The sequence below is a fragment of the Castanea sativa genome, chromosome 4 (assembly GCF_040712315.1).
Source record: "Castanea sativa cultivar Marrone di Chiusa Pesio chromosome 4, ASM4071231v1".
NCBI classification, from domain to species: domain Eukaryota; kingdom Viridiplantae; phylum Streptophyta; class Magnoliopsida; order Fagales; family Fagaceae; genus Castanea; species Castanea sativa.
In genome coordinates, this window is record NC_134016.1 from 33542697 (window position 1) to 33614223 (window position 71527).

At 36.7% G+C, this 71527-nt stretch overlaps 5 protein-coding genes across 8 annotated transcripts; 2 read left to right on the forward strand and 3 right to left on the reverse strand.

The window, feature by feature from the left end:
* Nucleotides 1-11682: 11682 nt before the first annotated feature.
* On the reverse strand, nucleotides 11683-16746 carry LOC142630192 (uncharacterized). Its single transcript, XM_075804155.1, has 4 exons — nucleotides 16673-16746; nucleotides 13821-14585; nucleotides 12001-12257; nucleotides 11683-11901 (listed from the first exon to the last, which is right to left on the reverse strand). Exons 2-4 carry the CDS (start codon nucleotides 14571-14573, stop codon nucleotides 11793-11795), a joined length of 1119 nt encoding a protein of 372 aa, XP_075660270.1. The 5' UTR covers nucleotides 14574-14585; nucleotides 16673-16746; the 3' UTR covers nucleotides 11683-11792.
* An 8122-nt stretch (nucleotides 16747-24868) lies between these two features.
* LOC142630432 (protein MICROTUBULE BINDING PROTEIN 2C) lies at nucleotides 24869-33123 on the forward strand. 2 transcript variants are annotated; one of them, XM_075804429.1, is made up of 6 exons: nucleotides 24891-25322; nucleotides 25734-25817; nucleotides 27538-27894; nucleotides 30126-30344; nucleotides 31073-31194; nucleotides 32866-33123. In XM_075804429.1, the coding sequence occupies exons 1-6, from the start codon at nucleotides 25095-25097 to the stop codon at nucleotides 32906-32908; spliced, it is 1053 nt and encodes a 350-aa protein (XP_075660544.1). In that variant the 5' UTR covers nucleotides 24891-25094; the 3' UTR covers nucleotides 32909-33123. The 2 variants fall into 2 exon arrangements, with proteins under 2 accessions (XP_075660545.1, XP_075660544.1); XM_075804430.1 differs by lacking the exon at nucleotides 32866-33123 and having other exon boundaries at nucleotides 24869-25322; nucleotides 31073-31607.
* Nucleotides 33124-38337: 5214 nt separating this feature from the next.
* Nucleotides 38338-40634, reverse strand: LOC142630547 (protein BREAKING OF ASYMMETRY IN THE STOMATAL LINEAGE). 3 transcript variants are annotated; one of them, XM_075804544.1, is made up of 4 exons: nucleotides 40547-40634; nucleotides 39945-40300; nucleotides 39342-39502; nucleotides 38338-38465 (listed from the first exon to the last, which is right to left on the reverse strand). In XM_075804544.1, the coding sequence occupies exons 1-4, from the start codon at nucleotides 40632-40634 to the stop codon at nucleotides 38357-38359; spliced, it is 714 nt and encodes a 237-aa protein (XP_075660659.1). In that variant the 3' UTR covers nucleotides 38338-38356. The 3 variants fall into 3 exon arrangements, with proteins under 3 accessions (XP_075660659.1, XP_075660658.1, XP_075660660.1); XM_075804543.1 differs by lacking the exon at nucleotides 40547-40634 and adding an exon at nucleotides 39685-39807 and having other exon boundaries at nucleotides 39945-40276; XM_075804545.1 differs by lacking the exon at nucleotides 40547-40634 and adding an exon at nucleotides 39685-39807 and having other exon boundaries at nucleotides 38432-38493; nucleotides 39945-40276.
* A 5924-nt stretch (nucleotides 40635-46558) lies between these two features.
* LOC142632750 (uncharacterized) lies at nucleotides 46559-48787 on the forward strand. Its single transcript, XM_075807098.1, has 5 exons — nucleotides 46559-46722; nucleotides 46822-46954; nucleotides 47222-47449; nucleotides 47609-47839; nucleotides 48167-48787. Exons 1-5 carry the CDS (start codon nucleotides 46559-46561, stop codon nucleotides 48785-48787), a joined length of 1377 nt encoding a protein of 458 aa, XP_075663213.1.
* A 6247-nt stretch (nucleotides 48788-55034) lies between these two features.
* Nucleotides 55035-55670, reverse strand: LOC142630286 (dirigent protein 22-like). Its single transcript, XM_075804269.1, has one exon. The coding sequence runs from the start codon at nucleotides 55667-55669 to the stop codon at nucleotides 55121-55123; it is 549 nt and encodes a 182-aa protein (XP_075660384.1). The 5' UTR covers nucleotide 55670; the 3' UTR covers nucleotides 55035-55120.
* Nucleotides 55671-71527: the final 15857 nt, after the last annotated feature.

Here is a 71527-nt window from a genome sequence, read left to right on the forward strand (position 1 = left end):
GCATTACTTTATAGTGATAGTTCCCCGTAAGAGTAATGAAGGCAGTCTTCTCCTGATCACCCAACGCCAATGGTATTTGGTGATAACCCTGGAAAACATCTAAAAAACTCATCCGAGGATGCTCGACCGTAGCATCCATAAGCTGATCGATGCGAGGCATCAGGAATGAGTCCTTTGGGCAGGCTTTGTTCAGGTCTGTGAAGTCCACACATACTCTCCACTTTTCGCTCTTCTTTTTCACTACGACTGTGTGCGCCGGCCATTCCGGGTAGAAAACTTCTTTAATAGCCCCAGCCCTTTTGAGCTTGAGCACCTCTTCCTTGACAGCCTCGGAATACTCTTTCGAAGAACGCCAAGGTGGTTGCCTCCTGGGAACAACGGTAGGGTTGACGTTCAAATGATGCAAATGAAGCTTAGGTCAACCCCCAGAGCCTCATAGGGATCCCAGGCAAACACATCGATATTATTTTTCAAAAACATCACCAATTCCATTTTCTCTTGGTGGGGTAATCGTATCCCAACTTGAAAGAACCTTTCGGGGTCATCAGTTATGAGAAATCTTTCCAAATCTTCACACATAGCCTCCTCTGCTATCACTGCATCGGGCGCATCCAAAGTTGTTAATTGCTATAAGTCTTCCACAGCCGAGGCCGAGGACTTTGATTTGGCTTGATGCAGTACTGCGGTCGATATGCATTGCCTTGCCACTGATTGGCTACCAAGAATTTCTTCAATGAATCCCCCTGAAGAAAATTTTACTTTAACATGCAAAGTCGAGGAGACGGCCTCCAAAGCATGCAGCCAAGGCCTGGCAAGGATGGCCGTGTATGGAGAATATGCGTCAACCACAATGAAATCCACATCGACCGTTTTTGAGCCAGACTGTACGGGCAATCGAATTTGTCCCTTTGGTATAACAGCCTTCCATTCAAAACTTATCAACGACGAGTCATAGGGAGTGAGATCCTCCAGTCTTAACTTAAGCCATTTGAATAAGTCAGGGTACATAATATCCGCCTTATTACCTTGATCGACCATCACCCTCCTGACGTCATAATTCTCTATCCTCAATGTGACCACCAGCGCATCGTCGTGTGGTTGAATAGTCCCGACCTTATCTTCATCAGAGAATCCCAAAATAGGTGTACTCCCTTTGATCCTCTTCGGCCTCGAGCCAGGCTCCTCGGTCTGGGAATGTGACATCGCCATCACCCTTGTGGGACAAGAATCGGTCCTGCCCGATGCGGTGAAGATGACATTAATCATTCCCAATGGCAGCCGAGATGAGTTATTCTTCTGATTATTTGAACTCGAATGATTTCCTTGTCCGTTGGGTTGATGCAGGTGCTGCTTCAATTTTCCCTCGCTAACGAGCTGCTCTAAATGGTTCCAAAAGGTCCGAAAATTCTTGGTGGTATGACCCACATCCTGATGGTACTGGCAAAAAAGGTTCTGATTCCGTTTCGTAGGGTCCCCCGCCATCTTACTAGGCCACTTGAAGTAGGGTTCCTTACGGACTTTCTTCAGCAATTGGTGCACTAGTTCTCGGAATACAGTATTAACTATTTGAGGAGTGGCTGAGCTAGATTGCCCAGAGTAATCTCTCCTCGGCTTATTGTTATGGTACCTGTTCGACCTGAAATCCCTTCTCTCCTGCAGGATAACCTTCGCCATACCCTTACCTTGTTGTTGATCTTCTTCAACCCTTTTGTACTCATCGATGCGGTCCATGAGGCGACGTACACTTCGTACGGGCTTTTTGGTTAGGGATTTCCTTAAATCATGATCAGTAGGGAGGCCCACTTTGAAAGTATTAATCGCCACTTCATCAAAATCTCCATCGATCTCGTTAAACATCTCCCAGTGCCATTTGTAGTATGCTTTCAATGTCTCACCCTCCCTCATGGCCATAGATAATAGTGAGTCCAAAGGTCGAGGGACTCTACTGCATGTAATGAATCGAGACGCGAATGCCCTGGTAAGTTCCATGAAAGAATCAACAGACCCCGACTTTAGTCTGTTAAACCATCTCATAACAACAGGTCCTAGGCTAGAAGGAAAGATTTTGCACATCAAGATTTCATTCTGAGAATGCACCGCCATCCTCTGATTAAAATGGCTCACATGTTCAACCGGGTCTGTCTTACCATTATACATGGTGAAGGTGGGCTGGGTGAACCGTCTAGGGAGCCTTCCCTTCTCGATCTTGCGTGGGAAGGGCGATTTAGAGAGTCGGTGTAACACTCGGCTCATAGCATCGTTCCCCAAGCCCCTGGAGGGAAGCTTCCTATGCTTACGACTTGGTAGGTCATCCCCTTCATAAGAGAAAAATTTGCTAGGGGAAGTCTTGGACCTTGGACTGTAACTACTTCCCCGTGACCCCCCTGAGGAAGGATTGGATGGGGGTGAAGCCCGCCTTCATTTGACACGAAGTAGCTTTTTCTTGAGGTGGTCAATCTCCCTCTGCATGGCCTTGACATCATCCTCATGGGTGGCACTGCTTCCACCACGCGAATGGCTCGCATCAGGATATATGGTATGCACGCTTCCCTCTCGCTCCCTCCAACGCTCAAGGCACTCAAAAAGATCTTCGCGCTGGGATCCCTGAGATTCTGCATGATGCAAACCTAAGCCTGCTATGATGTTCCAATTCCTTCAATGCTAGATTCTCACAGACGGCGCCAATTGTAAATGCATAATTCGTACCCGAACCAAAAAACAAGTGATGGGCTCACGCCCAAAGAGCCTTATACAATGAAATTTGTAGAGTATGGGTTTGAAACCTAGGTTTGGGATGTTGGAAAGTTGATCAACAGGCTAGAATGCCGCTGTCAATGCAAGTAATAGATGGACGTAACAAAAAACCCTCATCGGACGTAAGTCGAGGACAATTTGTATAGTATTTCTTTTTCTAAACAAAATATTACAATTTTTAGACCTTAACCAAGAAGAAGATCCCCCTTCTTCTTTCTTCTCTTGTCCTCTTATATCATTCTTCTCCTTCCCTATTTTATTCACGTGTAACACAAATCTTCCTCCCAGATACTTGTCCCATCTACCACATTCTCAAAGTCTTCAAATAATAGCTGAAAGGCTGAATTTTACTGTTTAGAGGTCATTTCTCCATTAATGCGGCCAGGGAGGTAGATGCAGGGCCTTTAATGCGGTGATAGCAGCTTTTTCCTTAGATATTTCTCACACGTTTTTGCTTCTAAAGGGTGCTTAGATCACACCTTTACCCAATAGATCTTCTAGAATTCTGCCTTTAAACCGTTTAGCAAGTCCCAGAGCCTTTGCTGGGCCTGTCCGAGGAGATATTCCTTCTCGGACAACTCCTCGGATCACTATAGTGCGGACTAACCTGTGGGCCTAGAGACCCTGATTGAACAGATTTGTACCAACTAATCAGGCCAAAGCCCAAACGCATATTCAAGCACTTTTACCCCCCACAATAAAGATAATAATAATAATAATAATAATAATAATAATAATAATTAAAGTAGGAGACGTAACAATTTCTCAATTTTTTAATAAAATGCTAAGATCACATATTATGATTTTTAACAAATTTCACATATCATAATTATTAACATCACTTTCCCAGGAGAACACTTTTGATATAATTCTTATTGTGCACTAATTATAACATTATTTTCACATAAGAACACCTTTGATATAATTCTTATTGTGCACTAATTATAATCTATCATTTTAACAATTTGAAAAAAAAAAAATTTGTGAAATTCATTGTTTATACATATAGGGAAAAAAAAGTTCCACGGAATCCGGAAAGAAAAATAAAATATAAAATAATTAAAACAATCACATGCAAATTGTTTTCTAACAAGAAGGTTCTGTAAGCATATGCAGTGAGCACAGTCACAATTTTGCCTAACCAAGGAAATCATCAAGAAGGCCTAGAAACACATCCAACTGAACTAAACCAAAATAGAGGCTAGTCAAAAGCAAACGTAACCCTTTTTTTAAATTTTGTTACTCACACGTTTCCATCCATTAATCTTTGCCCTTGGCTTCTTTAATAGTCTGTCAGTGATCCTTCCCAGAGAAGTGCTTATAAATTTGAATGACTTTTCTCTTGCTATCGTCAATGCTTGGTGGTAGTTCTTTTCACATGATGTCTATACACAAGTATCCCTGACTTTTCACAAATTTTTATTTTTGGCTTATAATAAATGGGGAAGGTTGTTCGAACTTCGAACTCAAATACTATTACATGAAAGAGAGTTTGATTATACCACTAAATTCCAAAACTTTTGTCTCATATTTTTGTAATTTCTTAATCAAAATCTTCATTTAGTTTAAACTTGTATAAATATTAATATTATCGTTGTTGTTATTATTTTTTGATAATGGTCTTGGACTTACTACTACACACCTGTGACAAATAGGCAGTTAATTGGACTTATTTTAATTTTATATGTATTTAAAATTAAATTTTAGTTCTATTCTCTATTAAATCATCCATAGAATCTTAGGGAATCGTATTTCTATAATTCTATATACAAATACAAAATGTAAGTGCCTAATGCTACAATCATTACTCTGTATACATAATGCTTCAAAATATGAGAGAAAAAATTTATAATTCCGTATACACTAAAAACCAATTAGTATATTGATCTGATGATAAATAATAATCATCATAGAGCAGCTTCCATATGCTTGATATATACACACACACCACAGTCATAATAAATGTCTATTAAAAACTACTATAGCTATCAAATTTCATAATTAAAAAAAATATTTAAAAAATTATAATATGTTAAACTTGTGTGTACATTGCACGGGTTAAGGACTCCTTTTTTTCTACGTGTGATTAAATTCATATTAAATTTTTAAAAAAGAAGTGTGATTAAAGATCCTTAGTTCATAAGATGAAAATAAGTGACATTTTTAATTGTTTTCAGGGTTTGGCTCTTCTATAGTTACTTAGGTTGTTGCCTAAGCCTTAAGTGGAAAGGACCAATAATGTTGGTTTATCATGCTCTCGCCAAACAATAGTTTAGAACTTTTTTTTTTCTTGCTAAATAGATACTTTATTTACTGCAAAACAAAGAGATACAATTCAGATTGGCCATGTGGCCATCTCGATTTAAAGCCTAAATAATCAAAAGCGACAGATTAAAAGATGGTTTATTAGAACTATTTTAGAACTTAAGGTTAATTTTATAACATAAAATACTCCATCAAGGTATTAAATTAAATAAAAATATCAGATTATTTTTCAAATATATGTATTATATACAGAACTTTATTGACAAAACTTATTAGAATTGTTTTTAAAAAAGAATTATTTTAATATTCAAATTGATAAAATTCTACCTAACATCGCTATGTGACAAGAAAGATGAGTAGATTAGCTATGTTATTCATTGAAAAAGAAATATTAATAAAACTTGAATATAAAAAATTATTAATTAATTTAACACATTAAAAAAAGCTAAATAGTTTGTAATATAGAAACTTAAATATATTAAACAATGACCTTATTTTAAGTTGCTGTCTTAAACCTCAAAATGCATCAAGTCCAAGGTAGCTATTTTTGTACCATATGTAATTTCAATTTGGCCAAATAACATATTTTGGTACCCATCAATATAAATGTACCATTTTGGGATTATCGTTATATATAAGCTAAAATATTACATTCGTATCTAAAGTTTTTATGAATTTCTTTTTTCGCTTCTAAACTTTCAAAAAGTTCACTTTTTGTCCCTAAATTTTTTAAAAAGCTTTTTTTTTTTAAAACTATAATTTAGGGGTAAAAAGAAATATATATATTTTCTTTTAAGTTTAAGGGCAAAAAGTGAAGTATTTTATTGTTTAGGGACAAAAAATGAAAATGTTAAATTTTAGGTACAAAAAACAAAATTCATGTAAATTTGAAGGATGAAAACAATATTTTAGCCTTATGTGTGTGTGTATATATATTTATATATTTGTAAATTGTAATTATATTTTATAAGCCCAAATATTTACCTAAGTACATTAACCCAATGTATTAGTTTAAATAATATTTTATAATTATATTTTACTGTATCAGTTGAAACACTCGAAAAATCTTTGGCGCAACATGATATTTAATCTAGTATATTTCAAAGGAGTACCGGTACCAGTTTTAATAACTTTTAGGGTACGTGCCACTTGTACCAATATAGTATTGTCTACCCTAATCAAGTTGTCATAATTGTTTGTTATTGGTTCCACGTTTATTTTCAATAATTCAATAATTGTTGAGGAGGAATTTGTTGAAAACACCATGAGTCCATGAGATTCTAATTAAGTTACAAAAAATTTATTTTAGATGGTGACTAATTAACTGTCTCACTACTTTTTTTCTGTTAGTCACAGTATATTATATCAGAGTTATAACAAAGCTGCGATGCAAAACATTGTGATCCAGAGATTTTCTCCTTAACCTTTGGTCAGATATCTGTCTGGTAGAGGGACCTGGTAGCCCCATGTTGTTGGGTGAATAGACCATGGGGAGGGAATTATTGAGGAGTTATAGGTACTGGACCACGCATGGTATGGCGGAGCAATATAGGAGCATTGATTTTGGTTGACAATTGAGCAGTGCCTTAAGAGAGTTGGGGCACATGGGTTTGGAATTGGAGGTGGTCCTCTCCTAAGATATATATACAAGGATAAGGTCTTTGGCAGTTGGCCCTTTAGTTTGTAGCGGTTATCTTGACGTGCTCCCATTATCATCGCCAATTTAAGGCCTTCTTTGGATTTCAACTAAACATTTGAATATTCAGCTTAAGGCCATTAAGAATGATGGTACAATAAAGATGACCACAAAGTCTCTGTCCATAATAATGGCATGGGAATGGAAATTGGAAGTGCTTTAAATATTTACGATCTAAATCCTCTGTACTACTCTTTCGCTGTATACTTCACAAATAAAGATATACCACATGTTCATCTATTTTATTAAATGTTAAATTTGTGTCTTCTATTATTTTAATTTCTTAAAATAAATAAATAAATAATCCATCATATTTAGGCAATTGAAATAATAGAATGCATAAATTTAGCATTTAATAAAATAGATGGACATGTGACATGTTTTTATTTGTGGAGTATATAGTGGAGTAGGAAGAATGAAACAAAAGATTTTGACTCATATATTTCTGGAGAAAACTAATATAACTCCCCCAGTGCAATAAATTGCCCCATGTCTACACCATCAAGTATATTTTTTTAGTACCACCGTGCATTTTTGATACAATGATCATTTCATAAATATAAGCACTTATAGGGTGTGGAGGGCAAAAGTCGGGGTTCAAGTCTCTAGAAAAAAAAAACTTTACACACACACACATATATATTTAGATTATGCTAGAGTATGTTTCAAAAAAAGATTAGGCTAGAGTAGAACTTCTATCCTATATAAAAATAAAAAATAAAAAAAATTATCTTTTTCTAGTTAACTCAACTTACACAAATTTTTATGACCAATTTAAGACCTATATTCCAATCCTATCTACATTTAAAAATAAAAAATCTGATATCTTAATTTGATGATAAAGAATAATTCTAATTGAGGTTATAAACTTCAAATCCTCTTGTATTTAAATATGGATAAAACTTAGATATATTAGGTATAGTACATTAAGTATCTTAATTGAATCTGAAGATCTAGTTGCATTGCATTTAATTATCCTTAGAAATATTTTTATTTTGAGAAATAATTATAACATGTTACTAACCTCGCAGCTCGAACTCTTTCCTCCTAAACGCCCAAGCACTTTGTGCATGAGGAGTTGTCAATTAAGCTACAAGACCTTTGGCAATTATCCTTAGAAATAGTAATAAAAATATTGTGTTTTATTGGTTAATGGACCAATATATGAATTCAATTGAAAACCTAATCTATTGTTAATACCTAATTTTATTCTATAATTCTATATATATATTCTTTAAATAATAATTATATTTCGGACCACACTAACAGGTACCACTCACAACTCACAAGCCCAGTTGGCCGGAATTGGTCCACTCTAGTACGTCAGGTAGTCAGACAGTGAGATTAGAAATTTGAGCTTAGTACATTCACCAAGGGTGGTAGTGGGCCAATTGATGTTTGATTGGGTATTGGATGCAAAAAGATGTCAGGCTAGGCAGGCAATATGGATTACGACGCAAACATATGTTGAAGAAAAAGCCCAATTGCTTTCAGTCACGCTCTTTTCTCTACTTTTTGAGCTGTGATTATTTGAGTGTTACTGTTTTTTAATAATCAGAAATGGGCATATTAGTATATAAACATTATTATTTATGCTATTAGCCACACAAAAAAAAAAAATTTATTCTTTGTGCCTGGCAATTTCAAATCTTGCCATGTTTTTTTGTTTTTTTTATTGTTTTTTTAGAGTTTTAACTTATGGCGTAACCAAAACATCAATCAATTTTTAGTGTAAGCAAAGTTTGAATTCAAAATCTTTTATTCAACCATTAGAGACTTTATCAATTAAGCTAACTCAAAATCTTTTATTGGTCATATACTATGATGATATAATAATGACCCAACTAGTAAGATTTGTCAAGTGAGGAGAGAGTTTTGAGAATAAATATTAAAAAAAACATTTTTGTAGGACTAACGAGGAAAACTATCTTGCTACAAGTGGTGATCAAACCAGTGAAACAGATACCATATTGTACCGGCCAGTGCACCGGTACAGATACCCCTCTATTTCGAACTGGAAAATATACCGGCTGTACCGAATGCGTACAAGCAGTACTGACAAAATTCGGCCATACCAAACGCATATTGACCGTACTGGGCCGAAACACTCCAAGCCACTTTTTTTTTTTGTAATTTTGACAAATTTTCAAGGGCAATATGGTAATTGTGCTAAACCTAATTCTAATCCTAAATTCCAACTGCACAACCCTCTTTCTTTCTTTCTCTCACGCTGTCTTTCAGCTGCTCTGTGTCTCTCATCTCTCAACTTCTCTGTCTCTCACTCTGCTCTATCTCGGCTTCTTACTCTACTATGTCTCAGCTTCTCATTCTCTGTCTTGAGTCTTGGCTTCTCACTCTCAAGTAAAATTTTGCCTTAATCAAATTTGAAAATCGTTGTCATTGTATGATATAAGTTTTGCATAATGATTTAGAAATTGGCATTTTTATACAAGTATCTTGCGATTGTTTCATCATGTAATTCTTCAGAATTTCTTGATACAAAACATAGAATTTATTTATTTTCTTTTTCAATTTTGTTGCTTTTTTTTTTTTTTAGTTTCTATACTCTAAAATTTATTTCTGTGTTTTTTTTTTTTTATAATTAATTTTTGGTTTATTTTCATTTGTTATAGGGGGTTGTTTCTTTCCTTGAAGATACAATTTTACAGGTTCATTACGAAATGCAATTTCAGCATTATGTTTATTTAATTCCACTAAAGAAAAATGAGACCAATTTATACTTGTTGTGCATCTATAACTTTTCTGAGTTTTCTCTAATGATGAATTGAATCGGCAAAGTTATTCCTTTGTGTTGTAATTCCTATGCTTCTTGGGGTTGAAAAATAGTGGATAATCTTGTAAACATGGTTCTAGAGATTTTGTGTGTGTGTGTGTGTGTGTGTGTGTAATATATAAAATAGCGATAAACTCGAAACGGTACATCAGTATTGACCGATACTCAAAATATATCGTAGCACTAGCCAAATTGGTACAGCCTCTAGTACGGTATTGACTTTCTTGTGATCAACACTAACCGTTAAAATGCTTAAGTTAGTTTATTGAGTCTAATTGGGGGGGGGGGGGGTTAGACCAATTTGTTGAGACTGATTTGAATCCGCTAATAAGACAATTACCAAACTACTAAGATTCTCATTAATAAGGGTCGAGGCACGTCTATTGATGGTTGAAAACTATTTCCAAAAGCTCTCCCTTAACCTTAACTTGCCATCTTTATAAAATTGGAATAAAGATCCTCTAGCTATTTGTCTCCAAACGAAGATGGTCCATTATCTTATTCAATTTTAGTTTTTAGGAATCTAAAAATGAGAAACTCTTCTTTTTTTTTCCCAAGAATTTGTTTTTTATTCAATACTTACAATAATAAGAATGAGAGATTTTAATCTTGATATTTTTTATAAAGGGAAAGCAGACAATATCACTAAATTACATTACTTTTCATATGTTAATATGAACTTGAAAATCAAAGCAATTGCAATGCTATTCTGAGAGTTTTCAATGAGGACGTAATTGTACTAGTGAAATCATAATTAGTGCCATGTATAAATGTCCCACTCTCAAGTCTCACCAGGATTGTTGCAAACAACGAGTCCAAATCTTCTGTCTCATTTTTCCTGCTCCACTCTATACTCCACCAATAAAAACTTGCCACGTATTTACCGCATTAATTAAATAATACTATTAATTAATAACGGTAGCATTAATAAGTCAATTAATGATAGTATTTAATTAATGCGGTGAATACGTGGCAAGTTTTTATTGGTGGAGTATAAAGTGGAGCAGGAAAAGTGAGACAGAAGATTTGGACTCGCAAACAACATCCTCCAATTGGACCAATTCAAAACACACGTCTATAATAAGTTTGTTGGAGTATTATAGGAACGAATTAAGACTGAGACTCGTAGGAACTGGGCATGTGAGTAGGTGACAATGTACTCACCTGCCTAGTATGAATCCCAAGCAACAACAACAACAACAACAACAACAATAATAATAATAATATTATTATTATTATTATTCTTGTATTTATTATTAGTACTTTTTTTTTCTTTTTGAGAATCCATATTATTATTTTTATTATTATTATTATTAATATCATGAATAATCCTTAAAAAAAAATACCATGACTAAAATTAGTAGGATATACAAGAAAAAAAAACATTAATCTCATAATACTAAGAAATTATTCCTATATATTAGGCCTTGTTTGAGAGTTTTAATTGTCTCAAAGGGTCCAATATACATACCCTATTGGACCTTTTAAATAACGGTCAAACCGACTTTATGAAAATGAAACATTTTTTCCAAGTTCTCAAAGCTTTTATAACAATGTTTCTAGAATCTCCAACACATACATAGAAACTAAGGGGCCGTTTGGTAATGTTGTTCTAATAACATTATTTGTATTTTTTAGAAATACATGTGGATGAAAAAATTATATGAAAATATGTGTAATATTATTTAAATACTAAAAAATGTTGCTCAAAATACCTTACCAAACAGTCCTTAAGTTACTAGAATTTTTTCTTTGAGGGTGAGAGATAGGGGGATGGTGTGGGGATTTCTTCCTCATTCCATGGCCATTTGTCATTTGAAACCTATTGAAGGAAGTGTCTATAAGGTGTTTAGGGTTTCTTTCAACAATTTGTTTGTGAAATTTCATTGTGGTGAATTTCAGTTTAGTAAAGCTTTTTGAGGTAATTTTGTTTTTCTCCAAGTTTGTTGTTGTGAGCTCAAATATGTGATAAAACTTGAGTAGAAGACCATTATAACTTGATGATTATAGTAGATTATTCAGAGTTCAACCCATGAATGCAGGCTTACTGCCAAACCGCGTATATCTTGTATGCATTATGTATACCTAACTTAGCTTTGCTATTTGTTGTGACTAACCTTTGTTAACTCTAGCCAAGAAGTAGGTAAAATTTCCAACCACTATTATGTTAAAATCATAAAGGGATGCATAATCTGTATGACACACTATGCACCAATGCCAGAGCAAAAGAACAACAAAAGAAAGCATAATAAATTAAGAAAGCCACCAAGGAATATAGAATATTCAAAATTTAAAGCAGGGAAAAGATAGCCTCCAACGTCTGTGCTTTTGTGATTGCTTCCCATCAGCTTTTACCATTCTTACTGGGCTGCCGGTCCACTCAGCAGGTAATCTGTCCATGTATATGTAAAACAGAAACCAGCCAAACTCAGCAACTGAAAGACAGAACAATATGTGTGAAAAAAATGAAAACATAAAAGAAGGAATTTACATGGGAAATGCAAATGAATGAGAACTGGCATTGCTGCTAGTTGACCGATGAGATACACTGCCAGATTGGGGAGGCTGTTGACAAGCTGCACATTGATGGGATTCCTCTCTGGTGCTTGTTGTGGTGTTAGCCAAATCAAGGTTATTAGTGATATTTTCATCCTCCTCCTCACTTCTTGAATATGTCTTGCTTGGATCAATTGCTTCAGTTGTAGATGATACCATAGAGTTTGCCAAGCCTGCTTCCTTACTTGGAGCCTACAAGTTATCGAAAGTTAAAATCTTTTCTTTTTTTTTTGAGAAAGAACTTCAAGATCTATCTGCAATTTCTTCACATTTATAACATTAGCATTCATGAAGGGGAAATTGCACTGCAATTAACGATTTTCAAAACCATCCAACCTTGTTGGCATTTGATCTATGGCAAGAAAGGTGATGTAAATGTTATAACGATGCATAATCACAACCAGTTCATTGCAACTACCCCAATATGTACAAAATAGGCAAGAGCATGCGCTTTACTCCATTTCAGCAGGTCGTTTTGATCAGAAGGTAAAGTGGGTGCTTGTTGGTCAAGAATTTAAAAATACCAACTGAGAAGTTAAAGTGAAGAGAAAAAACAAACGAAAAACAACTAGAACAACACTGCATTAGCAGGTAATCTGAGCAACGCTATAATCAAATTAGGTAGCCTCAGCCAGTTGGCCAGCGTGTCCTACTCAACTAGTGAAGGATATCCTAAACCAAAAGAAAACTGAAGCAAAATGAAACGTATTTGCTAGTTTATAACTGGTTTGTAAATAGTTTTTCAGGGTGCCACTACAATGTTAATGTTGTTTTATTTTTAGGGCACACTGTAATAGTCCAATCTAACATAAAATACTGACTGAAAATGTTCTCTAGTAAGCAATACATATCTAGTCATTAAATAATTCTTCGATTATGTTACAAAGACAAACTCTTCCTAAAACCGAATATGGGATTATGCACTCCCTTTGGTAAAGCACAAATTTCAAAGATCGGAACCAGCTTATAACTCTATTGAGGCAATTTCTGAGGAGACGTCGCGGATCATGATTTAAGATAGTAGAACAGGAATTATAAGCAACATATGGAAACTCTGCTACTAAGGGGGAACAAATCAAAATTTGCAAATTATAAATATGAGCACTGATAAATAGATACTAATTTTTTAACTAATAAAGGAGTTTGAGAAAACGCCTTAAGAGCTTCTTTTTTTTTTTTTTTTTTTAATGAGTGAGCATGAAACTATAAATCACAATAGCGTTCATCAGAACATTGGTAGGATTTTTCACCTGTTGTTGCTTTAAGTTATGCTCCATCGTATGGGTAATTTCAGTGTAGATGTTAAAAGTAGAGGCCAATTATCCTCAGTGGCATGCCACCTAGCGCTCAATCTCCTCAACTTTTCCAATTGCATATGGCAGGACAGAAAATCTTTGATATGAATCCAGTAACTCGTTCTTTTCTGAGCATCCAAATAGCGGTTTCTACTAGCCTATAAAATTAAAATTCGAAAATTCTACATTCTGCAATCTTCTCTTCATGGGAATCACACATTCACACAACCAAAAAACAAGATAGCCAAGATAACAATAGCCTAGAATGAGGGTATCACCTACCAGGACTGGTGAATAAATTATTCTTAGGAAACTTCTGTCTTTTTAAGGAAGATAATTTATGCTACTCACAAAAAGGTGAAACTGTTTTAGTAGGCAATAAATCTCAAAGAAGATACAATCAGATTTCATATGATTGTGGGGATCAAATTAGTGAGAGTGAGAGTAAGTGGTATTTTACCTCTCTAACAGGGAGCAGAATTCTAGGGATGATCTTCTTCGTGAAATGATCAGAAATATCTTGCCTCGCATCAAAATCTACTTCACCTTCCATAATTAAGTCCTCCGAACCATACTGCTTGGTTATGTCCTTATTGCAGTCTTTGTCAGTGCTACATCGTGACCCATTTGAAGCAGATGATGCTGTGTCTAGTGTTTCTTCTGTTAATTCACCATTGCTATCCGCTTCAGAGTTAAGCATGCAAGAGATACTATTATGGTCCAACTCACAATTCTCAACCAAACACTTGCCCTGAGAAGACACTCGGCTGTCAATGCAAATGTCCTTAAGAAACTGATAACTGCTCTCATGAAGGAAAACATCCAGCTCTGGCAATTCATACTCCATTATACTCTTTCTGGTGTAAAGGTTCTTTCCTTCCTCACTTCCTTTTGAGTCTCTAGGACAATCAGAATTGTGCGCTACATGGTTCCCTGTATTCCCTGAATCTTTCCAAGCCATAAAACTACTGAATTTTGGTGGGTTACTGACTACATCTTTGTTCTGACAATCATCTGGAAGTAAATCTGAATCCATCTCATAACATTCAGTTTTCAGGCCAGAGATGATTGAACTTCTAAGTTCTAAACTGGTCTTTTTGTTTGTCTTCAATCCTCTCATCTCCCCACTGTTGCTGTTGAATTTGAAGGACTTGAAATGAGACTTATAGGCAACAGTTGAAGAGGACATGGATTCATCATCTGCCAGGTGCATGTATTCCCAATACTAAAAAGAAAAAAGTTAGAATAGTATTCTATATAATTGCATCCAGATTCTTTGTCACCTTGCAAGCACTGCAATTACAAAAGCATATGGACATAAAGATATAGTGAAAAAGTGTTCTACAGGCTAAAAGGTTCAAAGGTTCATATAATAGAACATGTACTGCAGAAATCTAATCAAAATAACAGCTTGGTCCGTAACATAAAATCCCTACAAAAACAGTAAAATACCACATTAGTGGGCGCAGACAGAGTGACATAGTGAGAAGGGTTGGTATCCTTTGGCCTTGCGTATGAACTGAAGCCTATATGAAAGGCAATTGGATTATTGCTCTCTTGGGGTGCATGTAAAGCATATGTACCACTCAGTGTTTGATAAGTGACACAAAAGTGATATGTAAATAGCATTTCGCCGAAAGGCATGCATAATGTTACTTGAAAAGGGTGCTTTGATACCATAGAAAAACTCAGTCTACCAACTATCATCAGTTTTATATATGAGGTTCCATGTCACAGTTAGACTTCTTGCTCATAAATGCCAAGACCGTGAAAGCTTACTCAAATTTTCACATTTTATCCTTGTATGAACTTACAATTCAAGATAGAAATATAGATTAGAAATGCATCTACATAAATTGCAGGCAGCTGTGGAATGAATATCCCAATATGAAATGTCAAGGCATGATATCATTTCAAAGTTAATGGAAGATTAGATCAGACACATACTAGTCTCCACTTTCAATGTAAGCTGGAAATAAATCTCTAACCGTAACCAATGCTCACAGTACTTTTCAGGCAAAACACAGTTTTCTAGCAGATGTCTATGGCTCGCTCAATGTAGGCATCAAAGCATATTCCCAATCTCGTCAAAAATCCAGCTCAAGATCACTTACAATACTCACTCTGATTCATCTAGTTACTATCACAGTCTGCTGTGCCTTCATATGAATGGTCAGCTCCTTCAATAGAAAGGACAAAACATCTGCTATATTTAATCAAAATAAAGAACTGCCCCTAATCAATATGACCATTCCCTACCATAGGCAACTAAACAATCCAAATGTTTATGAATCAGAGGCACAAGAAATAAAGCCATTTTATTAAACTAAGCAATTATAGAGCCATTTTCTTAAACCCAGCACTTACATAACTTAATAATCATCTAAGTACTGTTCACCTAATTGAAGGAACTGCATTATGGGATCTATAAATAATCATCTTATTTGAAAACTTAACATGGTAAAATATTCTTATTTCTTTTTTTTTATATACAAAATATTCTTTTTTCTTAAGCTGTTATAAATCTTCCGGCTTTCAATGCTAATTGTTTGATTTATACTGATCATTATCATTGTGGCAAGCCACTTAGGTTCAACATGCAGAGTGTGAATTCTTCTGCATTCTGCAGAAAGAACCAACAATGATTTGTCACCAAGAAAATAAAAGAAACAGCATATTGGGCATTTGGCGCACGAGGATTCCTTCAGCCAAAGCAAAAGGCAATCAGCTTGGACACCAATACATAACTGATCAAACATTCATGTGCCTCTCTTTATCTCCATTACTAAAATTTTCGAGATCATTAAACTAAGGGTTTCGTCCATTAATTTAATGGAAAGAGTTCACCAAAAAGGTTCCACTTTTAACAACAGTCTGTAAAGGACATCCTCCATTATTCCTCCTTGTAATTATGTTTATAACTACCTATTACTGACAAACAAACTGAAGAAAAGAAATGAAAGTAAAGCTATGAATTTATAATTTTATGAATTAGTTTTCATCTAAAAAAGTAAAACTCATCCTAGTGAACCACTGTTGTTATATATTAGAGGAATTGGAAGAGTTTAGAAACGCTTTACGTTTTCATGGATCTCCAAATCGACATATTCACACTCTCTCTCTCTCACGGAGCAATCAAAAAGAGCCTGAAGTTTCATAAATATACCAAGACAAATGTAAAAAAGAAAAGAAAAGAAAAGCCCAATTTAAAAAATACATATATGAACAACATAAAGATTCTATATGAATAAAATAATATGCATGAAAAGCTTTGGAATTGAATAACTAAAATAAATGACTGCACAAACTTACCTTTAAGGTTTTGACTTTGTTCAGAAACAACACAAACCTGTTGTCTGTGTGATACGCAATCCTTGCACATGCGTAAACCTGGTTAGTACAATCTCAAATTACATGGCCAAAGGAATTTAAGGAAATAACATTCAGTCATTCACAAACGTGTTGAGAGAGATGCAAGTACAATGTAGAAGGTATTAAAATGAAGTATTTTTCAATGCAACAAGGAACGGCCAACGCCAAAACCGTGTAATAAAAAGGCGGTTCAAAGCATTAAATGTCAGTCTGACAACAGAAAATGGTTTCCTATTCCTGTCATTTCTTTTCTGGTACTTCTTTCCAATTTTTCTACTTTGCGTCTGTCACCTCAGATGTGTTCTGTGCCAACAAGTCAGAGAGACACTTCTCATAATTCTCACAACAATAAGTCTACACACACTACCAAAAAAAGACAATTGCGAGTTGTCAAGTTGTTATTGTAAAATAAAAAAGTGATTTTAGCCATAAACTTGGATAAGAATTTGAATGTATTGCTCTTCTCACAGGTGATGATATGGATGTTGTTACTGGTGAATAATATTTAAAAAAAAAAAAATCATTTGAGAGTAATATATGATGTTAGAAAAAAGAAAAAAGTTGTGCCTTGACTTTACTTGTATATGAGTAGGAAAAATAATTCATACTTTAGGTACAACTCTATATAGCATTGTACCTAAAATTCTTCAATTTAATCCAATGTGATTGCAACACGAAATGTGTTATTCTTCTCTTACAATATGTTTGGAAGTTACTTTGGAGGGAGGGAATAGTTCACCAAAAGAAAGAAAGAGAATGAGAGAAGGGAAATGTTTATTTATTCACAAGTAGATGTTGTAAAAATTAAATGGGAGGCTAATATATATCACTTCCTTTTCTTTGAAGGTTTTAAAAATTCAAATGCGAAATAGAGGAAATGATAAGTAATCATATAAATTGACGATTATATCTCTTTTTGTTAATTTTAAATAAATACATATAATGACAATATAAGGGCAAAGATGACAATTTTTCAAAAAATTATATAAGTGGAACATATCCCTCCAAAAATTAAATGCGAGGCTAATATATATCACTTCCTTTTCTTTGAAGGTTTTAAAAATTCAAGTGCGAAATAGAGGAAATGATAAGTAATCATATAAATTGACGATTATATCTCTTTTTGTTAATTTTAAATAAATATATATAATGACAATATAAGGGCAAATATGATAATTTTTCAAAAAATTATATAAGTGGAACATATCCCTCCAAATTCTCCCTATATAAGGAAATTTAAAAAAAAAAAAACCACTTTGTGTTTTCTACGGACATATCTAGGATTCGAAGCCTCACCCCCAAGTATTAAACTATCAAAAAAAAAAAAAAGTTCAACTCTAAACCCCTCAATCCCTTAGGCCCCCTTCCTTAAAAAGTAAAAAATTAAAAATTCAAACAAGATTAATGAAACACCTGTATCTCTCATCTTCTTGAATAATTCTTAGGTACTATTGGAGCTAGGGGTGTCAATTCGGGTTAGCGCGTCGGGTTCGTGTCGTGTCGAGGTAGGGGTATTCGACTAAATAGCTCAACCCTAACCTGACCCATTTAATAATCGTGTCATGATCTTTTAACCCTAACCCGACCTGTTAATAAGGCGGGTTGACCTGACCTGACCTAACCTATTTGACACGCTTATCAAATGAGTCGTGTTGAGTTGACATGAATGTAACACAACCCATTTTAATCTGCATAATATTAAATATAACATCCATCTAAAAATAATTTTTTTTACATCCTAAAAAGCAGTGCATACACTTCAAGTCTTCAACCCACATTCAAAATAATATAGTTAAACAAAAATATAACATTCATCTAGAAATAAGTTCTTTACACTCCAAAAGAAGTGCAATACTTTAACCCAAATTCAAAATAACATAATTTAACAAAAATAAAATAACATAGTTCAACAAAAATATAATATCCTTGGAACTCGGCTGAAATTAAAAATAAATAAATATTTATAAGAAGGTTTAGAGGTTTAGGGTTTGTAGGGTTTAGAGATCCTAGGGTTTGTAAAGTTTCAATTTACAATTATATCCCTTGTAAATTTTTGTAATTACTTACTTTTCTTTTTAAATTTAAAATATATGTTTGGATATAAAAGGTATTTGACAAATCTAAAATAAAATAAATATTTATTTGTTATACAAGTTAAATGGATTATGTTAAGTGGGTCATTTCGGGTTGACACAAATAAATTGGCTTGTCAAACGTATCTATTGCGGGTTATGCGGGTTGACCCGCTTATGACACGTTTCTTGTCGTGTCGCTTTCGGGTCGACCCGTTTATGACCCAAACCCAATAAGGCCCAACCCTAACCCGAAAAAACCCGTGTCGGGTTCGCGGGTTGGGTCGAACATTGACATCCCTAATTGGAGCACGAAAAATAGTGCTCTCTTTTCTCACATTCATGGTAGGGTTCACTCATTAAATTCATAATAAGGTCTACTATAAATATAAGAGGAGGGAGTATCATTTATTCATACTCCGGGAGTTTGTAAGAATTTTCTCATCTCCTCAACCTCCATTCAAACACATCATTAATAAGAATTAAATTCATTGTTGTAACGGCATAGTTGAATTTAATTAGCAAATCTAAGGAGCAATGAGTAATTCTTAGGTACTCTCGGAGCACGAAAAATGGTGCTCCCTCCTCTCACATTCATGGTGGAACCCGCTCATTAAATGCATGGTGGGGCCTACCATGAATGTGAGAGGAGGGAGCACCATTTCTCTATGCTCCTGGACTACCTAAGAATTTTCCAAGGAACAATATCTAACTAATTGTACTTAAAAAATTGTTAAAACAAAACTAAAATTTTGGACAAGGATAAAACAATTCACGCATTTGAGGAATTTTGCTCCTAAATTATCAAATTACATGGTGATATTGTGCCAACTTGGCATGTAAGGGGAGGGAAAATGTTGTCCGGATTTGGCTCATGGAATCCAAGTCATGAACCACCTAATTTGTTGGTGAAACTTGTGCCTTTTGGCACTTCTTGCAATGCAATTTTGTTTCAAGTACCAAATTTGGATTGTCATGCAATTTGGCACTTCAACCGCCTAATTCACTATTTGCAATGCTTTTTCCGTTGAATTTATTTTTTTGTTTGGACTATTCGGCTCACAATTCGCGATAGAGGGTATCATTGGAATCCAACTTTCCATTCGAGATATACGTATATTGAAATATCATTGAATTCTTGATGCCCTCAAGATGCAAAGCCATTACCCATGGGAAAGTTTAAGGTTTGTGGAAAAAAAAGAAAAGAAAAAGAAAGACTTAGGATACCCCTCATATATTCCGGTCAGGTAGATTGAACCATCTTATGGCTGTTTGTATGGTGTGTTATGGTTACTAAAAGAATAAATGGAACCCTTTTGTCCCTGTTCTTTCTTCCTCCAATTTGTGAGAATTAGAAGTGAAGGATTTTGCCAGTAATCTTGTAGCTATTAGCACTACCTATTGTTTCCAATGAAAATATTAATGTTCATATCCCCCCTCTCAAGTATAGAATTATATGATTACTGCGCATCTTTGGTACGATAATCACTTTACAAGTACAAAGTTCTTGAGAAGTGAGAGGCAAGAGTTGAGATTTAAATCTCTAGAAGAGAATTTCACATACATAAACACTTAGATTATACTAGAGTAGAATTTCTATCTTATATAAAAAAAAATGACAAAAATTAGGTACAATATTTAGGTAGTGTTCTTTAAGTTTCCCTTTTAAAATTCAGTCATGTGGCTACTTAAATAAAAAAATATTTTCATACAATGAAAAAAAAAAACCACGTGGCTGAATTTTAAGAGGAGAATCTAAAAAATATCATCTAAGGTAAATTATATAAGGTAAATTACAAATGGTCTCTAGCCTTTACACTATATGTCAATTTAATCCCTTATGTGATTAATGGAGTTATCAATATATATATATATATACACACACACACTTTACAACTAAACTGCCATGTGTCCTTTATTTAAAAAAAAAACACTCAGCCAACTAAATCCAACTAAATACAAGATGTATCACATGGCATGAGATTGAGAGAGGATAAGTAACTCTTGGTGTTTTAAAAATATTTTGAACACATTAGGGAAAAAACAAGTTGAAAGAAAAAGAGAGAGAGATGGAGATTTTAGTAATTTCAATTTGGGTTTTTAACCAGCGCATTGCTCTCAAAGAAATCATTTTGGACTCTCTCTAGAAAAAAAAAATTCCAACTTTGCTGTTTCCTTTTCATTGTTCATAGACTATTTTTAATTACTCCCTCCGTCCCACTTTATTTGTCCTTTATTCCATTTTGAGATGTCCCAAAATATTGTTCTGTTTCTAAAAATAAAAGTTATTAGTTTACTTATGTTCCTATTATACCCCTACTTTATTTTCAAAACTATTTGAAAAGAAATCGAAAAAAAATCAATCTAATTGGGCACCTTTTTAGTTGCCTCATTAAGAATAACTTTTTTTTTTAAAAATTGATAAATTTATTTAATGGTAGTTTTATAAACTTATACATTTTTATAAAACAGACAAGATAATAAATGATATTCCCTTAAAAAGTTTAACTTTTCAAACAGGACAAATAAAGTGGGACGGAGGGAGTATATTGTTTACTTCTTTCATTAATTGATTTAAGGATCTTATTAAAAGATGCCCTTAAAGCAATTGTTAATAAACTAATTAAGAAAGTTTTTGGAGTAGTGCACTAGACTCAGTTGGATGATGGCACATATTCAAAAATAGACATGTGTCATAATGGCTTCAGTGCACTACCAACGGCTCCAGTGTTACTGGACGTTAGGCCTAATTTAGACCCATAGTTTTTAACATAACTTTTATAGGAAATATAAAAAACTGTAAGAAAAATTAATTATTTTATTATTTTCTCATAAAATATTTCTAAAAATAGTTCTTTAACCAATGCCTTTAATCCCTCAAAAAAAGAAAGAAAAAAAAAAACCAATGCCTTTAAGATATTTATTAACATTTCTTGATTTAATTCTCAAGATCAAGGCCAACATCCACATTTACATGAAAGAAATGGTGGATACTGGGTCCTTTATTGGTGTCCACTGTCCACCTCGTTTGTTTTTTTTGTGTTATTGCTACATTGGCCCTAAGTAGCTTTTTTTTTAATGAAATAATTCAAAGATTGTTGTTGCAATACTAAGGTGCGGTTTGGATACAGATTATCTGCGTCTGCGTCGGCTGCTGCTGCGTTTTTTTTTTTTTTTTTTTTTTTTTTTCTTCTGCTGATGCACGGGTCAGGGGGACAGCGGCTACTGTTCATGCACTGTGCATGAACAGTAGCCCGCTTTTGCTGACTTTTCAGCACATTTGTGGGTCTGTGTACTGTTCACGGGACCTACAAACTTCACTTTTCAGATTTTTTAAAATTATAAATGGGACTCACGGCACTATTCACACATTTAAAAATTATTTTGGTACAGTGTTTTCAGTTTTCAATTTTCAGTTTTCAGTAATAATTGAAGGATTTAAAAAAAGAAAAAGAAAAAATCCAGATCTATTGCTTTTTATAAGAAACGGTCTCAATAGCTTTACCTTTTCCTTTTGTTTTCCCATTCCTGGGTTCGTTCATTGAATTCGCATGTTTTGTTTTTTTAAAGTAATATTTTAAAATAAAATCGTTAGCCATATTATTATTTTTTATCTACTACTGAATGGTAGTCACTTTTTTGACACAGTACCATAAGTGTAATGACAAAATTAATACATTTGAAACTTTATGGACTAAATTGACTTAGAGTGCAAATGTTAAGAACCAAACTCTTAATTTACCAAGTTATATATTAAAAAAAAATCTTGGAAGGGTAAGATACTGTCCAAATTCTCTTATGTGGCGTTTGGTACGGGGTGATATTTTAGAATTCTTAGAAATGTTTAAAAATTCTTTTATTTGGTTGCAAATCACGTTAGAGAATTAGATAGCAGAAGAATTTGGATTCCCCTTTAACCCCCTTCTATAAGAATGTGGATTTCCTTTAAAACAAGTAGATATCCATATTCCTAAGTTTAAAGAAATTGTATTTTTATAAATTAACCATTTTAACCCATTTTTTCTCATAATTTAAGCAATTGAAATAAAATGTAAAACAAATCATTAATATCTTTTCCATTGTCTTTATCTCTTCTCGCCAAAACAACATAAATAGGATAAACAATTTTGTTGATATATTCATTAACAAAATTTTATTTAAGTTTCACGTGTGAAAAAAAATAAAAACCCTTCATTATTGTCAAGTATTCACTTTTACTGTTATGTGTAAATTCTTTGTTTGTTTTATTGATACTTTGTTCTTTAACTGGTATGATTTATTTTATTGTATTCAGCCTTTAATTTTGTGGCAACGTTGTCTCTTATAACTGCAGTTTGTGGAGGCTGTTATTGGGTTATGAGCGGGCTCCCAGGTATATTATAGCTTTTTTTTTGAAAACCCAGGTATATTATAGCTTATTCACACTCTTGAGAATGCTTTATAATATTATATTATTTCCTTAATGAATTGCATGAATTTAATTAGGGATGCTTCATAATGGTAGTGATTTTGTGAGTATATAATGTTCAATTTTTGCAAAGACATGGAAAATACATTTAGTGAACCTGTCAATGAAGGAAATAAAGGAACTAAGGGCTCGTTTGGTACATGTGTTTAAAAACCGAAAATTGTTGTTTAAAAACATGTGTAGATATATGTGTGGGTGAAAAGGTGTGTGGAAATACATATAATATTGTTTAAAAACTGAAAATTATTATTTGAAAATACAAACCAAACACCCCATAAATTTCAATGGACACCTGAAGAAGATGATAAGTTGGTTGAGTGTTTATTGGAACTGGCTGATGATGTTAAATGGAAAGCATACAATGATTTTAAGCCTAGTTTTGCAGCTAAATTGGAGGAATTGAAATGTTAGACTATACTTTTAATGAATTTGTCACAATTTATAGTTTATATTTTGTTTTTCATTATTTATTTAGAGGAATATTTATAAAAAAAAAACTTGATATTGGATTTAATTTAAGGATAGAATGAGAAAAATAAATAATTCATTTAAAATTCCTAAGAATAAACCAAACATTATAATCTCACATTTTTAGAAATCTTATTAGATTCCCAATTAAACCAAACATATGCATAGTTACATTCCTAGACATCTAGATTGCAAGGCATCACATTCCCAGTAATTTAGGTGTCAAGAGTAATGTGGATTCTCCCGTACTAAACGCCACCTTAAACCCTTTCCCTTTTAAAAAAATTCTCAGCAATTTATAGTAACAATTTAATATTTTTTACTAGAATTCATTTTAGTTTTTTTTAAAAATTTTTCCTTCATTTATTTTAGTCCTCTAAGTTTCAAGTTTATTCAATTAAGACCTCTACATTTGCTTCTGTTAATTTTTTATTTCAATCATTAATTGAATTTTTTAATTTAAAATTTTGAAAAAAATAAAAAATATGGATAATTAACTGCAATATTTAACAAAATTTGATGAAAATACTTCAATTGAATAAACTTAAAACATAAAAGATTGAAATGAACGGAAAGCAAAATACAAAAGTCAATAGAAAGACCTTAATTAACTAAACTTTTTTTTTTTGAGGAATCAGTAATACTTATTAGAATATACGAATATGAAAGTAGTATATAGAGTTTTTTAAACAAATTTATAATATATTACATAGTCAGAATACCACTACAAAAGGGCCAAACCTTTGTAGTAGCTAGGGTTATAAGAACTAAAACTCTAACACTAACACTAACACACACAATCAATGTAGGATAAATATCCCAATTTTTTTTGAGGAAAAATAAATACTTATTTGAACACATGAACATGAAAGTTGTATATAGAATTTTTTAAACAGACTTATAATATATTATATAATCAGAGTACGACTACAAAAAAAAAATAAAAAAAAAATAAACTTGAAATTTGAAAATTTGAAATAAACGAAAAACAAAATTGGATAACTGAAATTAGTTCTAATAAACATAAAAAAGTGAGATTTGCATTCAAGCTTAAAAAAGCAAAAAAAAAAAAAAAAAAACTCATATTTTTGAGCCTTTAAAAAAGCCTCATCTAGTGGTATTTTTGATTTTTGTAGAGGTTTATGGAAAATGGAAGGGGGGTATTTTCGTAAGCCCGACATTTCGTGCAATTTCCGTTGAAGATCCATGTCCGGAAAAGCCACAAGATTTTCAAAAATCAAAACCCTCTTTTCTCTCTCTCACTCTTTACTCATACTTCTTCCCCCCACTTCAAAAAAATTCACATCTTCTTCTTTCTATAAACAAAAAGTGATCCGCAAACAAAGCCCAAAGAATGTTTGAGGCGCAGCGTTTGATGGATTTGCAAGACAATCCGAATTTCGGAGACCCAAAGTCATGGCTTTCAGGTGACAACGACAACATCAACATCAACATCAACTCGTCCCCGACTCACCTCCCAACAACTCACTCCTCACTCGCTCCAACTCCAAGTGGCAGCAATGTCGATCGCGTCCTCTTCAAAGACCTCGTCGAGATCGTCCCTCTCGTCCAGTCCCTCATCGTACTCTCTCTGATTTCTCTTTACTCCTGTTTGTTTTCCGAGAATATTGGGATAGGAAGTCAACGGAACATTTTCATTCATTTGTTTTTGTTTTTTTTTTTTTTGCAGTTTCCTTAATTGGGTTTTGTAAAGTAGGGGTTTTCCTTTGATGGGTATTTTGAAAGATGGAGAATTTGAACCCCAAAAAAATGGAAATACGTTCATTTTTTATAAGCAAAGGTTAATTATTGGTGTGTGTGGGTGTGGATTATTTGTTTATTAGTGGTATATATATGTTTTTTCTATTTTTAGTTTCATGGGTTTTAAAATATTGGGAATTTCAAGAAATTCAGAATTTGGAGTGTTTCTTTAGCAGTAACGTTGGAGCATTTGTTTGTGTTTTTGAATATTTGGAAAAATGGGATTGGTTAGGATCGGAAAGCTAGCAGTTCGTTTACGCGGCGGGGTTCAATGATCTACACAAAGACACCTTCAAGAGAGTCTTTATCCAAAAAAGTAAGATTTTATACTCTTGCTCTTGATCTGTACATTTTTTAAAGTAAATAATTAAATATACCTTGCTTGCCTTTTACTTTTGTGTAGAATTATTTGAAATTCGGGTTTTTTATGTTTGAATTTAGTCTAGAAATGTGTTGGATTTAAGATAAGAATGGGTTGCAAGTATAGAATGTTATTATTATCATTATTGTGGAACAGTCAAGAGGAAATAATGCAGTAAGTTTAATGAGGTCAAAGTGTCTAGGAAATGCACATTTGGCCCCCCTTGGTATGGCAAAGGCAAGTTGTGCATAGCAGACATAAATATAGTTGATCGGTTTTTTTTTTTTTTAAATTTTTTTTATAATAATTATTATACCTTCACAAGTTTCTGTTGTTTTGCTGGAATGTGTAAGGGTCATGACATAAATGAAGTTGAAGAGTTGATCTATATTAAAATTGTTCTATCCTTGAGATGCATTGTCATCTTTTGTGGTCATGCGTAGGATAGCATCAAGAACCTCATTTTGCAAAGAGAAAAACAAAAGGAAATTGAAATATAAGGCTTACTTTATAAATATAGAGTATGATAAGAAATTCAAGTAAAATTGAGGAGAAATTAGCCAAATGAAATAAAATACTAAATGGAATAATTTGATCACTTTGTTTTCTCAAAAATTTGATCATGAGATCTCAAAGAAGTCTGAGAAAAGCCATTTGCCCAATGTTTGGATGGAATGAGATGGTGGGAAAGGAGAGGAGAGGAAAGTAGAGAGGAAGATGGCCAGAGTGGAAATCTTCTTATAATGGAACAACCGGGATTGTCTTCTAGTCCATCTCTCTAATCCACTTCTTCCTCCAAGATAGACTACTTGTATGAAGTTAACTATCTTCCAGAAGATGGTAAATACCCCATTACTGAAGTCTACCTATCTTTTAACTCAATGCCGGTAAGAACCTTTATCATTGAAAACATCAATCACAAAGCTTACTTATAGGTTCCTCACCTTCCAAGAGTATATTCAGGCCTCAAAGTTAGATATTCAATATCTGGCCACATCCTCCTCAGCTCTCCACTCCTCTCCCCGCATCTCGCTTCATTCCAAACATACCCTTAGTTTTTTATATGGTTGTATATTTGGATAATGATTATTGAAATTTGATTTTGATGAAAATGCTTTAAGAGTGGGAACTTTTAGCAGTTAGGAAACCCAAACTCATCCATTAATTTGTTGATATGGACTAGGAGTGGTTCGCTCCTACCCCAAAGTAAGACCTGGATTCAAGTAGGTCTGAGAGAATTATCTTTTAAATCTGATTGGGTCCATTTGGTTGTTAGGTTTCAATACCAATATGTAGCCATGGTCTTTCCAAAGGGTTGGCATAATTATTAATAATTCTATACTTTGTGTTGCCTTAACAAATACTCTATCAGCGATATCTGTGTATGTATACGGTTTCTATCGTATTTATAATTGGAAGTTTTATCAAATTTAGTTATACCTTGAAGTTTATAGCTAATTGCAGATTACCAATTACAAACATAATTGCTAGCATCACATAATCTTCTTATTGTTTCTAATTGTTTTGCAATTTTTCCTTGTATATTCGAATGGCTGACTATATGTTCATAGTTTATATAGTTTGTTCTGTTGAGAAGTATCGCTTTTGCAGCAGCAAATGGATGCTGTGTTTTGATCATCAAATGTGCTGATATTGCTCTTTTTATCTGTTGAAGATAACCGAACCAAAAGGGAGGAATGCAACTCAATCCATTCCCACAAAAAAGAGAAGGGATCCAGGAGACAAGGACCACAGTAAGAATGCTAGTAATAACTTTGATGCCGAAAGCTTTTCATCCTTTTCCTCAAGGGCATCGGCTGCAGAAAAGGACAGAGAAGAGTTGGTCATGTTAAAGGAACAAGTGGAGGATCTGCAAAAGAAAATATCAGAGAAAGACGAACTTCTGAAATCTGCGGAGATTTCAAAGAATCAGATGAATGCTGTCCAAGCAAAACTTGATGAACTAAAACAGCAGGCTGAGGAAAAGGACTCTTTAATAAAGTCCACTCAGCGAAAACTATCTGATGCTAAGGTACTAAATTATTACTTATGTTGTTGTACTAGCATATTGAATCTGTCAAGTGTTTACCGTTGTGGGTGCTGACTTATGTTTTATTTTTTGACGACAGTGATTTATAAGAGAATATGCAGTTGTCTGACATGTTTTCGTTGCACTGTGATATACTTGATTAAGTTTTTCAATTGGGATCTTAAAAAATCTGACAGAAGCGTTAGGTTGAATATGAATTCAACACTTGAAGGTTTTTGTTAATCAAGGTTATAATATTAGTTTTGACATCAGTCTTGGTCTTTAGTCCAATAGTTACATAATCTTACAAAGGATTGTAAGTATGAATAACATATTGATAAAATGAGTGTAGCTTAAATTACTTTTAAGATGGATGAGAGAAAATATAGGGAAAGATAGGATTCAAAACAAGGACATTCGCTTAAAGATAGGTATGGTCTTTATTGATGAAAAGATGAGAGAGAGTTGCTTGAGATAATTTGGTCATGTTCAGAGGAGAGAGGTTAATGCACCAGAGAGAGAATGAGTTCAGTCAATTTGAGGGTACAAAAAAGGTAGAGGAGGACCAAAAATAACATTATAAAAGTAGTAAAAATAACATTTCAATTAAGGTAGTAACAAAGAGAGACTTTGGGTAGACTAGAATGGCAGAGAATAATTTATGTGCTCGACCTTGACTGTGTTGAAGATTTTGTAGCCTACCTCAAAATTTGGGACTAAGGCTTGACTGTATTGCAAGTGCAAATAACAATTTTGAAATTTTGATCTTTTAATAAATGCTCTAAAATTGCACTAAATGTTTTTGATGTTCTATGATATGATTCTTTTTTTTAAAAAATAGAGCTTCCCTCCCCCACCCCCTTAAATAAACCAGGTTTAAGAGCATTTACACCAGCTGGTGTATAATACAAAAAGTGCATAAATTTACACATTTTGACTAAAAAACTACCCACATTAGACAAACTATAATTGTGTATATATGCAAAGTTGCCACAGTAACTGTGTATATTTACACAGTTACTGTAGCTTTGTGTGTGTGTGTGTATATATATATATATATTTTTTTCCCGTTTCTCTCACTCTCTCAGTTGGTTCCTACCCAAACTAGAAATTCTCTCTCTCTCGGTTGGTTCTTCCTCACCAATCCAGAAATTTTCTCTCTTTGATTTGTCCCGAAGCCCAGAAATTAATCTCTCTCTCTCTCTCTCTCTCTCTCTAGGATCTGTTGTCAACCCAGAAGCAAATCCAAAGTAAATTTTCTCTTTTTGAGCTTTGATTTGGGTTTTGAAATGGGTTCTGGGTTTTGGCTTCGGTTTGATTATGGGATTCAGCTTCAGCTTCAGTTTGGGTAATGTGGATTTGGTGTGAGATTTCCTTGGATTTGGGTTTTTAGATTTCTTTTTTGTGTTGCTGTTGGTGTGAGTTCTGATATGGGTTTTGCTTCAACATGGGTTAGATACGGTGTTATATGTATTATGGTGGTTGTAGTGGCGGTGGTGGTAATGTTCAACCATCAACGATGGTGGTTCAATGATGGTGGTTCTTACTGTCATACAAGGCTTTGATCAAGAACTTGAACTTTCTGAGGCTTTAAGGGAATCCATGGATACCTGGGTGAATACAAGCTCGTTTTGTGGAAGTAAATCATTGGTTGAGGCATTGGAGAAGGTTAAAGTTGAAGATTTTGAAACACTATGTGTTATATGGATGGAAGATAATTTGATGTCTACTCTTTTACCTTGCTCTCATGTCTACCATGAAAATTGTATTGTGAATTGGCTTAAGCAGAGTAATCTCTGTCCATTATGTCCGTTTCAGATGCCAGTTGAATGTGTCTAATTAGCAATAAATTTGTTTCTTTTTCCATCCTTTTGAATGTAGAATCCTTGTACTTTCAAAGAAAAGAGATAGTTTGAATCTGAATTTTTTTTATTGAAGAGAAGAAAGAAAGTTGAACTGTAGAAGGAGGTAATAAAAAATAATGAAAAATGAATATTATATTGAAATAAATTTATAGAATGGATAGACTAATGTGGGTGTTTTGTAAAAGTAGCTGTGAAAAATAGAAGTAGCTGTGTAAAATAGAAAAAGTGAGTTTTTATGCTAAAATAGACAGCAAATTTTACAAAAGATTGATGCAATTGCTCTAATATACTAACAAATCAGGTAGAATACCTAGCTGCATGTTTTTGTAAAGAAAAAAAATTGAAAAATATCTCCTTTCTTTTCCACAGATTAAGCTTGCAGACAAGCAAGCTGCACTTGAAAAGATACAGTGGGAAGCAATGACATCCAACAGAGAAGTGGAAAAGCTCCAGGAAGATCTTGACTCTGTACGAGGAGAAGTTTCATCATTTATGCTGTTGTTTGAAAGCTTGACAAAGAATGATTCCGCTTCTCATACTGCTGATTATGACATAACACCAAATTATATGGATTCTCTCTCTTATGTTGTAAGCCCATAGTCTCCTTTTTTTCTTCCTTGGATATACTCTACTTTCCTTTTCTTATTAAATGGTTATTGTTACAAATGATAAACTAATGAATAGCTCAAGGGGTGGATAGCGCAATCACCTGGGGACTACACCTCATGAAGCAGAAGTCATTAGTTCGAATTTCCCCTTCCCCTTACCTTTGGGGCCAAAACATATTAAAAAGAAAAAACTTAGATCATGGGCATAAGCATAAATGCTTAGCCCATCAGGGGTGAATTCTTGTGGATTACCTAGCAATTGGCTATGGCGTGTGGGGTTAGTTGTCAGTAGGTTTGGCTAGAGGTGAGTCCAAAGGGCTCTTCAGCCCTTCTTTAGGCAGGTTCCCTCTGTTATCCAAAAAAAAAAATGTTATTAGCTAAAAATTTACGAATCTTCTGGCATTTATATATCTGTACTGCTTCATTGTATCTTTTTAGCTGGCCTTTGTGATTAATTCTCTAAATGATATATGGAGTATAGACAGGAAAAAAAAAATATAGAAAAAAGAAAAAAAAGGAGTTCTGAGGTCATGGAGAGAAATTAGAGGATGATAAGCTGGGTAAATTTTAATTGAAATAATAAGTTTCAGGAGTAGTGGCCTATATAAGTTGTTGAAAGGAATTGATTTGAGTCTGCAGAGACTTTGCTATTGAGCTTGTTGGCTGTTGTATCTTATGCAATTCTGACATTTTTGTTTGCTTAAACAGGATAATCTGGATGAGATAGAGATTCAGAGAATGGAAGAAGCAAGACAAGCTTATATTTCTGCACTAGCTGCTGCAAAAGAGAAGCAAGATGAAGAATCTATTACTGCTGCAGCCAATGCAAGGTTACATCTTCAATCATTAGTCATTAGTTCTGAAAGAAAATGTTAAGCCAGGGATTTCTTGAGCTCTTTTGAAGTATTTTTACACTAGTTCTTTAGGTATTGATAGGCTTCTCAGTGTGAAACATTGCTCTAATGCTCTCAGCAAAAAAGAAAAGAAAAGGAATCTTATTGCTTTCTCCCCACTCCCTTTGTTTCTCTCTACTTGTGTTGCTGGGCTGTTGATAATTATATCTTGATGATGTAAGTATGAAACTTTTATTGTATTTTTTCAAATATCTTTTCTATTCTTAAATGTTTATGTGAACTGATAGATGGAATATGTGCATCTGAGGTCTAGATCATTTCTGTTATGTAGATTGTTTGAAGGAGAAAACAGCTTGACAGTTGCATTATGCGCCTTGACTTGGCCAACATTTCTTCTTGTTTGAGTCATCAATTTATTTTTTATATTTGTGATGAATATTGTAGCTTTTCATAGCATTAGCACTGGATCAGTCATCAAGTTAGTTCAGCTAAAATTTTGGTAATAAACCCAGCAAAGTAAAACCAGTATTGAGCTAGTTTGTAGCCAACCAAACTAAATGTGAGCTACAATGCATAATCAAATCTGACTAGCATTGTAGATTAGCACAGAAAATATGTGTGTGTATATATATATTTCAACGTCTCTCTGTCTCCCTCATTAGTTTCTCACTCTCATCACCAATGCTAATAGGTTGTGAGGGTCATAAGGAGGTGTGGATGGTGGCGCGCTGCCGTAAGGTGTAGGGGGTGGCTGTTTTGCAGCAACAATCCTAACATTGTGGGTTGGGTTGGATTACATGAGTTTAAAATTTTGCCAATTAGAACTCGGCCTCATCTAACCCAAGCTTCATATAGACTTTACAACCCAACCTAACCCATGAACTCAGGTAAAAGAAACCCAAGGCATTGGGTTGAGTTGGATTGGATTTTCAGATAGATACGTGGGTTGCATGCACACACACCCCTACTCAACTATATTTTCAAAAATTAGTATTTTTAGAAAAGACGGGGGGGGGGGGGGGGGGGGGGTTGTGTGGGAGTGGGAGTGGGGGGTTGGTTAAGAGGGCTAATATATTAGACTAAACAAAAATAGAAAATCAGTCTATTACAAATGTAGTTGCCTAGTCAATGGCAGGAAAATTCTCCATCACATTTAGTGGGTAGTAAAAAAAAAGCACAAAAATGGAGTCCATATTAGAGCCTAACTTAGCCAATGCATCATTACACTGGTTTGCTTCTCTAAGGATGTGGTCAATCCAAGTCAAAGGTATGGCCATTAGCAGGTTCCTGCAATCAGTAACCGTAAGTAATGGTTCCAAAAAGATGATTAGAAGCAGAGCTCTTCATAAGTTGGACAGCAGACAGCATTAATTTCAATAATAATATTCATAATTCCTAGATTTGAATCAAGATTGAGCCCATCCCTCCTGGCCCAAAGCTCAGCTAAACGACTATTTGTGCAACTCCCTCTAGTGAAATCAGTTTTAACATATCTTTGCATCTAATAAATTAATTTACTATCTTTTATATTTGAATACTAGAAGACATTTCTGAAAATTAAAAGTTTAAAACAAAAACATTACGAAATTCCAATATCAAAAGTCATTAACATTAACACAACTGTATTTTTATTTGATTTGTGTGCAGCAATGGGAGAGGTGGAGTACTGGAGTTCAAACTACATATATGAGACATCAAAAGGATGTCCGTACTATTGTGTAGCACTTAAATCTCCATTCGGGTATATAGGAGTGTCAATGTTTGACTCAACTCACGAACATGATACAGGTTTTTGCAGGTTAAGATTAGGCCTTGGCGGGTTTGGGTTATAATGGGTTGACCCAAAAGTGACATGATAAGAAACGTGTCATAAGTAGGTCAACCCGCGTGACCTGCAATAGACACATTTGACACGCCAATTTATTTATGTCAATTCGAGATGACTCATTTAACACAATCTGTTTAACTCATATAATAAATAAATATTTATTTTATTTTAAATTTGTCAAATACCTTTTATATTTAACCTATATTTTAAACTTAAAAAGAAAAGTGAGTAATTAAAAAAACTTACTAGTGATATAATTGTAAATTGGAACTTTATAAACCCTAGTCATAATCAATCTACTATTTGCACAAACTCTTTGTTGGGGGTGTTTTTTCGTTGCCCACATGATATTTGGGAAGTCAAGACCGAGATTCTACTTTGGGCTTGGAATATGGCCCAAAGGTTATCGGTGAAGTGTGAAAGACCCATTTTGCTTAAGGTCCGAGTTACATCTAACAAATATCATAATAAGGCCCCAAAAATACCTCTTGCAAAGATAAACTAACACAAAGGATGATCCACTGTAATAAGTGCTTAAATAATAGTCTAGCGATAAACAAGAGAAACGTCCAGCGGTAGATGCCTAGAAAATTGATAAATGTATTTGCATTGTAAAAATTATGCATTTCTTCCATAGTCTGTTAATATAAAAGTTGGCCTGTTATAACAAGTACACAAGAAAAAAAAATGGTCCAGCAGTGAATATGACAGACCTCCATCGGTGACGTCTGATTAGTCAATAAACGTGTTTTGATAGTAAAAAATCCTATAATTTCTTTATTATTATCAATTCAACATGAGGGAATAGTTCCATAGTATCCAAGACATTATGACTTTCATCATAATAACAATAAATAAGGATTGAAGGCTTCATATTTACAAGTAAAAGAGGAAAAAAATAGAATGGAATAAAGGGAGAGAAAGAGATTCCAGCTCAGTGCAGCAAATGTTGTGGGGTATGAATGGGGTAGTGTATGCTATTTTGAGTGAGTATGTATTTAAGCTTGTGTTGGTATGATGTAGTTAATGTTGAAGCTAAGTCTTTAATGGGTAAAAGAGTTGTTTATAACTGATTAGGAAGCATTTATGAGCTTAGAATACGCAGAAAAGGAAAATGAATGTCTGAGGCTAAGTGGGTGTGGGCTAAGGGGAATGATTTATGAGCTTGGGGAGAGCTAAACCATAAGCAAAGTGACAAGAAAATCAGAAATTTCAGAGGGGTATGTGTTTTGTAGGCTGGTGTGCTTACCCTTTTATAGTAATGTATAGGGAGGTATTAATTAACAAAAGTTCAAAAACGTAGGACTGATCAGGGGGCAGAATAGCAAACTTAATTATACTAGGATTTGGCCATAAATGAGAGATTTTCTTTTGGGGCTGCCTTGCTACTATGGGTAATATGACACATGGTGAGTATTTGGGGTAATCTTGAATTAAATGCTAAGATTTCTGAGATTGTGTTCAGCCAATGGGATTAAGGTAGGTATTAAGGAGGAATCCTTGTCCTGCATTTGAGATTTGGACCCTAAGAAGTAGGATTTAACACCTTAAGCCAGGTGTCAAAGTTTAAGCCCACTTTAGAGAATAGAGGGTTCTGATGGAGATCACGATTGGCAGTAGCAGAGAGTTTGCTAGGATAAGTGGTCAACTCCTAATTTGGTTTGGAAGCTTAGTTGCTTCTTGAGATGATCTTCAGCAAAAGACATAACTGAATGGAGTTCTCCAGCTGAATTAGTTTGCACACATAGACTATTTAGGCTGAAACTTCATGTTGGGCTTGGCCATGAGGGTTGAGTATTTTGGTGGGCCTCTAACTTGATGGTTTTCCCCACTTGGGCCTATCCTTTTATTTTCTCTTTGTGAGCTTTAAAAAATGAACAAAACTACCATATATTGCCATGAATTTTTATTCCACATGGGCTTTAGTTGTTAGTAAAAATGAAATGTATTCGTGAGGTTTAATCAATATTTATAATAGGTTTTGGGTAATAATTTTCATGGGCATTAAATAACAATTTGAATGGTTTCTCATAATTTTTACCATGAATTATTTTGTAAATGATATTTTCTTTGAGGCTTTTAAATAATGACCTCCAATGTTTCTTGAGAATAATATCTACCATGAGTTTTAAATAGAGAAGATATTCATGGGTTTCAAATAAAATATGGTAACAATCACTAAAGTGAAATAATGTGATATTAGCATGGTTTTTTTATTTTTATTTTTTATTATTATAATATGCTTGTTAGGTGAATAATTGTCATGAGTTTTGGAAATAAATATTATGAATGTTGTGATGTAAGATAGATAGTGAACATATGTTCTTATACGAATTCCATGAGCTTGTAGTATGTTATGAAATAAATAGATGTCATGGGTCTAAGATAAATAATCATGATTTTCCATGGGCTTTTATGAGATGATTGCCATGGGTTTTGAAAATGAATAATTGATATAAATTTCAGGAGCTTCTAATATTTTAGTAATAGGTTTAAGAATTTAAGGTATTGTTCATTATTGGACTTTAAATGAATTACTCATAATATGATATTTTGCCAAGTATTAATAACCTTGGGCTTTAAAATAGTGTCAATGTAAATTGAGTTTTAAATATTGTCAGAGAGAACTGGGTTTTTTATGTTGCCAGTGAGAATTGAGTTTTTAATATTGTCTATGAGAATTGGGCTTTTTGATATTGCCAATGAGAACTGGACTTTTTGATATTGCCAGTAAGAACTGGACTTTTTGATATTGCCAGTAAGAGCCGAGCTTTTTGATATGGCTAGTGAGAACTGGACTTTTTTGATATAGCTAGTGAGAACTGGGCTTTTTCATATTGCCAGTGAGAATTGGGTTTTATGATATTGCCAACGTAAGTTGAGCTTTTGATATTGCTAATGAAAATTGGGCTTTGATGGTGCTATGGAGCAATGGGCTTTTGATGGTTCCATGTAGCAACGAGCTTTTGATTGTGCTGTGTAGCAACGGGCTTTGATAAATCGCCATGGGTTTAAACCATGGGCTTTGATTATGGATTTGAATTCCATTAATAAAATTGTTTGGCCATGGACTTAAATCATAGGCTTTTCAAAAATTGCCAAGCATATGTACCATTGGGCTTTAAATAGAATTGGATTTGTGCATTGGACTTGTAGGACCGGTTTTAGACTTAGCTAAATAATGATAATAAAATTGGATAAAATATGAGTTTTTTAGGTTTTTTGTAATAGTTTATATTATGACCCAATTTAGATAATAAGATATGAAATATTTGTGGTTAACATAATAACAGGGCAAAAAATATTTGTGAAAGCCCCATAACTTATTAGTGATGTTTGAAAATAAATAGGTGGTACTTAAATAAAATTAAGTGTAAAAAAAAAGTACCCTAACACTCTTTCAATATTGATACTTAGCATTTGATGAGTTCTGTGAATGTTATATTTTTGTTGAATTATTTTATTTTGAATTTGGGTTGAAGTGTGTGCACTTCTTTCGGCATGTAAAGAACTTATTTCTAGATGGATGTTAAATTTGTATTAAACTATGTTATTTTGAATGTGGGTTGAAGACTAGAAGTGTATGCATTACTTTCAGGATGTAAAGAGAACTTGTTTTTATATAGATGTTATATTTAATATTAAGCAGATTAAAATGGGTTGTGTCATATTCGTGTCAACCCAACATGACTCGTTTATTAAGTGTGTTAAGTGGGTTGGGTCGTGTCAACCTGTTTCATTAATAGGTCAGGTTAGAGTTGAAGAGCCATGACATGATTATTAAATAGATCAAATTTGGGTTGAGGCATTTAGTTGAATACTCCTACCTCAGCATGACACAAACTTGACACGCTAATTGTGCATGTGATAAATATAATATAAAATTGAAATTCTTTGACTTTTAGTTGACTTTATAATATTGTGCCACATCGGCTTTTGAGTCCTAACAATTTTACATTTCATTATTCTCATATATATATATATATTTTAATTGAATTTCAATTCCATTCCATAATTAAACCATCCACTAGAATCTCGATACATCATATTTTCTTTTAATAATATAATATATAATTTCATATTTAAACATAATCATAATAAATGTCTAATGATATAATATTTAAATCCATATAAAACACAATCACAATAAATGCATATTAATAGTTACCATAATTATGAAATTTCATCATTATGAAATTTCATAATTAGACAATAATAATAATAATAATAATAACAATAATAAAAGAGGGAAAAATAATAATATTTATGTTAAAATTCCTAGTATATATAAAACAAAAACATTTTCCTTTTGATTGATTAAATAATATTATGTCATATAAGCTTTTAAGACCTCATAATTTTACCGTAATTGAATCTAAATTTCATTATGAATTTAGACTTTACATTAAAATATTGGTGGATTTCAGTTAGCTTAATTAGAAAATCTCTAATACTTAATTAACCAAACAAACTATAGATATCTTTAGCAATATCTTTTTCTGTCATACTCGAAGATTAGACAACTCTGTAGTTCATAATCTAGTTAAACATGCTAGTAGTTTAACTGTGTGGATGGAGGATGTTCATCCACACCTTCATCATGTACTTCTAGTAGATTATGGCTGAATTTATATTTAATGAAGTTCCTCGATTTTCTTCTTAAAAAAAAAAAAAAGAAGAAGAAGAAGAAGAAGAAGAAGAAGAAATGACTATTAACATATTCAAATTTAATATTTAAACAAAAAAAAAAGAAAAAAGAAAAAAAAATCATAACATCTTAAACTTTGCACGGGTTACATACTGTGCAAATTGCAATCCGCTGCTAAGTAGGTAACTCAACTTCTTTGGAATGTCCAAAAAAACTTCAGTTGGACCAGTTGGCAAATTTATTCAGCTTAAATGGTGTGTGCCAACTTAATTAGGTTCAATACTTGGGGCCTAGAGGCATGGCTCTCGTCGGCAGCTTTGACTTCCCTCATTAATCATATCAAATGCCATATTGTTTGGCATAAATTTTGGAACTACCTTCTTTTTTTTTTCCTGCTTTTGAAAAGCAATGTTTATGTGGCTTTTGGCTGTCAAACACAGGAAATATACATCCAAAATTCCAATCGTACGAGTAGGTTCATGAACTAAGAGTTAAAACTTAAAAGTGGGATATTCACATATGATTAAACATCTTAAAATCATTTCTATTTGTACGAATGAATGATAAGTACAAGTAGTTTCTTGAAGTTCAATCCAATCCTATGTGAGACAAAATTGAGGGAGAGTGGAAGAGAAGGAGGAAAGAGACAGAGACAGCAAACTTCAGAATTTACAACACTGAAAGCCCACAAAACGGGCCTTGTGCTTCCTTAACTGCAGGCCCTCTGATTTTGGCATCTGCACTGGACTACCCATCCATTCCCAACCCAACCTGCATGGTTTCACCAACTTCATGACAACTACAATAGCAACAATGTTAGGGGATAACATTTTTTCACAACTTACTAAAGCGAAAGGTTGTAATTGAAATAACATTACTTTTACATAAACTTAACACTGACACCCAGGGACGAAGCCAGGTAAGGGCCCGACCCCTTATCTTTTAGAAAAAATAAAAAGTAGGTATATTATCTACAACTTTATATTTGACCCACTCCCTACAATTTTACATTGATTGCATTATAAAAGCATTTTCATCCATTGTTATGAAATAACATAAGGCCCAAATTTGGCCAATTAACCCAAAATACACCCACATATGTAATATTGTTCAAAAATAAATTTGTGCAATTATAACGGTCTAAATTTACACTGTTACTGTAGCTATGCAAATGAATAATTTAGTCATTCTTTAGATTGAGGGTAGTGGGCTTTGGTTGAGGAAGAGAGAGATTCTATTTGAGATAATAATAAAAAATTGATGAGGAAACAAATTTTAATTAAATGTACTGTGAAATATATAATTTCTTTTGGGGTGTTTTGAAAATAAGTAGGTAAAATAGAAAAAATAGTTTTTTATGTGAACATAGACTAATTTTTGCAAGAGCTTATAGGATGTGTCCGTGTCTTTTGTCTTTGTTGAGAGTTGGTTAATACTAAATGATGTGTATTTTTTTTTGCTTATAATCCAGCCAGTAATTCAAAATCCTGACTTTGTCCCTATTGACGTCTTTTGTATTATACACCAATTACAATATATCACATTAGTAGTTGTGAAAAATATTGTTCCTAAACTTATTGATAACTATATATAACTTGGATTAACCACATGAAATTTAGAAACAACAACAAAGAATTTTGAACTTACACAGGGAAGGCAAAAGAGCGTGAACTGCCATCTGATAGATTGGATTCACTTGATTCTACTGATACCAGGCCACGGTCTTCAACCTCCTCACTTTGATATCTCCTTCTGAATCCATGTGTAGGCGATTCTGTATCGAAGTATATGCAATCTTCTTCCTCATCCTACCAACAACAACAACAGCAATAATAAAAATATCAAATTATATTTTCAAGTCCCATTCTAATTAACATGAAAATAATGATGGTGAAGGTAGGGAATCTATGTCAAACTCTTTGTTACAACCTTCATAAAAAAGACACTTTTTATCCAATGGGAATTCAACAGAAAAAAGGCACTACTATACCTTTTGGTCAGAGGTCCTTACATCTCCATCATTTGTAGGGAAAATATCTTGTCCATCTCTCTTCAACTTTTCCTCATTGCTATACCTTTCTACAACTGTTTTGGCTTCGTCAACATAATTAAGCTGTTTGTCCAAAACCAAAGAAATAAACAATGTCATCAATCACATCAATCAAAAGTAGATATTTTTTTTCTTTCTAACTTTTGTTTTCTGCTTTTCTTGTCTCAACTTTAGGACATAGACTCAGCACTGTTGCTAACCTTTCGGTTTACAGGTCTTGAATTTCTGGGCGTGCAGTCAAAGGGTTTGGAAGTTTCTGGCTTTCCATCTTTGACTACATCAAATGCTCCATCCTCTCTAAAGCAGAATACTATGTATTCTTCATCTGAAAAATGAGGCCAACGTGCTTCATCAGCAACATTTTCAACTGGAATGTTGTTGCTGGAGTCCTTAGGTTGTTGTGTGGAACTGAGTTTTGATCGTTTCTCTTTGCTGCGTTTTTTGTGCCATGACATTTTTTTGTTATTCTGATTGACTTTACTATCACCCTTTTTGTCGAAAGACATATTTTTCACTGGTTGAGGTGATGAAGAGCGATATGTATTTGGTTCATCATCTGTGAAAGAAATATATGACAATTCAATCAAAATGAAGGGAAGGAATTGTAATCAATTGCCAATATGGTCAAACATGTTATGAATGAAAGAATACTTTAACAAGCCTCATAAAAAAAAAAGCTAAAAATTAATAATGGACTTTTATGGTTATAATGATTTTCACTTCTGATAGAGAAAAGATTATCACCCAGCAAGAAAGAAACTTCAAAAAAGAAAAGATAATAGAGGGAGTTCTTATTGGTTACCTATAGGAAACCTGCAAGCCAAGAAACAAGAAGCCCAGTCCCTCACTCTCCATCTGACAAACCTTGGAATTGTCCATGGTGTGCACATTTTGTACCTTCTTTAATGTTATGGTTTAATTGTGGTCTTTCAAAAACAGTTTAATGATCAGAGAGAAAGAAATGAAGAGAGAAGGGAATTGGCCAATTGGGTTTCTGGGAGAGGGAAATGACCATTTGAATTTGAAAAAGGGACTGCATGACCAAGGGAGTTACAGTGTTAAACCCATAATGAGTAATGAGTCAGTTATGTTCTCTATACATGGTAAAAAGGAGAGAAATTTGTGGAGTCCCAGTTGACAACTGTCCACAATTTTGTTCTTAACTGTCGAAAACATAAATTTCAATTCTTATTCATTATTAATTTCAATGAATAGTTGGGAAAATGAAAAACTCATGAATGATAACAAATAAACATTTACTTCAAATGATAATTGATAAATAAATTAGGATAAGACTGCGTTTCACCTCAATGATGAGATTTTTGTTTTTTTTTCATTTTTATAGATACAACAATTAATACCGATGATGAATTAGTGACTAGTTGACTACATGGCTAAACCTGGAAATAATGAGCTCGAAGGAAGCCATAAATCTTGTATACAAAATATTTTCCTAGCATTTTGCACCACTTTGAATATGGCATGTTGTGATTAATGTATACTAAAAGCGGGATCAATGGTAAACTAATGTGTAAAATTGATACTCCAATCATAACTTATTACATTACATTGTTACCAAAAAATTTATGGTTCTAATATCACTAGGAAAGAAGACCTTTGGACACCTGAAAAAGGAAAGATGATGGTTTGGCGGCACTAACCTAAGCACTCTGATGCTTAATAGAAAATTCCTAGGTACTACTAGAACACGGAAAAATAGTGCTCTCTCGTTTTATATACATGGTGGATTCTACCATGAATTTAATAAATGAACCCCATCATAAATTTAATAAGTGGACTCTAAAATGAATGTGAGAGGAGGGAGTACCATTTTCCATACTTAGGAAGTACCATTTTCCGTACTTTGGAAGTACCTAAGAATTACTCTTACTTAGTAATCTCCCAAGAATATTATATAGATTATCTAAACTACTATTTAAGGGGCTTCCTCAGTTTGGGATCCTCATTTTTTTTTGTTCAAAAATGTTCTTACACTCCTATGTTTAAGTAAAAACAAAATTAAAAGACAATCCGGTAAAAATACAATTCTAACTCTCACTAAAACATTGCTTAAAAAATAGGGTCACTTTACTGTTGATTTTCAAATTTCTTTATCTACTTATAAATTAGGTTCTCAAAATAAAAATTATATAAAAAAAATAAAGACACAAGTTTTTTTTTTGGCTATAAAATAGGACCACTAAGCCCAATGTTTTTACTTTTTTTTTTCTTCTCCCTTTTTTCTCTTTTATCAAGACTTAAATGTCTCTCTCTCTCTCTCTTCCGGTTTCCTTCTTCTAAATTCTAACCCCACATTTTTTTTTGGTTTTTGGTTTTATTTTTTCAAATCTCTTTTTCTTTATTTTTGAATTATTAAAAAAATGTGATTTTTAATGTACTCCCTTTTTTCTTTTTGATGATTTATTTATTTATGTATGTTGGTGTGTGGTTTAATTGGATAAAAGAGAGAAACGTCTCAAATTGAGATTAATGAAAAATTATGATACTAATAAAAAAAGCTCCATCACATGCGTGAAGCGTGTGTAATGAGGCTAGTGTAATATAATAGTTGTCTCATACTTAATTCTGGCGGAAGTACTATGAAATTTTAGGGTTGATTATGGCACAGGCTACTCCTTAATTTTAGCCATAGCCTTGTTTGTGGTCAAAAGGGTGTTGATTTCACTATCATGGGCAAGATTGGGGGAATTACCTTAATAATGGCAAGGGTTTCAGCCTCTAGTAATTAAGTCATTCGGTTATTGGATTATCCCTTCTTTGCTCCTCAAGTTGAAAGAGTATAGGATAAAATGGTAGAGCTCCCATATTTCCAATTGAGAAGATCGTTCATATAACTGGGTTTGTCCAACCAAGCATTTAATTGACCATACGATCGGATGATCTTGTCCTATCAAATAATACAAATCTCTACACCATAAACAACATGTATAACTTTTAAAATTTGTTTAAATTCACGAAGTAATATGCAATTAATATTATTATTGAATAATAATAATAATTGTGGGGTACAACAATTTAATAAGATAGTAATGCCACATGTCATGTCCGCGGCCGAGGAGTCCAATGTAGTTTCGAGGAGACCATCCCCTCAGATAGTGAGGCCAGGGTGGCGAGCTCTAGCCACATCAATGGCACATCATCAGAGGAGGCCACGCTATAAGGGAAGAACCCCAGGGAGGGGGCCAAACCTGTTGTGTCTGCAGGGATGGGAGCTACCACCACATTAATTGCATCCCACCAAACCCTCTAGCCACATTTATGTGGAGAGGACCCCTGAATAGTGTTGTCTTGGTTGCCGCAACTCACAGAAGACTTGGAAAGGTGTCTGATGGAACAAGCACTCAAGTAGTGGCCTGCATGATTAACAAATAGAGGGCCAAGATTAATGGAGAGATGCTATATAATGCAAGGGATCCTCCAGGTTAGAGGGATCTGAAAAATTGTGGAAGAAGACACTGTAGCAACCTAGAACAGAAATTGTAAACAAGTCTGACGAAATATATTCAAGAACTACTCTCCTCAGACTTTGCCGAGGAGAGATTTTCTTTGCATACAGCTTAATTTTCTTTACTTCCCTACTAGCCTTAATCCACTGTGCGCATTGATTCTTCCATTGAAACCCAGCCTATAAGCCTACTCTCTACAAATTCATTGTGTTGGGCTCTCTAGGCCCTAGTCCTGTTGCCTTTTGGGCCTAGGATCCAAAACTAGCCCTTACAATTGGCACCGTCTATGGAAAAAACTTGAGCTTTAGTAAAATCAACGTTTAGCAATGGTAGGTTTGGGGCCTGACTGGGAAGAATCTGTTGGCTCCCAACGTCAAGATCATTTTCTCAATCTTGAGTGGAGAAGGGATCGGGAGGTTAGCGTGCACACCACACGTACAAGTAACAACTAGTCTCGAGGTGGGAGTCACGTCTCTCACGAGGAAAATACTAGGAGCCTGCAGCTGGAGATAGACTGTTTGCATAGGAAGTTACGTCGTGAGCGACGCAGAGGAACTCCTTCGAGTTTTGGCCATTCTTCTTATGATAATGGCGATAATAGCTACCGGCCTAGATCGAGGACTCCTCCCAACGAGTCTTTTTCATGTGACGAAGAGCTCCGTGATAGGCAGAGAGGGAAGAGTTCGTCTTGCGAGGGCCTGAGCAACGATGCTATGATCAGAGCCCTGAATTAGATCTCCAAGTCACCCTTCACCCGTAGGATTGAGATAGGAAGGCTTCCTTGACGGTTCACTTAGTTGACGTTCACCATGTACAATGGCAAAACGGATCTTATCGAGCATGTTAACCTCTTCAACTAGAGAATGGTTGTTCACTCGAAGAATGAGACCTTGATGTGCAAGGTATTCCCATCGAGTCTGGGGCCCATAGTGATGAGATGGTTTGATGGCCTGAGGGAAGACTCTATTAACTCCTTTAAGGAGCTTACAAGGGCCTTGGGATCTTGGTTCGTCACTTATAGTAGAGTTCCTTGGCTTTTGGAGTCCCTGTTGTCCATGGCTATGTGAGAAGGAGAAACCTTGAAGACATATTCTAACAGATACTGGGAGATGTTTAACAGGATAGATGAGAATTTCGATGATGTGGCTATAAGGACGTTCAAGGTTGGCCTACTTGCTGAGCACGATTTGAGGAAATCTTTGACTGGGAAACCTGTTGAGAGTGTGTGTCAGCTCATGGACCGTATTGACAAATACAAGTAGGTCGAGGAAGATCAACAACAAGAAAAAGGGAAAGCTAAGGTGGTCCCTCAGGATAGAAGGGATTTTAGGTCGATCGATACAACAATAACTGTTCTCAGAGAGATTTTGCTTGGCAATCTGCATTGACAGCTGCCCAAGTGGTGAACACAGTGTTCTGAGAGCTAATACATCAAATTCTGGAGAAAATTAAGAATAAACCATACTTTCAATGGCCAAATAAGATGGGAGGAGATCCCGCGAAGCGCAACCAAAGCCTTTATTGCCAAACCACCAAGAGCAAGGACACACCACAGAAGACTATAGGACTTTGTGGCTGTTGCCGACTAGGGTTTATAGCAATCAAAGGTGCCAGTTTGGTTTGCGGACGTGGTAGTAGCAGAGGCAGAGTGTGAATAGCTAGAAAGAGTTGTTGTTGGTGATAACGAGGGCAAGTTCTTCCAAATTGGAGTTCAGTTGCTTCCCCAAGAGAAAGGAGGTGCTAATAATGTTTCTTAGGAATAACCTCGACGTGTTTGCGTGGAGCGCCTATGAAGCTCCTGGGGTGGATCCTAGCTTCATTTACCATCACTTGAACCTCAATCCATCTGTCACCCCCAAAAGGCAACCATCTCGGCGTTCCTCTAAGGAGCATTCTGAGGCCGTTAGGGAGGAAATGATCAAGCTCAAGCAGGTCGGGGCTATTAAAGAGGTATTTTACCTCGAGTGGTAGGCCAATACAGTGGTAGTGGAGAAGAAAAGCAGGAGGTGGTGAGTATGTGTGGACTTCACAGACCTAAATAAGGCCTGCCCAAAGGATCCCTTCCCCATGCCTCGGATAGACCAGTTGGTGGATGCGACTGCGGGCCACCCTCTATGTGCTTCTTAGACACCTTTTAAGGATACCACTAGATACCGTTAGCTTTGGATGATTAGGAGAAGACAGCTTTTGTTATGCCTACGGGAAACTACCACTACAAGGCAGTGAAGTTTATTTTGTACCGTATCGGTCGGTATGGCCAAAATATATCATTCCGACGACCAAACCAGTACAGGTGACCCCTCCATTTCGTACCGCCTTTTATGCTGGACTGTTTCGGGTGATTTCGGCTGTTTCGAGGCGTTTCGGTCATTCCGGCTGAAATATTATTTTCCGGCCGAAATCATTTTTGCTTGCAAAAACCCGTAGATCTGTGACATTGAGACAATGATGAAGTTCTGGCAGAGCCTACCGCTGCATCATGGCCTCGTTCTGTTAGTACAGAATCTCTCGTTCTTACTTTTTTTTTTTTTTTTCCCGTATTCTCCTCTTCTTCGCTTAACACCAGCCTTCTCATCTCTGACTCTGTGCGTTTGGCTTCTCAATGCATTTTCAAAACTTGTGGCTATGTTTATCCTTTTGAAAATAACATGTGGTTGTGGTAAAAGTTAAACCAAGGCATTGAATTCTAAATAGAATTCATGTGAGTTTGGTGGGTCCTTAACAGTTTGACTCATTTACAATTGTTCCAAAGTTTTTTTATTTTTTATTTTTTTTATTATATATAATGATTAAATAATTTAGATTTATATGTGATGGATTGGGCCATTGTAGAAGGCTAATGATGAATTGGGCTATATATATATAATTTATAATTTATATCTTTGCTAAATAACTTTTTAAAAACTTTAAACTTATAAATTTTCTTTGCTAGTATATATATAAAAATTATTAGGGTCCTAATGAGTGTGTGTTTATATATATATATATATAAAATAGCGATAAACTCGAAACGGTATACCGGTATTGACCGGTACCCGAAATATATCGTACCGCTGGCCAAACCAGAACAGCTTCTAGTACGGTATTGACTTCCTTGCTACAAGGTGATGCCCTTTGGATTAAAGAATGCAGGGTCCACTTACCAGAGGATGATGACCAGGATGTTTGAGCCACAACTGGGCAAAAATATAGAGGTTTATATAGATGAAATGGTGGTAAAAAGTAAGGTAGTATCCGAGCATGTGGGCTATCTCGGGAGCATTTTTGAAATACTCAAGAGGCATAGATTGTGCCTTAACGCTTCCAAGTGTTCATTTGGAGTCGGCTCGAGTAAATTTTTGGGCTACATGGTCACTTATCCTGGGATTGAAGTCAACCCTGACCAGATCAAGGCAATTAACAGTTTGCAGCCTCCTCGAAATCCCAAAAAGGTCCAGAAGTTGACAGAGATGACTGTTGCTCCAAACCGATTCATCTCTCGGCTGGCAGATAAATGTAGGCCTTTCTTCCAGTTGTTGCATAAGTGGAAGGGATTTGAATGGACCGAGGAGTGTACCTTGGCCTTCCATTAGCTAAAGGAATATCTTTCTCAGCCATATATTATGTCCAGGCCTGAGGAGGAGGAGGATCTATTTGTTTATGTTGCTGTGGCCTCTTATGCTGTGAGCTTAGTACTGATACGAGACGACGACAAAGTGCAAATGTCGGTTTATTATGTGAGAAATTCATTGCATGAAGCAGAGGTATGCTACCTACCCTTAGAGAAGGCCATTATGGCAGTGGTGCATGCCACACGCAAGCTCCCCCATTACTTCCAAGTTCACACAGTCATGGTTTTGACCTAACTTCCTCTTCAATCCCTGCTTCGAAGAGCTGATTATATGGGAAGGATTTCCAAATAGGGTACGATCTTGGGGGCTTTTGATATCAAGTGCATGCCTCGTATCTTTGTCAAGGGATAGGTCCTCGCAGACTTGGTGGCTAAGTTTATTGAATCCCCTTTGGAAAAGGGAGAAGGAGAGCAAAACAAAGATGGAAAATCAGTTGGGATGATGTCATTGCAAGAACCTCTGACCTGGAGGGTATACGTTGATGGTGCTACCAATCAAAAGGGGTCTAGAGTGGGGTTAGTTGTGATATCTCCTGAGAAGATCATTATCGAGAAATTCTTGAGATTGGGATTCTCGACCACGGACAATGAGGCCGAGTATGAGACTATGCTGGTTGGAATGGATATGGTTTAGAAAATGGGAGGAACAACAGTAGAGGTGTTCTCAGATTCAAGGCTGGTTGTTGGCTAGGTAAATGGAGAGTTGGAAGCTAGGGATTTGAGAATGCAAGGATATTTGAGCTAAGCCAAGCACTTGCAATCAGAGTTCGAGTCCTTCACCTTGCAGCAAATCCCTAGAAGTAGAAACACGCATGCAGGCTCTCTTGCCACGCTCGCAACCTCCTTGACACAAAGCTTACCTCAAATTATCCTGGTCAAGGATTTGTATAGACCCACTGATTCGAGGAGGGAGAAGGCTCAGATCCATCAAGTTAAGGTAGGGCCTAGTTGGATGGATCCTATTGTGCTGTTCCTCAAGGATGACGTCTTGCCTGAAGGGAAGGTGGAGGCCAATAAGGTGCGGAAAAAAACTCCTCATTTTTGGTTGTTTGAGGATTAGAAGTTGTACAAGTGCTTTTTCTCTAAACCGTATTTGCTATGCGTCCACCTTGACACGGTAGAGCCACTCTTGGAGAAGCTACATGAGGGGATTTGTGGGAGCCATACGGGAGGCAAGTTGCTATCTCACAAGGCCCTCACTCAGGGATACTGGTGGCCAAACATGCAAAGGGAAGCACAAGAGTACTTGAAGAAGTGCGATCAATGCCAGAGATTTGCTCAAAACATTCATCAGCTAGAGGGTGTGCTTAGCCCCTTGTCTAATCCCTAGGCTTTCGTTCAGTAGGGCTTGGACATCGTAAGGCCTTTCCCTAAAGCAGCAGGAAATAGAAGGTGGCTTTTGGTCAGCACTAACTACTTCACCAAGTGGGTTGAAGCGGAGCCATTGGCAAACATCAGGGATGTGGATGCGAAGAGGTTTGTGTGGAAGATTATTGTCACTCTATTTGGGATTCCTCATACCCTCATCTTGGATAACGGACTTCAGTTTGACAGCAAAACCTTCAAAAGATACTGTTGTGAATTGGGGATCAATAACAGAAACTCAACTCCGGCTTACCCAGAAGGGAATGGACATGCCAAGGCTGTCAATAAAGTCATAGTAAATAGACTCAAGAAGAGCTTGGATGATGCAAAGGGTAAATTGGTAGAAGAGCTGCCACATGTTCTTTGGACGTATCGGACTACCCTTCGTAGGTCTACAGGGGAAACACCATTTTCAATGACTTATGGGGCCAAGGCTGTGATCCTTCTAGAGACAGGGTTCCCAACGCTGAGGACGAGCTTATTCACTCCGGACAGCAATGATAACCTATTAGAAAAAAACTTGGATTTGATTGAAGAACGAAGAGAAAAGGGCAATGGTTCAATTATCATATTATCAGCAGAAGCTCAAACAGGGATATGACTCCAATGTGAAGTTAAGACCATTAGCCCCTAGAGACCTGGTATTGAGAAAGTTTTTAGGTACTACAAAAAACCTAGCATGGGAAAAGTTAGGGCTTAATTGGGTAGGGTCATACTGTACCACGCCCTTGGAATGTAAATAATTTACGAAGGTATTATTATTAATGGAAGGCAATTCTGTCATGTTTCTGTCAAAGTTATGTGTCTTCCTGATTACTTGTTTGAATATTAAACGGAACCTTAGTTATGCCTGGCTCCTCGGACCATATACCTTGGGTAAATTAATATTCTTGGATATTTTCTTAAGTCCTAAACAGAACCTTAGCTATGCCTGGTCCCTCGGACCACATGCTTTGGGTAAATTAATACTCTCCATTACTTGTTTGAATATTAAACAGAACCTTGGTCATGCCTGGCTCCTTGGACCACATACCTTGGGTAAATTAATATTCTTGGTTATTTGCTTAAGTGTTAAACAGAATCTTGGCTATGTCTGGTCTTTCAGACCATATACCTTGGGTAAATTAATACTCTCCATTACTTGTTTGAATATTAATAGAATCTTGATCATGCCTGGCTCCTCGGACCACATACCTTGGGTACATTAATATTCTTGGATATTTGCTTAAGTATTAAACAGAACCTTGCCTACGCCTGGTCCCTCGGACCACATGCCTTGGGTAAATTAATACTCTTCATTACTTGTTTGAATATTAAAACATTGGTCATGCCTAGCTCCTCGGACCACATACCTTGGATAAATGAATATTCTTGGTTATTTGCTTAAGCGTTAAACATAAACTTGGCTATGCTTGGTCCCTCAGACCACATGCCTTGGGTAAATTAATGCTCTCCACTACCTGTCTGAATATTAAACAGAACCTTGGTCATGTCTGGCCCTCTCGGACCACATACCTTGGGTAAATTAACACTTCTTTAATCATAAGAGTACCAAGCAGGATCTCTGACCACATACCTTGAGTAAAATAACACTTTGAAATTTTACCAAGGATGGGACCTCGGCATATGCATCACCCAGAAAAGAAGAGGACTCTCCTTGGGTTTGGGTCAAAAGACTTTTGAGGTACACTCATAAGGTACTTCTAAGGTAAAAGACCCCAAACATCCTTTTTTTTCCTACTAAGTGTTTTGCTTGTCTCGAAGGGCTTAGACATCCCTACTGGTTATGCAGTTTTTGGTGCCAACACATAGCTATTTTTCTCACTGTTTACGTGGATTTGATTTATTTTAATTAACAACAATTCATTACTATTGGCTTTTGTTAAAGTATGGGTGTTCACCCTTGGAAGTGTCATCAATTTAACCTTTCAGCAAGGGACAAAACAATAACTACAGCTGGTCAAAGACAAACATTACAGGAAAAACAAAGATTCATAAAGTAAAAATTAATGTCATTTCATTGAACAAAAGAGAGGGTATATCGTAAACAGTGGCAGACTGCCACAACAAAAGAAAGGTACAAAAGAAGAATAAGAAAAATGGTCCCACGTTAGGCCTTGGCTGGAGCAGGAGGGTCTTCTTTGCTGCATGGCTGGGGGGTAAGAGGGTCAGTGGCCTTAGGATCGGCTTTCTTAGATTTGGGATCAACCTCCTTTGCCTTGAGAACAACATCCTTGGCCTTGGAAGCTGCTTCTGGACCCTTGGCCTTTGATAGGGGCTTGGCCTTCTTACCTTTGCCCTTGTCCTTTGGCCGAGAACCGCCCTGACTAGCCCCCTTACTCTTGGCCACCTCCACCCCTTGGCCTTGGTCACCAACCTTGGTAGGTCCTTTGGAGACCTTAGGGGGAGTAAGGGAGACCTGGGTCGTAGAGGGCTACTCAGGGGTGGTTGGTGCAGAGACAACATTTGCTCCAGGATCCACAAGTGTTGCCGGAGCTTCGCAGATGTCTAGGGGGCAGTAGATATTCTTGGCTTTTCTCCATTCTGAAGCAGCAGGGACCCCAGCCAAGTTGAGTGCCTCTGTCCACACCTCTCGGTAGTAATCTTTGCACACCTCGGTCAGCTTCTCTGCCAAACGGACCTTAGTCTCCTACTCCTTGAGGGCGTAGAATTTCTGCTTTGAGGCATCCACAGCTTCCTTAGTTGCCCGAGCAGCCTTCTTGGCCTTCTCCATTTTTGCCTTCAGATCCAGGACCTTCTACTAGGCTGTGGCCCGCTCTATCTCAACATAATGGAGCTTTTTGCGCTGTTCCTCAGCTTGGTCCTAGGCATTCTTCAAACTAGCCTCAGCGCTCTTCCGTGCCCTCTCCTCAACGGTCAGATTTGTAGTGAGCTCCTGGTTCTTCTGCTTAGCGGCGCCCAAGGCCTTGCTGGTTTCAGCGCCGAGGTTGGCCTCGATCCTAGCCTTATTCCTGGCATCTTTCACCCACTCCTCGGCCATAAATACCTCTTGGATGGCTTGCACAAAAACGACATAGGAGTACGTTATTGAGTAAGAGAAAGGTGGCCTAACATGATGCTAGTAAGGCATGTCGAGAAACTTACCAAGGCCAGATCCCTCTTTAGGAACAAAAAGAGGTCTGGTTGCATCACATTCTTCAGCGCAGACATATCCTTTGACAGCAAGAGGGGCTGCTCTAGGGCTTCAGTGAGGTAGTGGGCATGCCTTTTCTAGAACTCCTTAATGCTGGAGTTCCATGGTATGGATGCCCTATCCAGCTCCAGTTGAGGGTCCCATGCTGGGTTCTGAAAGTACACCTCGGCCACATTCTGGTCCTCCTTGCTTTCCACCGAGGAGGCCCTCCTCTTACCCTTGGCCGTCTTCTGCTTCTTGAAGGAAACCCCCTTCTTTTAAGGGACCAACTCCTCCACCTCAACCACCTCCTTCTCCTTTTTCCTCTTCTTTAGATTGGCAGGAGTAAATGGGTTGACTAGAGGAGGGGGAAGAGTAAGAGGAGGCTGAGACCCCGAGGTGTCCTTGGGCGTCGACCCTTTGGCCTTGTCCGCGAGGAGATCACACAAACCTCTTTTCCTAGTTAGAGACATTTCCTTTTCTTCTCCTTTTGAGCTGATAATTGCGTGCACAATGACAAATCTGGAGGCACGAGCACTCGAAGACCTGTCAAGCTTGTCCTCCGAATCCGAGACTTGGATCACTCCCTGCTCCTTTCTCCCTTTCTCAAGCTAAAATTGGTCTATCTTAGTCTCAAGTGACAGGCGCAAGGAAGTTGTCTCTTCTCTCGGAACCGCTGCTTCACAGAAAGAACAATGGGAGGGCAACCCAACTGGCACAACATCTTTTTAGGTCAAGAATCCAAGCGTTGTGACGTCTATTCAAGCCAACCGAGGATCTCTGGCTCTGATCACATGGCCCACGTCCTAGAACTTGTCGGATCGGGGCTCGAAGTCGAGGATGAGATGGATAGCTCTCAGCTGTCTATCCTTTCTTACAAATACCTCGGATCTCAACACTCTATTGAGATCGGGAATGTTGATGAAGCTGATATTGGGAGCTACGTATCTTTTATTTGCAAAAACAGCCAAGAGGTAAAACCATAGTCAGAATAATGAAGCTCTCCATCAGAAAGAAACAAAATACTAATGGAAAGGAGAAAGTAGCGAAATTACAGAACTAGTGCCCATGTTAAAAGACCTAAACCTAGGGTACCCCACTTGGCTCTCCCTCTTGGACTAGGCAGTGAAGACCGTCATGCCATTCACCCGAGACAATCAGAAAATCATCTTTCATTCCCTTGTTGGATTTGAAGAGACATGAGACGAGCCTAACATTGGAAGACCTAGACTTAAGGTAGTATCTCGAATCTGCGAGCAGATGACACTCGTACATCTAGACGACGTGGTGCCAGGTAAGGCCTAACCCCATTTGCTCGTTGAGAGTGTCTACATTGCCTAAATAGGTTGGGCGCGCACTGGTGAGGGCAGATCCTATAGGCTAGCAAGTAGTCCCTAGTCACCCTCCCCATGGGTAGCCTCATCCCCCCTTCTATAAAGGAGATCATGGGAATAACTACTTCCCCCTTTTTCCTAAGGTCAATTTATCCCCCCCAAAGGGCAGTACCGTAGGGAAACGCCCTGGGGAATGTGATACAAGGCCCTAAAACCCTCCATACTGGTGGGAGAATCAAGTAGGTGAGCAAACCTACCCATTTAAGTAAGCTAAGATGAAGTGAAAGAATTTTTTGTGAGGAAAGGAAATAGAGAATAGAGGGCCGAGGAGACTGGCCGAGGAGAAAAGAACCTAAGAAGGAAAGAACTTACGAAAATAAAGGCAGGAGTCACTTCAGGAGGTTCTTGAGAGTCTGAAGATTTGAAGAGTCTTGAAAGTTTGAAGATTTGGAAAGTTGGAGAAATGAATCCCCTAGGCGCCTTATATAGGAGGCAGAGTTGGGCAGGAGTTATCCCGCTCCAAATTTCGAGGAGATTTCCCAACTATAGGAGCTCCATCTCATTGTAAGACGTGGGAGACAAGGCGCCACTTGGAGCATTAAATGAGACGTTGCGGACTTTGAAGCGCTAGGAGCGATTACAGGACATGCGAAGTGACACTCTCACATGGGAAATTCGAATAACCATGTGGAAGCAATTACTCAAGGTCAAAACTCCATTTTTCTTCTTGGACAAGAGGGAAAAAATTGGAGTTTTGAGGGGCTATTGTAGGGTACAAAAATTTAATAAAATAGCAATGCCACGTGTCATGTCCGCAGCTGAGGAGTCCAGTGTAGTTCCGAGGAGACCATCCCCTCAGATAATGAGGTTAGGGTGGCGAGCTCTAGCCATATCATCAAAGGAGGCCACGCTATAAGGGAAGAACCCTAGGAAGGGGGCCAAGCCTTTTGTGTCTGCAGGGATGGGAGCTACCACCGCATTAATTGCATCTCACCAAACCCTCTGGCCGCATTTATGTGGAGAGGACCCCTGAACAATGTTGTCTTGGTTGCCGCAACTCATAGAAGACTTGGGAAGGTGTCTAATGGGACAATCACTCAAGTAGTGGCCTGCATGATTAACAAATGGAGGACCAAGATCAATGGAGAGAGGCTATATAATGTAAGGGATCCTCCAGGCAAGAGGGATCTAAAAAATTGTGGAAGAAGACACTGTAGCAATCTAGAACAGAAATTGTAACCAAGTCTGACGAAATATATTCAAGAACTACTCTTCGGAGTGATTTTCTTCGCATACAACTTAATTTTCTTTACTTCCCTACTAGCCTTAATCCACTATGCGTGTTGGTCCTTCTATTGAAACCCAGACTATAAGCCCACTTTCTACAAATTCATTGTGTTGGGCTTTCTAGGCCCTAGTCCTGTTGCTTTTTGGGACTAGGATCCAAAACCCTCAAAATAAAAATTATATATAAAAAGTAAAGACACAAGTTTTTTTTTTTGCTATAAAATATGACTACTAAGCCCAATGTTTTTACTTTTTTTTTTCTTCTCCATTTTTTCTCCTTTATCAAGACTTAAACGTTTCTCTCTCTCTCTCTCGGTTTCCTTCTTCTAAATTCTAATCCCACGTTTTTGTTTTTGGTTTTTGGTTTTTGTTTTATTTTTTCAAATCTCTTTTTCTTTATTTTTGAATTATTAAAAAATGTGATTTTTAAAGTACTCCCTTTTTCTTTTTGATGATTTATTTATTTATTTATATTGGTGTGTGGTTTAATTGGATAAAAGAGAGAAATGTCTCAAATTGAGATGAATGGAAAATTATGATATTAAACAAAAAAAAAGCCCCATCACACGTATGAAACCTGTGTAACGAGGCTAGTATAATATAATAGTTATCTCGTACTTAATTTTGGGGGAAGGATTGAGAAATTTTAGGGTTGATTATGGCACAGGCTACTCCTTAATTTTAGCCATAGCCTTGTTTGTGGTCAAAAGGATGTTGATTTCACTATCATGGGCAAGATTGGGGGAATTACCTTAATAATGGCAAGGGTTTCAGCCTCTAGCAATTAATTCATTCGGTTATTGGATTATCCCTTCTTTGCTCCTCAAGTTGAAAGAGTATCGAGGATAAAATGGTAGAGCTCCCATATTTCCAATTGAGAAGATCGTTCATATAACTGGATTTGTCCAACCAAGCATTTAATTGACCATACGATTGGATGATCTTGTCCTATCAAATAATACAAATATCTACACCATAATCAACATGTATAACTTTTAAAATTTGTTTAAATTCATGAAGTAATGTGCAATTAATATTATTATTGTATTCCATTAATAATAATAATAATAATAATAAATCGATTTTCATGAAGAAAAACATTCCACTCATAATTTTTATTATTTTTCTCTATAGTATAAGGAACCCTTAACCCATGACTGGTCGAAATTGTTACAAATGGTCACACTGTCACATTGTAATGCAGTATTGTCACATTGTACCCAATCACTGCATCCATTTGGTACATTGAATAAGTCCTAGCAAAGCAATACCCACGAGCAAGTCGGAAAATCCCTGTGCCTCCAACAATTGGCATTTCCCTCACTTCATTCATCACTGGATTCCTGCCCACCACGCTAAAAGAGCTGCCATTATATGGTCCACTGATGAACCCATATGTCAGTGTCATGAGAAGGCTGAACTCGTTGTGCTGTGAGGCCATGGCATAGATCCCTTGAGCACGTCCAATCACTGTTGAATTTGGGTTGGGTGTGACTGTTAGCGGGTTGTCCATGACTGAAACAGACCCAAACATGGCTGCTATTGGGTCTGAACCAGTGTAGTTGGACAACCGGCGAGCAACTTGGACTGCAGTTGGTTTTGGGCCACCAACTATGTCATGCATGTAGAATTGGATATGGGTTTTTTTGAGTTTCAAGGCCTCTGTGTCTGTGGTGCATGAAGCAACAAGGACAGCAATGAAAAGCACAAGTTTGCTAGGTACAGCCATGGTTAATACACTCAAGAGAAAATTGTTTTAGATGTAAGTTTAGAGAAGAAAGGTATATTCATACATATAGTGGGGAACTTGGTTTCGGGTTGACCGGGATTCGCAACATTTTCCAGGTTGTGGAAACATTTTTTCTATTTAGAATAATGCCATTGACTTTAGGCTCTATGCCTCCATACATGTCGGAATGAAATTGGCCATTTGTCAAGTTTCCCGTGGTTGAGTGCCCATTTTGTTGAAGATTAAACCCAAATCAGGGGCAGGTTGAATGAGATGGCTGTATGTTTTTCCTAGTTTTCTAGTTTCCTCGTTGGATCGAAGCTTCTCTCCTTCCTTTACTTCCTTATGATTCAAGCCCATGAAGCACGATAAAGAAGAGGAAGATTTCAAAGTCATACAACCCAACTAATCTGCTTGAAGTCTACGTAGATTAATTTGAATTAATGGTTACTATCATTTTTGGGACAATTCAAAGCCTGGAGTTGGAACTTGAAAGAGGGCGCAAACTCCCACCACACAAATGTTACAGAGAAAACTCAACTTTCAATTGTTCTTGATTGTTCTATTCTCTGTATTTTATTTTAATACAAAATTTAGAAGCTGCTAAAAAGCACACTTGTTATATTATATTACAAACAATCCATATCCGATGAAATTTAGGTGCTTGAGAGTAATATAGGATTTTGTGTTGTACAAGAGCCTTTTAGCTCAGTGACATCGTTTAGATAGGTTGGAGTTTTCCTCATTCACTTATTATAACAATCGAATTACAATTTAAAAAGATAAAAAAAAATTGTATTTTGTGTTGTGATGGATGTACTGATTCTCTTGTCCTTTCAAGTTTCAACCTTAAGCAATAATTATGAACATATAAAAGTGACTAGTCTCTTAATGAGAAACTATAGACCATTCATATTTGGGCGGCCTAAAAGAGCTTCAATGGGATAAAAAATCTTTTGAAAAATTTTCAACCCATTTGACAATTTTGTTAAAAGATTATTTCTTTTCATAAAATTGAAATATGAAAATAAGATCGAGTTGGAATCATTCATGAAAATAAGAGTTGGAATCTTTTATTTTAGGTCTAAAACAACGTGATTTTAGTTATATATATATATATATATATATATATATATATATATATATATGTGTGTGTGTGTGTGTGTATTAAGAGCATTCACAGCAGTGGAGCTAAATAGCTATATTGCTATTTTAGCTCCACTCAAACCACAAAAACCCTCCTGCAGCAGTGGAGGCAAAGCTAAAATTTTTTACCTTTGCGCTACAGTGCTCATGTATCAATACATGAGCAATGTAGCTGAAAGTTATAAAAAAAAAATAGTTTTTTATTCGGACATGGGATTAAAAAACAATAGATCAGCTGAGACCATTTCACTCTACCCTCTCTTTTCTCTTCATTCACTCCGGAACTCTCTCCTTCTCTTTCTCTTCACGGTCATTCACTCCGGAACTCTCTCCTTCTCTTTCTCATCATGGTCACTCTCTGAAGCTCACCGCCACCGCCGCCGACGCCGTCTTCAACGTCAGCTGAGACCCACGCCGATCAGCTGAGACCCACGCCGACGCCGTCTCAACTCTCTCAAGCTCGACGATTCTTGCTGAATCGTCGAGCTTCGCCACCGATAAGGTCTGGATCGTCGAGCCTCGCCGCCGATAAGTTCTGGATCGCCGAGCCTCATCGCCGACCCATCTCGCCCAGTCCTCCATTTTGCCGCTGATCCTCATTCTCATCGCCCACGTCACTGTCCCACGCCGCCGACCCATCTCGCCCAGTCCGTCTCACCGCCGACCTGTTCGTGGGTTTTTCTGTGGCTGTGTTGGTGTGGTGGTTTTTCTCTGTAATTTGTGTAGGTTTGTTGGTGTGGGTTTCTTTGTAATTTGTGTAGTGGTTGGTTGGCAGTGGATGGTTCTGGGCGGTTGATCTTGGTTGGCTGGCAGTGGTGGTGGATCGGTTTGTGGTGTTTTTTTGTTTTGTGAGATGTATTATTTTATTGTAGTAGAAATATTATTTTATTGTGATGTTTATGTTATTTTATTGTGTTGAAAGCTAAAATAGATCCACTGCTGTGGCATGTTTTGTAAAGTGAATAGATAAAATAAATAAAGTAACTTTTTGTGGAGCTAAATTGCTAAAAATTTAGCTCCACTGCTGTGGATGCTCTAAGAAACAAAGCTAAACTTGAAACAACATTATTTAGATTATATAATTTTTACCTCTTTTTCTCTCTGCCACATGTTTGAATCTCTCTTATCTCAACCTCATAAATTGTTCACTAACACTAAATGCTCTCAGTTTCTCTCTCACATCACTTCGACAAACCAACATAGTCTCAATTAGTCAGTCTCTCTCTCTCTCTCTCTCTCTCTCTCTCTCGCTCTCTCTCTCTCTACCTTTGCCTCCACCGCTCGAAGCCACCATTCTCCATTGCCACCATGTAGCCCTTTCTCCTCTTTGTTCTTTGTTGCTCAAAGCCACTAACCTACCAAATGGAATTGGTATGGTGCATCGCACCTTGTGTAGATCGATGCCCACCATTCCATAAGTGAGGTTTCGTGGGTGGAAACAATGCTAATGTTGTAGTTGTGGTGTCAAATTGTTTGGATGGGGGAGGGGGGGGGGGTTAGGTTAAGACATTCAATGGTTTTCTAGAGAAATACGCAAATTATAGATAAAATTATAGATGAAATGATCTTTGACAATGGTTCAATGTTGTCTATATGGGGAGAAACTAGGATAGATGTGGACACCGAGTACCATATTGCAAAACAAGTATGGGTATTTCTAGGGCTATTCGCAATGTAAGATGCTGGTTTTAATGGGGGGCAGGGTTGCATCACACCAACAAGGGCGATTTGTGCTCATGCCTAATTGCACCTCACTTATGGAAGGGTGGACACCGAATCTACATAAGGTGCGATGCACCATAATAGTTTGATTTGGTACGTTAATGGTGGAGAGTGACAATGGTGCCATGTTAATGGTTAGAAGCATCAGTGGGGGTGGACAGATTCAGCTTAAGTGCATTGATGATCAGCTTTGTAATAAGATTAAAGATTGGGCCTGGTTTTGTTGATCAGTTTTGGTTTTTTTTTATTTTATTTTTTTTATAAACCCTGCTGCTTGCTTTTTTTTTTTTTTTTTTTTTTTCTTTTTGGGTTATAGATTAGTCTGATTAGATAGGATTTGTTTAGTGTTATTTCGTGGGTGGGTCTTATTAATAAGCCTTGTTGTGTTATAGTTGTGCTTAAATTTTTATTATGCTTGTGCTTAATTTTTTTTTAAATTTTAATCTTGTGTTTATATATATATTTTAGTTAGTGGCAATATATTGAATAAGTCTTTATTTATGCAGGTTGAGATTGCTAAAAACTTGTTATTGTTCGGTGAAATTACAACAATACTTTTTATATAAATCAAGTTCTATTTCTCATTTGCTCTACACTTGAAAGTTATTTTTTATTTTAATCTTTATAAATATATTGTTTGATTAGAAATGTCTACTAGAAAATATGCATCTGGATATGAAAAACTTAAAAAAAGAAAAAAAATTAATTGAGTCTAAAAAATGATCAATGGATAAATTTTTTATTAGTAATAAACAAAATATAACACAAAATTTAGAAGAAAATATCACAAATGAAAAAGAAATTCACCAAAAAGAGTTAGAAGATAACGAAATAATACAATTTCAAAATTAAAATTAATAAAATCATATTTAAGATCGATAATGTCCCAAGAAAGATTAAGTGGATTAGCTATATTATCGATTGAAAAGAAGATGTTAGAAGAACTTGAATACAAAAATTTAATTAGTCAATTTGCATCTCAAAGGACAAGAGAAATAGATTTTAAATTAAATATATTATAATATAAAAATATTAAATAAATATTAATTTAATTAATATATAAATATAAAAAATGTCCAATTTTTAATTCTCGCCTTAGGACCCAAAATGTCTAGGGCCAACCCTGCCATTATTGCAGCCACATTGCCACTCCTGACCATTAATGCACTTAAGTTGAATCTCTCCTCCCCCACTGATGCTCCTAACCATTAACATGATACCATTGTTGCTCTCCACCATTGCTAGGACACCATTGTCATTCATCACCAATCACCATAGATGGGCACAAGCCAAACCAAATAAGAGAGAGGATAAAGTTGTTAGATAGTGAGGCAATATTGCTAATAATAAGACTATTGGCCTTTTATTGTTGAGATTTTTTTTTTCTCTTAACATTTTAAAATTTTCATTTCGGCCATTCCACTCATCTTGGTCAATGTGAATTGCTAGATGAATACTAAATAATTAAAACACGCCACCCATTCCATCATAAAAAAAAATGTCACCCATATAATATTAGGTGTTGTCGTAAGCCACATCACCCACATCCTCGGACAAAAAATTCTTAAGCATATAATGGCATAATTTAGAATTACTACATTTTCCAACCACATAAATACTTAGGGGTGTAATAAAAAAATTATTTCATCAAAAAGACATAACACTCATCGCATCCCTATGTATTTTTGTGATTGAAAAAAGTAATAATCCTAAATTATAATAGATGCAAATTATTAACCTTTACCAATATATATAAGAGTCTTTGAGCATGTGCGTGAGCGCGTGCTTAGAGGCTAATATTTATAATAATAAAAAATGTGGAGGTTAGTATTTTGCACAGAGGAAAAGGAATCAAACTGAGGTTAGTTTGTTTTTTGTTTTTTTGTATAGAGGAAATATATTCATTAAAAGGAAAAATACAGCACAGAGAATGAAAACCATAAACAAAGGCTCCACAAAAAAAAAAAAGAACCAAAAAAAATCATAGACAAAACCATAATACATGGATTAGAAAACGTAAATACCTTTTTGAAAGAATATACTCAAGAGTTAAACAGGTTTTTAATTTCACATTAGTTGACGTCACCATCACTGCCTCAGTCGTTGCCAAAGTGATTGGGATAGAGCCAATCATGATATGAATGGGGAGATGCCTTGGGGCCATACCCATTGTATTAAGGTCATTCACATTTGAACCCTTAGTTTGGGATTATTTAGCTTTAGCATTTTTCCTTGTCCTCCTCTTCCTTGAAGCCTTTGAAGTTGACGAAACTTGGATGTTGGTCATGTGTTCATCATTTGGTACCTCAAGTTTGACGGAATGGCTGTCAAGGGTGAATGTCATGCGACAACCACTTGCTCCTCGTGCAATTGCAGGAGGTTTGTGGAAGTAAACATTCACTTGTGGAATCATTGTAAAACCTATTTACAACACAAAAATTGATGTATAAGAAACATAGTTGGAGATGAAAAGGAGAATGGATCCCACCAGGCGTGCCAAAAATTATGTTGACGAAAATTGTTGACTCATGTTTAACAAAAATTGTTAAATTATATTTAGCAAAAATTGTTAAATTATGTTTTACAAAACTGTCAAATTATGTTTAACAAAAATTGTTACATTATGTCTAACAAAGATTGTCAAATTATGTGTAAACAAACTTTCGCACGTGCTCAGATGTACTTATATATGTTTGGGAAAAAAGTTAATAATTTGCATCCATTATAATTTTTTTTCAATCACAAAAATACCCAGGGGTGTGATAAAAAAAATTAATTTATCCAAAATACATAACACTCATCACAACTCTAGGTATTTTTGTGATTGAAAAAAGTGGTAATCCCAAATTATAATTGATGCAAATTATTAACCTTTATAAAAAATAAAATAAAATTGAAGAGTCTCTGGGCATGCGCATGAGTGCGTGCTCAAAGACTAATATTTATAAATTAAAAAAAAAAAAACAAAAAAACAAATGTGGAGGTTAGTTTTTTGCACAAAGGAAAAGGATCCAAACTGAGTTTAGTTAGTGTATATATATATATATAGGAAATATATTTATTTAAAGGAAAAATACAGCACAGAGAATGAAAACCATAAACAAAGGCTCCAAAAAAAAAAAAAAAAAACCATAGACAAAACCATAATACATGGATTAGAAAACGTACATACCTTTTTGAAAGAATATATTCAAGCATTACAGAGGCTTTCAATTTCATCTTTGTCTACGTCACCCAACATTGACTACTTCACCCATCTTTGACTTAGTTGTTCCCAAAGTGATTGGGATAGAGCCAATCATGATTTGAATGGGGAGAAGCCTTGGGGCATACCCATAGTATTAGGGTCATTCACATTTGAAACCGCAGTTTGAGATTTTTTAGCTTTAGCAATTTTTTTGCCCTCCCCTTCCTTGAAGCATTTGAAATTGACGAAACTTGGATGTTGGCCATGTGTTCATCATTTGGTACCTCAGATTTAACGGAAGGCAATTAAGGGTGAATGTCATGCGACCACCACTTGCTCCTTGTGTAGTTGCAGGAATTTTGTGGAAGTAAACAATCACTTGTGGAGCCATTGGAAAACCTATTTACAACACAAAAATTAATGTATAAGAAACATAGCTGGAGATGAAAAGGAGAATGGGTCCCACTGGGCGTGCTAAAAATTATGTTGATGAAAATTTTTAACTCATGTTTAACAAAGATTGTTAAATTATGTTTAACAAAAATCATTAAATTATGTATAACAAAATTGTTAAATTATGTTTAAAAATAATTGTTACATTATTTTTATCAAAGATTGTCAAATGATGTGTGACAAAAATTCTTAAATTATGTTTAACAAAAATTTTTATTTAATAAAGTTCATCAAACATAATTTCACCCATAGGCATTGGCGTATATGTTTTATTGATGTGAGTAATGTCCATTCAAGATAATGTATCTCTTAATTACAATCCCTTGTTTCATGAGAAGACCATTTGATTCCAATCACGTTGCCTTTCTACATAAATTTATTTGCTTATTTTTTGTGTTTGAGGGGATATGTGTTTTTATTTATTTGTGGCTGCAATTAATAATTTATTTAGGTTTCCTACGTACTCTTGATGGGGATCAAACCAATTCGTAGTTCTTAATTTGAGGTTTTAGATTTAAAATCCTCAAATATGGTTTTGTAAAATTTAATACCTAGTGTTTAATTAAGCATTGACTTTGATGATGCAAAAAAAATCAGTAGGCTGGATGTTTCGGATTTGTAAGGACTAGTGACTGTCTTGATGGCCTGAAAAAGAAAGAACGATGATCAAAGGTGACCGGCCAAGAACCCTCCAATGCCAAAGTTAGTTTTCTCTCTTAAATTTTGGAGTTCCAACTTTTCAAGAATTGTAAAAACATACCTTTGTTTGGTCTAAATGGGCGTTTATATAGTATGCTTCAGAAACGGTTATTAGATTCGCAACTTCCCCTGTATTTTAGGAGATTAGAGGGTTAAAGGTAACTTCCACAACTACCACGGGAGTTATATTCCATCCTTTTGTAACTGTTGTTGATGGTTAAACTCCTGATTGGAAGGCATAGTGGTGAACCCTGGTTATAATGCGAAGAAAATCAGTAGGCTAGATGCTCCGGATTTGAAAGGACTACTTGCTCTTTTGATGGCCTAGAAAAGAAAGAAAAGCGATCAAAGGTGACCGGGGCTGCTGGCCAAAAACCCTCCGATGACGAAGTTAGTTTTTTTCTCTCTATATTTTCGGAGTTCCAACTTTTTGGAAAATGTATCGCATACCTTTGTTTTGTCTGAATGAGCGTTTATATAGTGTTCTAATAGACGGTTATCACACTTGTAACCTCCCCTGGATTCAAGGAGGTGTAAGGATTTAAAGATAACTTCTATAACCGCTTAGAAGTTATATACTTCTTACTCAACGGTTACCGGAAGTTATACGTGTAATAAGGAGTCGTAACATTACACTCGGAAATTTTCCTAAGTATGACAGCCTCGTCCTAGTATCTTCTTGTCGAGCCCACTTAGTTTAGAAATAGGGGTCGTTCCTTCTATGGACGAGTTTCCTTCAGGACGAGCTTCGCGACTCTTAGGACGAGGCGTCTTGTTCCCTGGTCATGCAGACCTCGTCCAAGCTTCTTCCTGCTTGGACGAGGTAGTTATAGGTAAGGTTTTTTAAAGGGGTTCTTGCAATACTGGCTGAGTCACAGACGACCTATATGGACGACTTTAGGGTAGGCGCTCTATCGTACCCTATCAGCAGCCCCTTCGTCCAAAGGTCGTCCAAAGCTCTTGGTCTTTGGACACATGTTTCATTATGTCACCCCACGTGTCTCGATCTTGATGGTTGAGCTCCCTTGGCTTCGGATTGTGCCACGTGTCATTACTACGTTGGTTAACCGTCGCGTTGATTTATGTTTTCGAGGAAGTTGCCACGTGGTTCTTCCTGATTGAGCACGTTGTTCCAGGTTCCGTTTTTCAACGCCTATAAATAGTGGATTTCCTCCCATACCCTCTGTATTTTTCAAATTTTCTTGTTTGACATTCCTCGTCCATCGCCTCGTCTAGAAGTATTCCAGCGTCCCTAGTTTCCCTTCGTCTAGAGCCAGGTATTCTCTTTACACTTGTCTTTAGGTTTCCCTTAAATTTCCACAATGTCTGAAGTTTTTTCTTCGTCTAATAATAGCGTTGATAGAGAGATAGACGAGTACCACAACTCAACTAGTTACAGTGGCTCTAGCAGTAATAGTAGTAGTAGCGGAGGTAACACCACAGACGAGTACGTTTCTGGGGTTCCCGGGGTTCCCTTAGAAGTCTTTCAAGAGGAATTTAGGACGAGAGTGGTGTCTGGGTCTGGGGCTGGTCCCTCTAGTGCACCCTCGTCCACTCATAAGGACGAGGTTGAGACCATCTATAGTTGTGCTGTGGGGGTTCCTGCTAAGACAGACAAGAAGAAATTAGCATCTCTTAGGAGCTGGTATCAGATTCTAGATGAGCTAAATCCTATATTGGCCGTCCGTGATGATTGGTGTTGCCAGCCTCATTTTGGCATAGGAGTCTACGAGGCCTATCTTCTAGGAGGTCTTAGGTTGCCTCTCAATGCATTTGCTAGGGAGTTGCTCACTAGATTGGGGTTAGGGCTGTGTCAGTTCAATCCCAATGCATGGAGACTTATCGTCTCTATGCAAGTTTTATGGAGAGAGGTTTTTGAAGGGGATTGTCCCCTTACTGTGGACGAATTCCTTTTCTGCTACAAACCCTCTGAAATTAGCCAATCTCGTGGCTTTTATCAATTTACAGCCAGGAGAAGAGATTGTAGGATAATAAAATTGTTGGTCACATCAGATAGGAATTGGAAGACGGAGTTTTTCTTCATCTCTGGTTTTTGGGTAGAGCGCCCTGTTGAGGTGGGCAGTGATCCATTTGCCCCATATACAGGAGAGTTAGGGAACCTTCGTCCTGAAGGTATGCTTATCAATATTGTAGTATTACCTTTATCATATGTCGTTCTATATTAATTAAACTCCTCGTCCTTACTGCAGGTGTTAGAAGGCCGTCTTTGAACAAGTTCTATTTAGGACGTGTTCAAAAAGCTCGTCTTCACCCAGAGAGGGACTTCCATTCTTTGGTTACCCTTCAACGTCTCGCTACTTGGGGACTTGGCCCTGAGCCCTCTCCAGAAGCTCTAGCTCACGAAATTACAATCCGTCGACGTAAGTTCTTTACCTGAGATTTTCCTCGTCATTTTGTTCGTCTTGCCATCGCCATTACCATACCATTATAGATACATATATATTGATTTATTTATTTATTATTATTTTGCAGGAATGGCTACTATGAAAGAGAACAAGGGCAAGGGAGTTATGGACGAGGCCAGCAGGCAAGACGTTGAAACTCGGGCTCGTCCTGCTGTCGGTGACAAGAGAAGCCTGTCGAAGGCTATTAATCTTGAAAATCTCCCTAGCCGTCTGAAGGAGAAGAGAGCGAAGCATATGAGGTTGTCCAAGTCTGGGGTCGTCCCTCCTGTTGTCCCTATTCCTCCTCTGTCTTAGTCGCTGTCCATCCAGATCCTGGACGTGGAGTCGTCTGAGCCTACCCATACTCCTCCGTCTAAAATTGGTGCTTCTACCTCGTCCCAGCCTCCTGTGGAAGTTGCTTCAAACCTCCTCGAGAGTGAGGACTTGGCTTGGGAGAGGTTTGAGAAGGCAGTTTCTGGCGAGGATGTGGCTGCGTGCTATAACATGTCCTTGAGAGAGTTCGAACATTCAGGTGTCCACGACCTTTTCAAGGTAATTAAATAAACTTCTTTTCGTTCTTTTTCTTTTCGTCCATATCTTTCCTCATCATACGCTTATTTCCTTTGTTTTATACAAAAATTCGTAATCACTTGTGCAGGCTATGTCCAAGTTTATAGCCGCATCCAGATAGGCTACTGAGCTGGATAAGACGAGGCTCTTATTGGAGAGGAGGATAAAGGAAGCTAGGGACGACTGTAAAGGCTGGGCTGAAACAGCAGCTAAGGCTGAGGAGGAAACCAAGGGCTTGCTGAACCTCGTCGAAGAGCTAAGAGCTTACATAGTAGAGAAAGACACTCGTCTTGATCACTTTCAGAAGAAGACCGACGAGTTGAGCAATTCTCTTGAGAAGGCCAAGGAAGATGCTATGGAGGAATTTAGGGCCTCAAAGCAATTAACCGACCTTCTGGACCCCAACTATGCAGCCGGATTTGAAGATTTTCGCATGGAGGCGAAGGAAAAGTTTCCCGAGGTTGATTTTAGCTCTATCGTGCTTCAATTAGGGGGTGGTACTAGTTCTTTTCTCCAGACGAGTTCTGAAGATATCAACATTGAAGACGATGCCTCGACTAAGCATGCCCAGGATGACCCTAATGCCGATGTCCCCGCTGCCTGAAGACTGTTTTAACTATTTGTTTAAAGTGTTTGTTTTTATTTCTTTGCTTTGGTCCACTGTTTTTAGGACCTTTTTCAAATGTATTTGAATACAATTATTTCGTCCAACATTTTCTGGACAAGTTTATTTACAATTGCCTTTTAAGGCTTACTTTGCAGGGGTTTTTGGACGTTGGTCGTCTACCCTTATTTTAAATTTCGATGAATATATACTTTTATCTAGTATTGAATTTTATTGTATGGACGAACCTATGCTCTGTTTTCACCATTAGATGTTGTTGGCTTTTAAAAAGTGAGCACTCTAAGTGTGGTATGGTCGTCTATGAGTTTTTCTTATAGAAGATCTACTTATGTATGGACGTCTTTGTTAATCTTTTAATTTTTCTAAGTGTAACTCGTCTCAGAAATGGCAATGATGATCATGCGTCTTTTGCCTCGTCCATGGGCTAGGCAGTTGGCATCCGTCTTTTGTATAGACGTTTTCAGTGCTCCTTCCTCGTCCTAGGATCCGAGCGTCTTGGCCAGATGCTCGTCCATGGACTAGCTTCACTGTATGCCTTTTATGCCTTAGCCTTTTTTTTTTTACTTTATCCTCGTCTTGAGGAATGCTTATGAACGTTACATCCCTGCGTCCAGATATTTTCATTCGTCTTAGGGTTTTGCCCCCTTGTAGGTGTTATTATGGGAGTTAGATTTGTGCATAAAATACACTGAAAATCCAAACCATATTATTACATGAACATTGTCCACAAATATGGCACACGCTTAGAAGCTAGTGCCTTAAGAAAATACTTAAATACATAACCTCGTCTTTTGTAAGCTGGTTCGTAAGTGGTGTAAAAGTTTAAGAACTAGTGCACTTTTTATTCTTAATACACACCATAGTAGTAGTAAGAACACAGCAGTAAATATAAGCGAACACGTAGACCATAGCTGTAACTTCGTCACTGACTTCCCTCGTCCCTACTTATCACTGATAGTACCTCCTCAGGTGCTCCACGTTCTAGGAATGTTCTAACTTTCGCCCGTCCAAAGCTTCCAAGTAGTAAGACCCCTGCCTTTTGTAGTTGATTACCCTGTAGAGTCTTTCCCAATTAGGTCCCAATTTTCCATGAGCTGGGTTCTTAGTTGCTAAGGAGACTCTTTTGAGGACAAGGTCCCCCACACTGAACCGTTTGGGTTTCACCATGGCATCATGCTGTCTAGCCATAAGATTCTTGTATCTTGCTGTCCTTTGCTCCGCATCCATTCTTACCTCGTCAATAAGATCGAGATCAAGACAAAGTTGTTCCCCATTCTCTTTAACCTGATACTCTATCACTCGATGACTAGCCATATGAACTTCCACTGGTATGACAACTTCACTTCCATAGGCTAGTTTAAAGGGGGTTTCTCCTGTCAAAGTTCGTACAGTCGTCTTATAGGCCCAAAGAACACCTGGTAACTCGTCTGGCCATATCCCTTTTGCCCTTCGAGCCGAGTCTTGATGATTTTCAACAGGGATCGATTCGCTACTTCTGCTTGTCCATTCGCTTGTGGGTGGGAGGGTGAGGAATAGTGATTCTTGATTCCAAAATGTTTGCAAAAGTCCCTGAAGGGTGCGTTGTCAAATTGACGTCCGTTATCCGATACTAATACCCTGGGTACTCCGAACCTACATAGAATATTCTTCCATACAAAATTTTTAACGTTTTGTTGGGTGATTGTTGCAAGAGGTTCGGCTTCTACCCACTTGGTAAAGTAATCGATTCCTAACACCAAAAACTTCATTTGTCTGGTTCTCATGGGAAAGGGACCTAGGATGTCCAGTTCCCATTGTGTAAAGGGCCATGGGGCCATCATTGGGGTCTGGTATTTTGACGGCCGTCTAGGGACATTGCTATAACGCTGACACTGGTCACATACCTTGAAATAGGCCTTAGCATCTACTTGCATTGTAGGCCAATAGTAGCCTGCACGGACGATCTTGTGGACTAGTGATCTCGCTCCTGAATGATTTTCACATGCTCCTTCATGAACTTCCCTCAAAATATAGTTTAACTCGTCAGGAGCCAAGCACCTTAAATAAGGTTGAGAAAAACCTCGCTTGTACAGCACTTCATTTATGAGGACGTACTTGGCTGCCTTGACCCTCAACTTCCTAGCTTCATCTTTGTCTTCTGGAAGCCTTCCATCTTTAGGATAAATTACTATTAGACTCATCCAATTTTCTCCTCCTTCTATCTGCTGTATGTCAGGAATGTCTATGCTTGGCATATACTGGATGTTGTCGAATTCGTCCGCAACTCCTGCCAAAGCTGCATTTGCCAAGGCATCCACTTCCATATTTTCCTCCCTGGGGAGTTGAACAAAACTTATCGTTGAAAAATTTCGTGTGAGTCGTTTCACTCTGCTGAGGTATTTCTTCATCCGATCCTCCTTAGTATCACACATTCCATTTACTTAGTTGATGACTAGCTGAGAATCTCCTCCAATTGTTATCGACTCTGCCCCTAAGGACTTAGCCAATTCCAATCCTTTGAGTAGTGCTTCGTACTCAGCCTCGTTGTTGGTAGTTTAATACTGTAGACGGGCCGCGTACTCCAACTTGTCACTCTCGGGGGACTTCAGTATAACTCCAATCCCTCCTGTATATAGTGTGGACGATCTGTCTACATTAATCACCCACCTTTCAACTCCTTCGTCCTTGTCCATGTCATCCTGGCTAGGGGTGAACTTTGCGATGAAATCTGCTAATGCCTGCGCCTTTATCGCACTCCTTGGAAGGTATCTGATATCAAACTCGCTAAGTTCAACAGCCTACTGCATTAGCCGTCTAGCAGCTTCCAACTTGTTCATTGCCTTTTTTATGGGGTGATCTGTTAGGACGTTGATGATGTGAGCTTGGAAATAATGCCTCAGCTTCTTGGAAGCCGTAATCAATGCAAAGGCTAGTTTCTCCATCATCGGGTATCGTCTTTCTGCTCCTCTCATTGCACAGCTGGTGTAATAAACCGGTATCTGGATTCTCCCCTCTTCTCTGACCAATGCTGAGCTTACTGCGTGTGGGGACACTGCCAAGTACAAATACAGCTCTTTTCCAGGTACAGACGGACTCAGCAGCGACGCTGTCATGAGATATGTCTTCAAGTCTTGGAAGGCCCTTTGACACTCGTCCGTCCACTCGAATGCCTTATTGAGGACTTTAAAGAATGGCAAACACTTGTCAGTAGCTTTTGACACAAACCTGTTAAGGGCGGCGACTCGTCCGGTAAGAGACTGGACTTCCTTGATATTTTTCGGTGGTTCCATATTTAGTATCGCTTGGATTTTGTCCGAATTTGCTTCAATTCCTCTGTACGAAACCATGAACCCCAAAAACTTCCCCGACAAAACTCCGAAAGCACACTTGCTTGGATTTAATTTCATGTTGTACTGTTGCAAAGTATCAAAAGTCTCTTGAAGATCGTTCAGATGATTGCCCTCGTCCTGGCTTTTCACCAGCATGTCGTCCACGTAAACCTCCACATTTCGCCTGATTTGAGGACAGAATATGTGGTTAACCAGCCTTTGGTAAGTCGCCCCTGCGTTTTTCAAACCAAAGGGCATTACTTTATAGCAATACAACCCTTGGCTTGTAATGAATGAGGTCTTTTCTTGATCCGCTTCATCCATTGTATCTGGTTGTAACTTGAGAAGGCGTCCATGAAGCTAAGCACTTTGTGACCTGCCGTCGAGTCCACCAGCTGGTCAATGCGTGGCAATGGGTAACTATCCTTGGGGCAAGCTTTGTTTAAATCGGTGAAGTCCACGCACATTCGCCACTTGCCGTTAGCTTTCTTGACCATGACCACATTTTCTAACCAATCTGGGTAATAAACTTCTCAGATGAACTCCGCGGCAACCAACTTCTGTACTTCTTCCTTGATGGCATTGTCTCGCTCAGGAGCGAAAACCCTTTTCTTTTGACGCACTGGTTTTGAATAGGGGCACACATTCAGGCTATGAGTAATAACACTTGGATCAATGCCAGACATGTCTTCATGACTCCATGTAAAGACATCAAGGCTTTTCTTCAAAAACCGAACCAAAGCGTGCTTTGCCCCTTCTTCCATGCTCGCCCTAATTCTAGTGAACTTCTCAGGCTAGTTCTCGTCCAAAGGGACGTCTTCCAACACTTTAGTGGGTTCCGCTGCAATCCTTCTTCCGTCTATACTCATTGCCTGCATGTGCTCGTCCATCGCCAGCATGACTAAGTAGCATTCTCTGGCGGCCAATTGATCTCCTTGTGCTTGGCCCACTCCGTGCTCGGTCGGAAATTTGATGGACAAGTGATAGGTAGAGGTTACTGCCTTCCAGTTATTCAGAGTTGGTCTTCCAATAATCGCATTATATGACGATGCACAATCAACAACAAGGAAATTTACCTCCTTGGTTATCTACTGTGATATGTTCCAACGACCACTGGTAATGTGATGGTGCCTACTGGTTGCACCTTCATTCCTCCAAATCCCACTAATGGCGAATTCACTAGTCAAAACTGATCTCGTCCTAGCCTCATTAGCTGGAATATGGGGTAGTAAAGAATGTCTGCAGAACTGCCATTGTCTATCAACACCCTTCTGGTCATGTAGTCAGAAATGAGTAGGGTGATGACTATCGCGTCATCGTGTGGGTGGTGAAGTCGTCTTGCTTCCTCGTCCGTGAACGTAACGGCCTGCTCATCTGCTTCCCTCGTCTTAGGAGGTCGTCCAGACAGTTGGATGTTCTGCACCACCTTTAGATATGTCTTCCTTGACTTGGATGATTGCGCTGTCGAGTTTCCTCCTATAATTACCTTTATTTTTCCTAGTGGGGGTCGTGATGACTATTCCACCTTAGCTTTCAGTTCTCATCTCTTTGGTCTCGTCCAATGAAGTTCCTTAGCTTTCCTTGCCTAATGAGGTTCTCTATCTGCTGCTTCAAGTCAAAGCACTCGTCCGTGTCGTGCCCGTGATCTCTGTGAAAGCGGTAGTACTTGCTCCTATTGCGCTTGTTAGAGTCTCCTTTCATCTTATCCGGCCACTTCAAGGACAGATCATCCTTGATCTGCAT

Bases quoted from the DNA above. Each gene is read 5' to 3' on its own strand.
- LOC142630547 (XM_075804544.1), bottom strand. From the start codon at position 40,634: ATGTGCACACCATGGACAATTCCAAGGTTTGTCAGATGGAGAGTGAGG. The intron at 39,503-39,944 runs GTTAGCAACAGT...TGTTGTTGGTAG, and splicing joins CAAGACCTGTAAACCGAAAG to GATGAGGAAGAAGATTGCAT. The intron at 38,466-39,341 runs GTAAGTTCAAAA...GAAACCATGCAG, and splicing joins CGCTCTTTTGCCTTCCCTGT to GTTGGGTTGGGAATGGATGG.
- LOC142630432 (XM_075804430.1), top strand. From the start codon at position 25,095: ATGTTTGAGGCGCAGCGTTTGATGGATTTGCAAGACAATCCGAATTTC. The intron at 25,323-25,733 runs GTACTCTCTCTG...GGGATTGGTTAG, and splicing joins CTCTCGTCCAGTCCCTCATC to GATCGGAAAGCTAGCAGTTC. The intron at 25,818-27,537 runs GTAAGATTTTAT...TATCTGTTGAAG, and splicing joins GAGAGTCTTTATCCAAAAAA to ATAACCGAACCAAAAGGGAG.
- LOC142630192 (XM_075804155.1), bottom strand. From the start codon at position 14,573: ATGCACCTGGCAGATGATGAATCCATGTCCTCTTCAACTGTTGCCTAT. The intron at 12,258-13,820 runs GTAAAATACCAC...GATAACTTGTAG, and splicing joins TTCTGCTCCCTGTTAGAGAG to GCTCCAAGTAAGGAAGCAGG. The intron at 11,902-12,000 runs GTAAATTCCTTC...ATACATGGACAG, and splicing joins CATTCATTTGCATTTCCCAT to ATTACCTGCTGAGTGGACCG.
- LOC142630286 (XM_075804269.1), bottom strand. From the start codon at position 55,669: ATGGCTGTACCTAGCAAACTTGTGCTTTTCATTGCTGTCCTTGTTGCT.
- LOC142632750 (XM_075807098.1), top strand. From the start codon at position 46,559: ATGGTCACTTATCCTGGGATTGAAGTCAACCCTGACCAGATCAAGGCA. The intron at 46,723-46,821 runs GTTGTTGCATAA...TATTATGTCCAG, and splicing joins AAATGTAGGCCTTTCTTCCA to GCCTGAGGAGGAGGAGGATC. The intron at 46,955-47,221 runs GTATGCTACCTA...CCTTTGGAAAAG, and splicing joins ATTCATTGCATGAAGCAGAG to GGAGAAGGAGAGCAAAACAA.